This window comes from Erythrolamprus reginae, chromosome 3 (assembly GCF_031021105.1).
Source record: "Erythrolamprus reginae isolate rEryReg1 chromosome 3, rEryReg1.hap1, whole genome shotgun sequence".
Classification (NCBI taxonomy): Eukaryota; Metazoa; Chordata; class Lepidosauria; order Squamata; family Dipsadidae; genus Erythrolamprus; species Erythrolamprus reginae.
In genome coordinates, this window is record NC_091952.1 from 218172665 (window position 1) to 218244753 (window position 72089).

Sequence of the window (72089 nt, forward strand, 5' to 3'; positions counted from 1 at the left end):
GAACTGAATGTCCAGAAATCTTCCAATATTTCTTTTTTTTTTTTTTTGTTGTTGTTGTTGTTGTTGTTGTTGATGTACTTGAGGGGAATTCAAATTTTCAAGAGTGTAAATTTATTTGATTGATGGGAATTCCGTCTTCATTTTTGTCACCTACATTCTGGAGAGAGTATTTGTGGAATGCTAGAACAATATAGCATATTTTCATAGTCTGGAAAAAAAGGACACCAAGCAAGAGGAAATAGTCTATTCTATAACTGGGAACCACATTCAGTGGTGGAAATCTATAATTAAATTCTGTTCTGTATTTTGCTTGGCTAGCCTTTCAAACATGGTGTTTTAAAAAGAGAAAACATATAGAATTGTCCTCTGTATGGCACAACATGTCACTACCCTATGTTCAAATATTACACTTTGCTTTTCTGAAGATTATTATTCAGTAGCCATTCTTCACTTCTCTTACCCTTCTCAACTAACATATCTTTAGTTATTTTTCCTACTTTCTTGTTAACCCATCCTTGTTAATAAAATGGAATAATATATCATGGCACAATTATTTGTCTATTCTACCTGATCAGATGAAGTCCAGGTCTTTTCTCTTAATTTTTGCCATCTAGTGGAATCTAGGAAGTTTGACATTTCCATAGCAGCCTTCTATCTTCTATATCTTCCATAAGGAACTGTCCCAAACTTTGGAAAAAGTAGGCCTTGGATCTTTAAGATGATGGAGAGCTTGAAGATCATGATGAAGAGTGCTGTGGAGAATGGCTTGGGCACCAATGTTTGCTTTTATTGAGGTAGTTTGTTTGTTTTTATTGCCATTGTTACCTGCCCAGAACTCTGTTTTTTTAAAAAAATGGGTACCCAAGTAAGTCTTATGAATGTAAGTAACTAACTAAATACATTGAAAATAATTTGAGAAATAAATTTATATATCTGAATTATCGATCCTTCTTGACACATTAATAAGCAATTCCATAAAATCAGCTACATGAAAGTTAGGTGGAATGTAGCCATTAAAACTTAATTGAAGTAATTTATTTCCTTTCAAAACTGAAATCTATCCATTGTTCAATGCAGGTAAAATGGGATTGCTATACATCAGTCTTCTGAAACCTGGAGAGATACTGTATATAAGAAAACCAATCAAGTTTATGACCCTTGTGTCAAAAGTATGGGGGAATGTGCTGGTGATTTAATCATTAGTTTCTCACTATTTATTATTGGGTGAGAATTTTTCTTTCTATAATCTTTTCAGCTGTCCTTACCACTCTCTGAATGAACTTTCTCTCTAGCCTTCAAACATAGTGTTTTAAAAAGAGAAAACATATAGAATTGTTCTCTGTATGGCACAACAGTATAAAGTTGAATGTGCACAATAGCATGTGAAATTGATTGTCAATCAGTGTTGCTTCCTAAGTGGACAGTTTGATTTCACACATGTTTGCTTTACTTGGAGTTATATTGTTTTGTTTAAGTGTTGTTTATTATTGTTTATTGTTTATTTTTTTAAACAGTGTATATTCAGTTAAAAGAAAAAAGGCAATTAAATTTGTAATCATTTGGTCTTTTGCTAGTGTTCACTAATTCTGGTCTTTATAAAACCTCTTCCTACCTATCTATAAGTTGGTCCCAAGCTGATATCTAGATAGGTAAGTAGGTAGGTAGATAGATGATAATTAGATAGATGATGGATAGACAGGCAGACAATTCTCTTAAATAGTAACAACAACTATCAACTCACACTAAAAATGTGGGAGGACTGTGTTAGGAATTTATTGTGTGAGATCATGCAAGGGTAAGGGTTGTTTTATGACTCTAAGAGCTACTGTGACCCAAATTCAGATTCCATATATTTGTGTGTGATATTGTGACACATTGTGGTACAGGGCAGAGATTATGATAGTTACGATGCATGTATTGTCATATTGGCAACATTGCTTTTAGAAAGCAAAATAGGGTAAGGGTTAGCAGCAAGAGAGAAGTTGGTAGATTTAGAATAACTTTATTATTACTTTGAATTTACACTAATCGGCATACATTAAAATGAAATTTCATTGCATACAGCTCTCAAAGGGTTACTACTTCCAATACACACTACATAAACATGATAAATAAATAAATACAAAATTATGGATATATATTATATGTCACAGAGAAACAACATAGTCTACTTTGGATGTATACATGTACATGGCAAGAAAAACGAATTTTGAGAGTTTACCAGATTGTTGGCATAGGGAACAAAGCTGTTACAGAATCCAATAGTCCTGCTAGAAATTATTTGAGACCACCTCCCAGAGTGGAGTAACAGACATAGACCATGAAGTGGGTCTTTAACAATGCTTTGAATTCTAAGCACATAGCACTTATAAGCAGTATCCTGAATGACAGGAAGTGAGCTTTCTATAATCTTTTCAGCTGTCCTTACCACTCTCTGAATGAACTTTCTCTCTGAGGCACTACAACCACTGCAGATTGTAAGAGATTGGAAGATTGTATGAAAACAGTAAAAACTGGTCTGTGTGACTTGCCCTGAGAATTAATGTTGGTCCCTTTTTTGATTATTGTGCTATACATAGCAATATAGCATAAGATTCATAATGGCAATGTTTGTATTGCGAAGTTGTGACCCAAATTTCAGAAAATATTGTCAAACAGGAATCAGTATTTTAAAAAACATGAAGACTTTAATTACCACTTTAAGGCTTCTTAAGCATTGATAAGCCTAAATGAAACGTCCATTTGGGAAGAGCCTTTATTTTAGGCTACTTGAAAATGGGTTTAAGGGTCTGGTGGAGGTGGTAGGGAGATAAATGGAGCCTTATCTGATCAAGCTGAGAGGGTGAAATGTGCTGCTCAACATTTTTCCTAGACATCTTTCTACTGCTTTCAGGCTGTCCAATTTTTCAATATGTAAAGGCCAAATGAAAGGAATAACATTGTGGCTTTTTTTCCCCTAGAGTTCAGCAGAAATATGACACTGCAGATAACCAGAAGAATAATCTTATAATGAAAGACAATACCTTTTCTAGGAGCCAATTGGCACCAATTTAGATGGCTGCCAGAATTTTACACTATATCTATAATTATTTAGCAATTGTTCTGCCCAGGATATTAAGTAATTAACATCTGGAACATTTATATACTACCTAGCATGTCTCATTATTTGCCTTTAGGCAGCAGGAAATTAATAATGTCCTTTGTGTCCTTAACTAAGGGATTTTCCAGACCATCTGTTATATCCTCATACTGTTATGGAGTCGAATATGCAGCTGTTCTCTATTTCTTGAAGAGAACCAGACATTCTTCTTCACGGCAATGGTTCTGCTGCAGGCTTATTGCATTTTCCCAACATTCATGCCAGTAGACTGAGTGACTATGAAAATGGAAAACACAATTTCCCCCCAATTACAGTGTCAGTTGTGACTGTTAATTATTATAAAAACAATGGTTGCAGACATGTTATATAGGTACCTAGCAGACAAAACCATCATAAATTATGAGCACTAAGTTATCATCTCCCTGCCTTGCATAACATTTGAACAGACTGTTAAATATTCCATCTTTATGTTGCAAAGTGGCTGAAACTAGCAGCATTCATGGAAAGCAGAATGAGATGGATTTCTTGATAATACATCTAAAGAGCTATACATATTATGCTATTAAAGTCATTGGGCTTGGGGAGAATCTCATATTATTACAGACTAAAAGTTTGATGCGATGACACAACATACTACAAATGAAAAAAAATGATGATAAATTAGACGAATGGGAACATTGATCAAACTGTGATGAATATATTCCAAGACCCTGAACAGGTAATTAGGGAAAACCTTGCCAGTAGGGCGAATGTAGGAACATATATTGTGATATTTAATCTCTTTTAAATAACCATTTAACATGAGCCAGTATTTAGATAGCAGTGTTTTTAAAAATGTTGCTTATAGGACAGCAAAAGTGGTAGTTTTTATATTAAGAATGTGGGTGGATTTAAGATCTGTTTTATTATAGATTGCTTGCTTAAGTTTGGGATAGAAAATGTAAATAGTTTAAAATACCATTTTTCCTCCCAAGCCACAAATGTTTTGTGAGCAATAAATTTGTAAATTTTCTTGAATATTTTGAACATAGCTCATCCAAAATCAATATTTATTCTTAAAATTTTGTAAATGTATCTATATACAGGATACATTTGTATTTGTATTGGCATACTTAAGATGTTAGATGGAGACAGGGAGAATTGCATTCTAAATGCAGTAGTATACAAAAAGGGAAGAAAATTCTTAAATTGAATGCATGAGCATATTGATCTTCTGCTTAAACTTGGGAGAATATTTAATATTTATGACAATCTGATTGCATTAGCTCATAGATACAGACAGTGACTCTGCACTGATACACATAAACACAGATGCACAGAGACACATGTAAGGTCCTTGGTGCTCTCTACGCTAACTTGCTTTCTTGCAGATGAAAAGAAAGAAAACAAGCAAGCTTAGACAGCACCAAGGACCCCGCATTTCAAGCAACAAACATTCTCCTTTATTGACACAGACAGATGTACATAGTTCAAACTCAAATCTTTACTGCCTTTACTGTGATGATAGACCTCTGTCCTTTCATCCTCTAGATTCCACCCCCCAAGTCTTTTTTTCTTTCATGTCTGATCATATCACTATGGCACCATTTTGTGAGCAATGGAATTGCTGAGTTGGAAGAGTCATTTCAAGCCATCGTGCTCAACCGTCTGCTCATACAAGAATCCATATTAAAACATTCTAGTTAGATGGCTGCCAGTTCATTGACTGAACAAATCCAAGAAAGGTCACCATCTTACTAGGAATTGATTTTTTTTGTCAAAATATTCTTGCTGTTATTATTATTGTTGTTTGTTTGTTGTTGTTGTTGTTATTATTATGTCAGTACAACACAGCAAACAAGATCACTATGCTGGATTTCGTATTTCATCACCAGTCGGGCGCTTCCCAAGCACCTAGGACTACGTGATGTAGCGGCGAATTATGTTTGCCGATCCCAGTAAAGTGGCCTTTTGCAATTGAGAGATTGAAATTTTGTCAATTCCAATGGTTTTCAAATGTCCGCTGAGATCCTTTGGTACTGCGCCCAGCGTGCCAAGTACCACTGGGACCACTTTCACTGGCTTATGCCAGAGTCGTTGCAGCTTGATTTTTAGATCTTCATTTTCCACTAATTTCTCTAGCTGCTTCTCCTCAATTCTGCTGTCCCCTGGGATTGCGATGTCGATGATCCATACTTTCTTTTTCTCCACAATCAGGATGTCTGGTGTGTTATGCTTCAGAATTCGGTCAGTCTGAAGTCGGAAGTCCCACAGTATTATTATTATTATTATTATTATTATTATTATTATTATTATTATTATTATTATTATTATTTCTATGCCACCCCTCTCTGAGGACTAGTATTCCACTGGAAGCTACCTTGCTTAAATCTATTATTCCATATCATCTGTACTGACTAAGGAATAATAGAGAACAAGCCTTACCTTCTTATGCTACATAATTTCAGATATTTGTAGAATAGCATGTTCCTTAAACCACCTTTGGAAGAACAACTCTTTCTTTATGGGATGTAGTTTCTAACTATCTGATCATGTTTATTATGTCCAATTTAGCAGTTTCAATTTCCTTCTTGAAGTATGATATCCAGAATTGACTCAACACTTGGGGTGGATTCTGGCCAATGTAGAATACAATAGAACAATTAGTTCCTATGATTTTGAAATCTTTATTTCCATTGAAAGTGCATTTGCTTTTTTTTCATTTTTGAAGCTGCATCATACTTAGTTCTGCTATTTCAGGATTATTTTTTCCATAATTATTGTTGTCAAGTTAGTTATTCCCCTTTCCAATTTGATCTTTGTGAAGAACATTATACTTACCTCTGTTAAATTTTATCCTTTTAATTTCAACCTATTTCTCTAGCCCAGAGATTATTACGCAAGTATTTATGTGTTCAACTTTTTTTTAGTGCCTCAGGCATGATAGCTGAGTTTGAACTTTTGAGTATTGCTAAACTTACAAACTGATTTTTCACTTGCTGCCTTTTAAGAACACAGACAAGGACTCTATGAACTTTCAAAAATATTGCATTTAAAAATTATTATGTTACAGAATGTTATTTCCAAATGAACTTATAGGCTTGTTAGTGAAGTTCAGTAATTTAATATGGTACATTGTTCTAGATATCTAGACTTTTAACCATGAAAATGTTTTAGTAGATGGTAAAAGAAATGTTAAAGAAGATCTATCTTCTAGTACAGGGGCCACCAATCTTTTGGACCTCAGGGACCACTAAATTCATAATTTTAAATCCCATGGACCACTAATATGATTTGCTTAATGACTGGCTGTGTGGGCGTGGCTAGGTGGTCATATGACTAGATAGGCATGGTTAACTTGATGTCACTCACATTGATGGGTGCCGAGCTGGCCTCTACTCACCCCTCCCCTCCCAGCCCCTTCTCGCCTGCTCAACCGGCTCCTTAGAGACCCAACAGGAATGAGTTGTTGGATATAAGCAGCCAACATTATAAAAAATTGGAAAACATCTGGCTCAGTTCAAACTGGATTTGACTGAGAAGGAGGCTCAGTAGAAGCACCTCACTGAGAACTACAAGCATAGGCTTTCCTAGTAGAGGGAAGTCATATGAGACTTGTCCTGGCATGTACTGGTGCCTGGAGGCTCAGTGAGCTGAAATGGTCAGCCAATTCCAGGTCATGATGCAGTCCCACTGGAACAAGGCCCTCTGCTTGTTTGCCACCAATGGCACTTACCTCCAGCCTTTGCCCAAAGTTCCACAACAGGAGGCTGAAGCAGGCCCCAAGTTGGAATTTCTCCCCACTCTGACTTGCACAAAAAGATCCCCAAGGGGAGACTTTCTGCAGCAACAAAAACGTTCCTTGAACTACAGTAGACCTCTGATTTAGTGCAATATAAAGAATGGAAATAATTTTTCTGCAGACCACCAAAATTTTCTCAAGGACCGCCAGTGTTCCAAGGACCAGTAGTTTGTGCCCGCTGTTCTAGGAGAGCTGGAAAAAAATCAAGCCTGAATCAAGAAAACAGGAGAAAAAGTTTGTATCTTTTCATTGGACAAATGTTTTGTTTTTACTGGAAAAGAAATGGTATCAGTGTGCCATTTGTTAAACTTACATTCTTACATCTAAATTATACCTAAATTTAGGATCAAGCCTACATGTTTTGACAGTCTTTGCTCTTATTGATTCAAAGAGGATTTCTAGATTTTGTGTGATCTGTTATTCTCTTGAGTTTACATAGTGATACACTAGTTGATATTCTCTGAAGCCATCCAATGCTTATATTAATTTTTCATGTATAAATGTGTCCCTGTATTTTAATAATGTACCCAATAAAGCTATCAGTTTCTGAGAAAGATTTTATTAAAAACATATGCATCTAAAATGAATTCAACCTAAAAGCACATTTACTCGAAAACTGCAATATAATGTATACTGTATGATTCTTATAGCTGACTATTTCATGCTGTAGCAAGTTGACTGTTCCAAAATGTGTACAGTATTCATAAATAGGAGTTTAGTAATTTATAAAGGTATTGCTATATACTAAATTTCCAGGAGAGGGAGTAAGGCATCTACAGAGACCTTTCCTAATTTAAGTGGAAACCATTGCTAGCTACTTAATTTTGAATTTTGGCTACTCAGACTTAAAGCAGGAAAAAAAAATCTGCCTTTAAAAAATATTAAAGTTCAGTTTTATTTAAGAATATATTATATCTGAGATTGCATAATAATGCCCAATAAATCAATCTATTGTGCAATCCTATATTTATTTGGGTGTGAATAAACAGAACTGAATTAAAAAGATTATAGAATAATCCCATGTTTTCTCCCAGAAGTAAATTCTACTATGTTTAAGGTAATTTACTACCTAGTAACTGTAATTTAGGATTGCAGGCTCAGGTTTTTTTCATCATAAGGTCTATCAATATTTGACCTATAGTAGTTCTTGATGTGTAAAATTGTTCTCACATACCAGTATAAAGTTTATTAATAGTCAGTCTGCCTGCCTGCCTGCCTGCCTGCCTGCCTGCCTGCCTGCCTGCCTGCCTACCTACCTACCTACCTATCTATCTATCCTACTTCATTTTTTGCTAATAGAATTTAGCTGTGATTTACTCATAAAACTATACATTATCTATCTCAATATGTTAGTCAAAGATAAAGTTTGATGCATGCCTGTTTGTACCATCATGTAGTTATTTGTTCATGAGCCGGGGTGGCGCAGCAGGTAGAGTGCTATACTGCAGGCCACTGAAGCTGACTTGTAGATCTGAAGGTCAGCGGTTCAAATCTCATCACCGGCTCAAGGTTGACTCAGCCTTCCATCCTTCCGAGGTGTGTAAAATGAGTACCCGGATTGTGGGGGCAATAGCCTAGCTCTCTTAAAAAAGTGCTATTGCTAACATGTTGTAAGTCGCCCTGAGTCTAAGGAGAAGAGCGGCATAAAAATAGAATAAATAAATAAATAAATATCACTGCCTTCATATATCAAATGAACTTACAGTGATATGCCCACCGATATTTAATTTGGTATTATGTGTCAATCAACAAGCAAACATATGGATCAATACATGCTTATAAAGGAACAAAGGTCACTGTTTCGATATTATAATTGTGGGTTTCCTCCTCACTGCATTTTAAACTGTAGAGAATAAAGATGATAGTCTTGATGGAAAAATCTATTAAGATGGCAATAAGGATCTACGCATGAGTTGAGTCCAAAACTAAGGAAAAGGAATCTGTAAATCTCTCAGGTTTAAGCAAGTCCTTAATTCACAGGTGTGTAAGAAAGTACAGTCAGATTCTGTTAATTGTACACCTTAATAAAAGTAGTTTTAGATTTCATTAGCGTCTGTTTCTTGGTCTGGTCAACATTTAGGGATTGGCAACAACACTCAGGGCAAACCTTTGTATTTTTGGGGTATAGTGTTGAAGGATCCTTGTGCTCTCTAAGCTTGGTTGTTTCCTTGCAGATGTTTCACTCCCCAAACTTGGTAACATCATCAGTGTTAGTACTGACCAAGCTGATTTAAGTCTTATATGAACATTGAATTCTGTTGGGTTTTGGAATTTTGGAATATTTGGAATTTACCAGCTTGTCCATAACACATTGAAAGAGAATATTGGATCTGATGAGAGAAAGAGTTGAAATACAAACTTCTATGGAATTAGTGAGTCTCATCTTTTCTTCATATTGTCTTATGTACCCCAATAGGCCAAATTTTTATGACTAAAATACTGTTCTGCCGGCTTCTGGCACAAGCCTTCAATTAAATGTAAAAGTAGCAAAAACAGACACACACACAGGAAAAGGCAACAATAGTTTCTTTATCCAAAGAAAAATAGAAGAAAAACCTTCTTTTGAATTCAAAGGGCTCACTTGTAAAAATGAACAAACTTGAATGCAGTGAAATAACCAAAACAACAAACTCAAGTCCATTAACCAGTAGCTGTGAATTCGTCACAGCTACTCCTCTTCAGACGTTGTAAACTCATTATGATTTATGGTCAGAGTCCTGAAATCCAAACACAGGGTCCTGGGAAAATCCAGAACGGCAATGCAAACTCCACAAGCACAATCAGATAATCTTCCACACTGCGAGGCCGGCACGCTGCCCATTTAACTGCAGCCCTAATTACTTGAACCCCACCAAACCACAGGTGGACTCTATTATCTCCTGTAATACCTCCGAAGCTGTTCTCTTCTATGCATAGCTCTACACATGCGTGGATCTATCACAGTTTCTTCATCAAGAGTCTATCGAAGATAAGGAAGATGATAACTGGCTTCTTCCTGGGCTGCCTGCCAGGTCCCCCTCTGAAGGTCCCATCTCACAGTCACTCCCTTCTTCAGAGGATAATTCGCTGCCCGAAGCTGTCGGCAGCAAAACAGGCCTGTGACATTTGGATGTTTCACCCACATCCACCCCCACAGTCCTTGGGGCAGGAGCTGGGCCAGAACTAACCACAACAAAATACTACTTAAAAATTATTGTTCTTTAACAGACTATAACAATGACAGCCACCTACAATTGTTATCCCAATTTGATGGCCATTTTTGTTACATGTTTTAAGAATCCTAGTTTGTAGACTTATTTGCTTTTACATTGATTCCTATGGGAAAATTGCTTCTACTTAAGAATGTTTCTACTTAAGAACCTGGTCACGGAATGAATTAAGTTCTTAAGTAGAGGTACCACTGTATATGATTGTTATCCTTGTATCACAACCAAATAATTGGGGCTAAAGATGTTTTGCCTAAGAACATTAATGAGATTACCTTTAAGAATATTGGTGATATTGGTGACCTCCCAAGTCACGATTCATATATAGTACATGCATTGTATGAATTCACTATTCATATACATGGAGGCTCTTCAGATGCTAATCTCTCATGTGGAACTGGAAATGAAGCTGGCTTTAAAAGAAAATCAGTTTCTAGATTTCAATCCCCTCCTTCATTTTGACCATACTAAAAATGTAGTAATAGTAATGACCAGTGAAGGGCTACTAAAATTTTTACTACCACACTGTGGGCGTGGCTTATGCAGGATGCCCTGCATTTTCTTTCAACATCTTTCAGTGCAAATTAGGTGCTCTGGGGTGGAGCTCCATTTTCACTACCCCACTGTGTTCCCCCCTGTCGGGACAGCAGCCCACCCCTGGTAATAGCTATAGTAATGGCCCAAGAGTTTATCTGGAGCACCTTATATACTTCTTAAATAGTGAGTTTGCTGCTTTCTCTTGTGTGTGTGTCTGTATGTCTGTGTGAAAATGATATTCCAAATATTAGATTGTAATACACAGAAGTGTTCTCAATTTTAGGGAAAAAAAAATACTTTTTTGCATTGCTCAAAATATGCCTTCCTGTTTCAGCTATACAGTTATAGAACTGTTCCAATAATATATTGGTTATTAAGTTTGCCTCATGAGTGAAAGATTCCCAGTTTAAAAAGCATCTTTTTTAATTGCTATTTTTCCCCTTGAGCTACCAATTTTTTCCTTTGGTGTTGTTTTGACTGTTCACCAGTGACCCGTTTCATCATTCTTGCTGTCACTTGAGATAGAAGGGTTTGGTTCCAGCTGCCAAGCAGCCAAATAGATAACTGCTGCCAAGGACTTATCACAGTATCTACCTGAGGCCACATAAAAATTAAAGAAAACAAGCTGCAATATTTCAACCGTCTCCCTGAAGACTATTTTTTTTAAAAAAAAGCCCAGTGGAAATGTGAATAGCTAGGAAAAATATTATTTGTAGTTTCTTCCTGGTTGTGAAAGACAAAAAAAGTTTTATTCTGAAGCTGGTTTTTGTGTGTATGCATATATGTGTATTTAATAAACCAAAGCAAATTACTATTTTGACAATGAGTTCCCACTATCATGACTAACAGGCTGTATTAATGCCCACAAGTAACTAGGCTAGTTAAAGATCTAGCAGTTTATATACATTTGTCTTATTTGGGGAAGGTTTTTTAAATATATATATTTATTTTTTTTCTCCACAATTTCCATATTTATATTTCAATGCATATACCTTAAAATATATCGGTAGCATACTCAGTTATACATTTTTATCCAATCAGCCATAAATCAATATCCTATTTTGCACCTATTTTATACTGCTGTACATCAGTCTGTTTCTCTTGATTTCTTAACATTCCCGTCCTTCTTTCTCCATCTCCATCTCGTCCTTCTACCTTCTTACTCCTTCTCTCCCCCTTTCTACCTCCCTCCACTTCTTCTCTTCTCCCTTCACCTTTCCACTTCCTCTTTCTCCCTCTTTACCTTTCCCTGAGTGATTCTTATCCTATTATTTGTGGAAGTTAGTGGTTTTATAGCTCAGTGAAACCCCAAGACCCTAGGAAGTTTCATTCTGAGTAGAGCATTTAGCTCAGTGGCCTAAATAGAAAAAAAAGATGTGGTAGAGCTATAGGTGGTTTATAGTGGAGGGCAGCTAAGATGATCAAAGGGCTAGATAAACTTCACTTTAAGAAAAACTATGACATTTAGAATAGAATTCTTCCTGGTATGGAAAAGTGGACAATAAGAAGCTATTTTCCTTTCTCAAAATAGATCAACCAATGAAGTGGAATTCTGGAAAGAAAATATTTTCTAGGCAACATGTAACTCTTTGGAATTCACTATTGTGAAATATGGTACTGACCACCAGATTGGATGGCTTTAAAAAAGTTTGAACCGATCCTCAATTCTGGAGATCAATAGTTATTACCCCTGATGGTGGTGTGACTGTCCCTGAAGCAGAGTTGGGTTCCTACTGGTTCGGACTGGTTCTATAGAACTGTTAGTAACTTGGCAGTCTGAGTTGCTGGAACCTGCACCAACCCAGGCCTGCCATGCCCCCAAGCTGGTTCTCTTGGTGGCGCCAAAGATGCCACCATCTTGGTTTTTTGCTTCTGTGCTTGTATAAGGTTTTTTTAGTACTGTGCATGCACCTATGTGGAATGCAATGTACACCTGCCCACATGGTGCATCCCTGAATGAACCGGCAGTAACAGAATCCGTAACCCACCCCTGCACTGAAGGTGACCTACTAAGAGACTAATGGCTTCCTTGTACAGTTGGTTGGCCATTATGAAGACTAGTTGACTGCTAGTCCAGATTGCTGGACTAGATGGGGATGGGTCCAATCCAGCAGAGTATTACATACAGTTGTAAATTAAGTGGACATGGTGACCACTGACCAGGGAATGGATACAGTTATTTCTGGACTTAACAGTGTATCCAATCACTGGAAACATTTCAGTGATGCTGAATGTGAAATGCAGCAAAAAATTTTTTTAGCTATTCTTCTATTTGCAAGGGGGGGGGAAAGTTAGTTTTTAACCATGGCAACAGGTGTGGCATTTACTGCAGGATGTGTTGGGTTTGGAATTATATACCGGTAATTCATTTGTGTCCTTTTAAAAGTCAAGGGAATCAAGCTTACACTACAGTGCAGATTTCCCCATGGTTTCTTTAGCAAACTTTTCTTTCTCTCCAGCTCTGTTTAATTCAAACCAAGTGCTAATGTGTTTAACAGAACTGTTAATGTGTTTAATGGATCTGATTTCCACCCAGTTTTAAAGGGTTTTTTTAACCTTTCACCAGTACAAGGAGACTATATTATTAACTTAACCCAGATTTCAAGATCCAGCCAGTGTAAATAACCGAAACTCTTGCCCTGCTATTATGACATTTCTTTGTACATTTGGGCTTCCTGTGTGATTCAGGAATGCACTTCAGGACTGTTCCTAAGAATGTCTTTATGCATGCTACTAATTATACACAAATGGCCTGTATATAACATGTCTTCCAATTCCCCTCCCCCTCACTGTTTGTGCAATCAGTAGGTCACACAGGTGCCTACATGATCTGATCTTCATCCAATCATGGTGGAGATCGCTAGCTAGCTCTGCCTAGCCTACAATGTATAGATTAGCGTTTCTTATCCTGTAGTGCATGCACTACAAGTGGGACTCTAATGAAACCTGTGCGGTAAAATTTAAATATAATAACAGAACAACTGTCCATGCTTGCAATCATATAGATGAAAATGTCCACTTTTTCCCTTTCATAGGGAAGACTCAGACACAGGTAACTTAAGAGACTGAAGAATATGCAATTATACTGGGTCCCAGAAATGTGGTGGTGACTGCTGAGCAAGTGCCCTCCTAGCTGCCCATATATTCATCAGCCCTACCTGCTATAGTCCTCTTCTTCATCATGTCCCTGCCATTTTTCTGTATTTTTTTTTATGTTTGGACCTGTACCTCCATCCTTTCTTGTATAGCCTAAATGCATGAGATCAAGCATGAGATCAATGGAGGAGGAGGAAGAGGAGGAATACAGTACCAAGTTCAGTTTTGTGGATATGAAAGACATTGAAAGAAAACCATTCTGTTATGGCAGACATTACTGACAGATATGGAGGAAGCACACGATTCTGGCTGCATACTGTACTGGTGTCCAAAATCCACTGTTTGTCCTGCTCAGTATCTACAACAGTGATGGTGAACTATGGCACGGGCATGTATATGAGCATCTAATGGAAAAACTATATGTGCACAACTGCAAACATTCTTTTTTGATGTGCTAATAGTGTTAATTTGGAGATTAGAATTTTAAGTATTTTCAGGACAACACAAAGTGCTGCTTAACTTGATTGTTTACATAAAATATATGCAAGAAGTTTAGAAGATACAATATACTGTATTTACTTTGTACCTGGGTTTATCTTAACTCTACATACCACTGAAGTTTAAGTGCTCCCTTATAATTACATGCAGAGCAATCAATAATATCATGATCTCTCTTTGAGATGTTGCATCTTTGAAAATGCTGGTGCAGTCAGTATCTCCCAAATCTGTTTGATATGCTACGTGATTAAAAACATTTTATTGAGAATTGACCAGGTAGGTCAAATTTATGCAGTAGTATCAGGCACTGCTGATTTCACTTTTATGAATCTTAATCTCTGTCTTTGTTAAACATACAACGAAGCACAAAAAACTTCCCAAATATTAATGGAAAGCATTTGAATAGGTGAGAAATACTCACGAGTAGGAATTAATTGAACAATGTAACAACTTCTTGGTTCTTTACCCATTTTGCCAATGTTTAAAGTTTTTTTCAGTATATTCTTGCAAGTTTATTTAAGAATCTGATCAGCAAAGTAGTCTACGTTTTGCTTAAATATAATGCATTTAGTATTTTGGGGTAGCATGTTTTTCAGTGTGGGAGTTCTCATGAGGAAAGTGAATGTTTTATGTATGCAGGTTTTGTGGTTGTGCCACTGTGGGACTGTGGTTTTGGTGGTGATTACTAGTTCTCTTCATTGCCTAACATGCCTTTTTTACCACTTAAACAAGCAAGCTGATATTGTGGTGAGGCCAGAAGCCAAAGGATAACGAGTCAAGTCATATCAATATACAGAAAGCAATTCTGTGTATGTATATATATATTTATAATTAGTTAGTACTTTGGAGAAAAGATACTTTGTCCAGACTCATGATTCTAGTGGAAAAGAATATGAAAAGAAATAATCTTGTTTAGCAGTAATAAACTCTTAATGATAAAGTACAATTATTTTTGTTCATATTTTGTAAGTTAATTTGCCTAATTTATTCTTAAAACTATTCAATCGTATCAGAAATAAAATAATGTGTGCTTTTCTGTCTTAAAAGATGTTCACAACCATATATTAGAAAATCAAATACAAAAAAATTACTGCATTGAAAATTACTTTGCAAAAAGAATGTTTGGAAAGAATATGCACAAAATATACATACTTGAAAAAAGTGACCACAAAATGTCATAGTATGAGAATTTGTAATTAAAATGTTAGGTAAAAATATGGAATGGAATGAATGTAAAATTTGTAAAATGAAAAACTGAACAAAATCAGATTTGATGATTTTGCTATCCCTATTACTGTACCATAACAATGAACTTTTTTTTTAATTTTTAGCACAATATTTTATTTTTAGCACAAAATCATTACTGTTTGTTACTTGTAAAATTTTCTTAATTTTATACTTCCTTTTAAAAGTCATGAATAGTAACACTGAAGCACTGGGCTTCCAGTGGGGCTTAACTACAATCTACTGGAGGTATAGAGGTGGAATCATGGAGGTATAGAGGTTGACCCAGTGGGTCAACGCTAGATCTCCAGAGAAAGGATAGATTGTGTAATAACATACTTGTTCTCCAGAGAGCACTACCAGTAAGTAAATTGCAAGAAATGAAAATTTTGTGGCTCACTTGCAAGTTCTGTGGCTGGAAGATGTGAAATTCCATTGATGTTTTTAGCCATGATGAAACCTTTATGGACAATTACCCCAACCAAACCTAATTTCTTAGGCATACTTGGGATTATTTTACAGATTGAGACAGTGTCACCTTTGTTGCAGGTAGGATTGGCAAGTTACTTTTTGCTTTTTCTAGAATACAAAGTTAAAAGAGAATTTAAAGATTTAAGAATATTTGGAAAAAACTTTAATAAGATACAATTTGAAAAAGCTTGAACTGGACAGATATTTTTAAAATATTATATTTTTTTCTACAAAAAAAGTGCAGCCCTCACTCTGCTGGCTTTTTGTAAGGCCACTATACCGGCAGGACTGGGCCCCCTAAATCAACCACTAGCTTGTCCTTGTGCATGAATCGGTATGAATGACTACAACGTGTGTTGCTGAACTGTTTTTTGAGTTTTAATTAGGGTTTTAGAAATTACTTTGTTTTTTCTTGACTTCTTATAAATAAATAAATAAATAAATAAATAAATAAGCAAGCAAGCAAGCAAGCAAGCAAGCAAGCAAGCAAACAAACAAACAAATAGGAATATGTGTAATTGAATTAGGCAGTTGACTTTTAGGCAGTTGACATTTCGTTGGAATGATTTTACTTATGACTAAACAATGCAGACAATTGATGTGTTGCAGACAATTTGGTCTTACAAAACAAAAGATACAAGTAACACCAGCACTCTGTGCTTCTAATTGAAATTGTAGTGATGTGGATGTGATTACAGCATTAAAGGTGAAGGGAAATAAAAGAAAAAGCGGTTTTTCCTTTCTCTTTGTTTGTGACTTTCATTTTTGGATTGTAACATAACGGCTGTTTAAGACTGCTAATCCTGTGTTTCCCAAGATATGCCACAAGAGATGACCTAGTCAGAAAGAAAGATGAGAGGCTTTCCCTCAACGTCATCTAGGGCCCTCTCCCTCAGATAAAGCCGCCTTGCAAGCAGGCATTGCAATTGAGAGGCTCCAATGCCAGCAGGATTCTACCTGGCTCATTTCCAGTAATGCACTTCTGTCCCCATGGGGAGTGGAGATGCAGTGTGGGTAGTAAGTTTATTCATTGAATACTTAATAGTTTTTTTTATTGTCCTTCCTTCTCTAGTACGTAATATGATCCTTAATTACTTTTTTAAAAAAGAAATAATTAAATAATATGTTTAAATCAATTTTTATACCATTTAGTACATAAAATTAAGTTACAATCCCTTAAAACTTTATTAATGTGCCCATTTTTTAATCAGAATACATGAAATTTACAAACTAGAAGCAGAAATCAGACAAGAGTGCAAATGACTTAGAAACTACAGCTGATAAAGAATATAACAGCCTGCCTGTTGATTGGGAACAGAAGCTATTGCAGCATTACACCTATAGAATTCTTTATTGACCAAGTGTAATTGGACACACAAGGAATTTGTCTGTGGTGCATATGCACTCAGTGTATATAAAAGAAAATATATATTTGTCAAGAATCATGAGGTACAACACTTAATGATTGTCATAGGGTACAAATAAGCAATAAAAAACAATCAATGTTAATATAAATCCTAAGGATACAAGCAACAAGTTAATCATAAGGAGATGGATGATAGGATTGATGAGAAGACTAATAGTAATAGTAATGCAGCCTTAGTGAATAGTTTGATAATGGGTGAGGGAATTATTTGTTTAGCAGAATGATGATGCTTGTGGAAAAAACTGTTTGTGTATCTAGTTGTCTTGGTGTGTAGTGCTCTATAGCATAATTTTGAAGATAGGAATTGAAACAATTTATGTCCGGGGGTGTGAACAGTCAGTAAATATTTTCAAAACCCTCTTTTTGACTTGTGCGATGTACAGGTCCTCAACAGAAGGCAGTTTGGCAGTAACTGTTTTTTCTGCAGTTCTGATTATCCTTAGAAGTCTGTGTCTGTCTTGAGCTGGCACAGAAAGAACATTCTTTGTTGTGCTTTTTTTGATGATAGTTAGGTGACCATTTTAAGCCTTGAGATATGATAAAACCTAGAAATTTGAAGGTCTGTAATGTACTCTATACTCTAGTTATTCTACTGGTTGCTACTGGTAATAGCTTTCCCAGCCCAATTCAAAGTGCTGGTTTAAGTCTGTAATGAACCTCACAGCAAGATTTACCTTTGGAACAATCTCATCCTATTCTCATCTTATGGACTCATCAAGAGACACTATGGATACCAGCTTCACAGTGGTGAAGAAATGTGGACTTGATGGCACACTTTATGGTGGTCCCAACATTTTGGAAATCCTTTGCCTTCAGAGATGAACTTGGCCCTTCACTATAGCGCTGCCACAAGGTACTTAAAATTATACATTGCTCAGATAAGTTGTTGAATTTTTAGTAAATATGTCAATGCTTGGTTTTGCAATTTAAACTTGTTTAATCTTGGTATGATAATCCTGGTAATATTATTGTTTGTGTGTTCTGCATTTCGTGGGATTTCATTGCATTCTGTTATGCAAGGGGCAATATATAAACATTTAATAAATGACAATGATGTGATTTAATAAATGATTCAGTGATGTGAGACTTATCAATCAGTTTTTCATCCTCCAAAAAAGTGATATTGTACAAGCTACAGGAACAATGTGTACAGTAAAATATAAAATTGCCATTTTAGTAAATTAGATGTGTAATGTAATCACTAAATTAGTAAGTAGACTTTATCAATGTTCTGTTACTATGCCATAGCATTTAAATGGGAGAGGGTGGGGGGATGATCGCATTTTTATCTTGAATATTTTACTGCAAAGATAAATAATGTCACTGAATCCTGTCTTATCTTGAAGATCAGTAGGTGGCTTAGTCGTATTCTCAGTCTAACCCACCTGAATGGATTTTTGTGAGTGTAGGATGAGCGAGAGATGTATGTTCTGTAAAGTCAAACTGCACATGTGATGCACAATCAACACACCAGCAAGCAACACAACCCAAGTGCAACGGGGCCTTGGCTGCCTCCATTTTTTCGCAATAACATTTCGCTTGAAACCTCCTCAGATTCCCCTCCTTGCTTCCAGCCTGAATAATTTGCCCATTGACCTGTTTCTGAGAACAGCCTGGGCAACATTGGATCTCACCGAAAACTCTGCAGTGCTGAGTGGGTGGGTGAGTGGGGGGCGGATGATGTTGGTGGGTGGCACCGGAATCCCGTTGCCCACAAAACCTTTCCCCGCCTGGGATACTGGGGAGGAGTTGAAGAGCCCGGCCGCGTCACGGTGGGTGTGCGCGCCTCGGAGCTTGGGATAAAGGGCTGGCAGCGAGGAGCGCTCCGCTCCCCAGCATAAGGCTACCCCCTCAGAGGCGCGAAGCTCGCCCGTGCCGTCCGAGGGAGAAGGAAGACTTAAAGAGGCATCCCGCGAACTGCCGCTTGGCACAAACTTGGGAGCGCACAAGTTTGGCAACCGGCGCCTACGCGCTCCTCAGCAGGTCCGGAGATAGCCCGTCTTTTTCTGTCGCTTGGCTGCAAACGTCAACGGCGCTCCGCGCGACCTTCAAAAGCTGCGGAGTTCCACCGCGTCCCGCTCTCAGAAAGAGGCCTGAGGTAAGGAAAACCTTCCTTCTTGGCTCTCTGCTGCAAACGCGCGCCTGCGCAACAGTGGCCAAAGTCCCAATTCACAGCGCGATATCTCTCCCACCCCCCTTGCCGGCTGTTTGCATCCCCGTGAAAGAAAGCAGTCCTTTGAACCGAGGGGGGCGAAACTGCCTGCGCCTTTTTAAGCTTCTCTCCCACCCGGTGGCCTCCCTGGAGTTCGGCGTCGTTCCCAGAAACAGGAAAGAAGAATCATTGTCCCACTGCAGTGGGGGCCTGTTGGCTCCTGCGAACAGGATAGAGAATAAAAGAGAAGTGTGTGTGTGTCTGTGTATGTAGGGGTACTGAGGGGCTTTGATCCTTCTGTCAAAGTTGTTGAAACTTACAGATTTTTAAAGGTATTTTACAATTCCTTGTAATAGAGATGTGATTATGCAAAGCAGGGGAAAATGCATCTATCAAAGGTATATAAAACCTGTTTCTTTTATTTTTCATACCGTTTCTATGGTTGTGCCCACGTTCCATTCATTAATAAAATGCTCCTAAGTTCCATTGATGCCTGAGAGAATTGTACCTTCCTTATTGCAGGTATGCCGAACAATGCAGGTTATTTTTCTACTACAGCTCGGAGAGAACTCTAGCTGATCTTGACAAAACAGCAAGGGTTGCCTGCTTGCTTGCTTTGTCAAATACCTTGAATGTGAATTGGGACTAAAGCTTTGAAAATGCTCCTGAATTAGTTCTAAAAATAGAATGCTTTTGTTCAAACTTACATAAAGTTCAGATCAGTATTAAATACTTTGTGCCTTAACTGAAAGTAGTGTTTAGAACAGTACTTCCCAAACTTTTCCTTATTACCCAAAATCCTCTTATCAGAAAATCCTCTTTATTCAATATAAACACAAATATTAGCCAATTTAAATATCCCTGATATTTGTTTGTTTTTGCTTGCTTGCTTGCTTGCTTGTTTGGTTAGTTAGTTAGTTAGTTAGTTAGTTAGTTAGTTAGTTAGTTAGTTAGTTAGTTAGTTAGTTAGTTAGTTAGTTAGTAAAATACACAATAATACACAATGAAGGTTATAGTGGATATACTCGAAGTGAAATATATCAAGGAGAGAATAGAGGAGGAAATATAGGAATAAAATATATCAATGAGCATAGAAGAAAAGATATAGGGTTCATGTATCATTAATCAAAGAAAAACCACTTTCCCAAAATTTGGGATAATTTACTCAGATTTGTAAACCACTGAGTTGGACAGTTCATCACAAGTTTAAATGTCTTTTGAATGATTAAAAGGTAGAAATATAACCTGTAATGTTTTATATATAAATGTGTTTGGTTTGCAGTTTAAAATGATTATTTTTTTACAAAAATATTTTTCTGCAGACCTCCTTAGATAAGGTATTTTCTTTTTATATTCTTTACTTTCATAGTTCTTTTTAAGTTACATTTTTTTCAGAATAGATTTTGAAAGACAGTAGAATTGTAAGTTAAGTATATGTTTCTTTTTAAGTATTTTCATAGGAAATATTAGTTTCTTTCAAATAGAGCCACAGTTATGCATTTAAATAGTCCAACATAATGCTAGTGAATGGAGATGAAGATAAGTTGCCATTCAGAATCAATGCAAATATGGTCTCTCCCTCTTTGGTTATGACACTGACACAGCTGTACTTTCACTGCTATAAAACAGCTTGATTTTCTTTTGCCATTTCAACCAACAGATCTGAAAGAAGCTTTTGGTTTGGAATTAACCCTGAAGAGTTTTGACATCATTCATCATGAACAGTGAAGAATGGTTTAGAGTAACTGCTTTGCTAGTCATAGCTCAAGCAGTTTCTACTATGGTGCTTCCCAATGCAACAGTATTTGAGGACATGCTGGAAAAATACATGGATGAAGATGGTGAATGGTGGATTGCAAAGCAAAGAGGAAAAAGAGCTATCACCGACAATGATATGCAAAGTATCTTGGATATTCATAATAAATTACGGGGTCAAGTTTATCCCCAAGCTTCCAATATGGAATACATGGTAAGGGTCTGTTGTTCTTCATCTTAAGAAATTGTGTGAAGGGAATGGGCGTGGAGAAGAACAAAATGACAGAATGGTATCTACTTTTGAACAACGTAAAAATGTTACCTACTTGACATTGTATTGCTTTACAGCATTTTCATGAAGTTATTGTTGTGAGCCGCCCCGAGTTTGCGGAGAGGGGCGGCATATAAATCCAATAAATCTAATCTAATCTAATCTATAATAACAAAATAGAATTTCCTTTTCTTATCAGTTTCATGGTTTCTTCCAGAACTGTTAAAATGTTTTCTCAAATTCACATTCTCAAAAAAAGCAGTGAGATAGAAGTGATTTCTATCATCCTGTTGGCGTCTCCATTCACTTTAATTTTGGGAAGCGGGTAAGGAGGGTGGGAACTTATGATCACATGACTATGGCTGATTGTGGTGTGCTGCAAAGGCTACAATTTTGTGCAGATAAGAAAATGTAGTGGTGAAGAAAACAACAGTTGATAAGTAGACTGGCCAAGAAAAGGAGACAACTAGTATATGTGGACAACAAGGTAGGAGGGAAGGGAAGAAAAGGATGGAAAGGAATGAAAGCGATGAGTGGGAAAGAGAGACTGATAGCATTTGTGACAGTGAAAATTTTGAGTAATGTTGAAAAGGAAGATACATTGAATGAAATGAACAAAAGCAAATTGTGTTTATAAAAGAAAGGAAAACGGATGTAGGGGATTGAAGAGGTTTGATCTTACAGAGTAAAACTGATGAATATATTCATGGAAAGTGAAATATGCATTAAAGTTTAACTTTATCTCCTCCCCCCACTCCCCAATAACATGAGTTTGACAACCTGGAATAGCATGTATGAATAGAAAAATACTGCTGGAAAAAACTATTGTCAAAGAACAGGGAATGGTTAAGATCAGGGATGGGTTCCACTTACGTTCCTTATTCATTTGCATCGCATTGGAAGTGCATAATTTGCAAGGAAATTACCCTTTGCGCATGTGCAGAAGCCTTTGCACAAGCACAGAGGGGTTTTTGCCCGTTGCTTTACAGGATCAGCAGCAAGAGAACCGGTTCAGGGGTGTGGCCAGGTGGCCCTCGCTGCTGTTTTGGCGAGCAGGACCAAATTCTCGCCACCGGTACGGGTGAACCAGCAGCAAACCACCACTGGTAAAGATTGACATAACATTGAGAGAAGCAAAAGAATTTTAAAAAACGACAGTGTGATGTTCATGGACTTAAACAATCACTTCGCGAAGAAGGCTAAACAAGAATCTCCAGCAGAGTGAATGGAATTAAAAATAAATGGGGTGAAATAATGTGGGATAAAGCTGAAGCAAGGAAAGGATTATTTTAGATACATATGGGAAAGTTAGTGACATGTTGAAAACTGCAATACAAACAAAACAAATAATTGATAAAATGAGTCATAGATCCTGTGAGAATATTGAGAAATGGAAAGGCTGCATGTGTTGATGGTATAAGTGAGAAATGTTGAAATATAGGTGCATTTGAGACTTAGTTAATATATGCGTGGAGATTATGTTTGTTTCTGATGATGGGAAAATAGCAGTTACACTGAAAGTGTGATTAAAAGATCATTAGTAGTCTGCAGATGCTTACAAGACATCCACTCTCCCTACATTCTTGGGCCGAAGCCAGTTCACAGACTCATCTCATGAGTGCTGATTGCTGCATTGCTTTCTGCCTCCATAGAATGCCAACACTAGAATTCATTTGTGACTGACAACAGTAATTGATGCACTAAAGTTACAGCACAGATGTAGAGTGCATTCAGAAATCATACAAGAGTGGATAAGAAGTACCATAGCAAGAACAATAACCGTGAATGACCCAATCAGTTCATGAATAACCCTTGATAGCTAAATAATTGTGTTTTGGAACAGGAAGTTTGTAGTCAGAATTATTGTAATAGCATGATATGTATCAATTAAGTAATAAATGGATTAATTTTGGTCTAAAGGTTTAGGACAAAAATTTATTTTTAAAAAAGCATTTAAAATGGCAAAAATTGCAAGGGCAATGTAATAATCTGGCTTGCTCCCCAAATATGAACTTGCCTTAAAGATACGAAAGGAGAAAATGTTTTGGGAGATACTGGTAGTATCTTAATTTTATGTTAGTCTACCAGTGCGTACAATGTAAGATATTCTTTATACCAATGATAAAGTAGCAAGGAATAAAATGAAAACTACAGAGACGTTTTTAGGAAGTGCATTTTGGAAGAAGTTTGGAAAATGTCTGATTAAAATGAAATATGCTTATGATAGTGAGCAATATTTGAAAAGTAAATGGCATTTACATAGTTAGTAGGCAGGTGCAATTCAGATTTTTTTCTTTAACAGCCTACTATGAAATAAATGAATGTAGGAGAATGAACTTTTTAAAAAAGTATGATAAAATGAATAGGCTTTAGTGATGTATAAAATGGAAGGTTGGTTGAGAAATGTAATAAGATGATATACAATGGAAATAAACCAGGTAATAGAATTAATGATATGCTTAGCCCTGTTTCAATATTTATTAGGGAAGAAGACATAAAGAAGTGTTTAGAACAGGGATGTCATGCTCAAGGCCCGTGGGCTGGATCAGGTCCACAGGATGCTTATATCTGGCCTGTGGGACGACCCTGGAAACAGTGAAGGACCGGCCTGGGGTGCCTCTGCCAGCAAAAATGGCACTCCAGGGTGCCGTTTTCACCCTGGCCACACCCACCCTGCCTAGGCCTACTCAGCTTCCCGAGGTCAAACACAACCCTGATGTAGCCCTCAATGAAATGGAGTTTGGCAACCTTGGTTTAGAATATGTTGGCTGATGATGTATCCTTTGTATGCTGAATAAGTTGTGATGTTGACTGCAAACAGAAATGGTTTGTAGAGAATTTGAATAGACTGTTTCAGTTTTAGGTAGACTACCGTTCTAATGCTGCAACCCCTTAATACAGTTCCTCATGTTGTGGGGATCCCCAACTATAAGTTTAGTGGCAATTCTCCCAACAAAGCTTTAAGCCGATTGGCAGGAAGGTCGAGGGACACTCCTACTGTAAACTCCTAATTGGTCGAATTGTAAAAATATGTTCCAAGGCATCAGAATAGAAGCTTTAGTTCCTAACACTATGGTAAATTTGTCTTTTCCCATGGTCTTAGGCAACGCCTGGGAAACAGTCGTTTGACCCCCAAAGGGATCCTGACCCCCGGGTTGAGAACCAATGGTTTAGATAGATTGTTTCATTAAACAAAATGAATAGAAAGTAAATTTATCAAAACCCAAGGTAGCTGTGTTTGGGAGGGAAAAAAACAGAATGAATGCTTGCAAGTTGTACGTTTAAAAACTAGAGCAAGCAAGTGAATTTGTGCTCTTTAATGTGATGTTGATTAAAGATAAAGAAATAGATGGAAAATATACAAGCAAATGTTTGTAGAAAAGACCTGGGTCTTATGTGATCTATTATGAGGGAAAAAAGTGCATTAGAAGAAATTTATAGTGTATAAGTGTTATCTGCCCACTTGGTCAAATGGAAGTGAACATTGAGCATGTGAGGAGAAATAAATAAAAAAAGGTAAAGATTCAAAAATGAAGAGAAGATGAATGAAGGAATATAGTGACTAATATAGAGAAGAATTGTTGAGATGGCTTAGTCATATAGATGGAATAAATGGGTATTGGATCACAAAACAAATATATATGTTGAAAGAAAGTAGAATGGATCATAACATACAGTATGAAGGAACAGTGAATGGGTTGAGAAGTTGCAGATAAAAAAAATCATGCTTGGAATTGATGAAATCGTCAAAAAATATGTATGAGAAATTTAAAGAATGAACAATACTCTCTAAAGAATGTAGTTTTGACAGAAATAGACATTTTTATAAGAATAGAAAAGAATTACAGTAAATGGTGCCTCAGTAAACTAGAGATACATTTTCTTTTCTTATGTCATTTGCCTTCAGGATTCACACCTGTCAGGAACACAGTAAGTTTATATTGCACATGGCCCCTTACTACATATAAAGCTGAACAGTCTCCTATCTGAAATATTCCTTTTCTATCTTACACAATGTTGGTGTCTTTGCCAAATGGAAAAGAGTATTCAGAGTAGAGAAAATGATGCTAGAATTGAGGAGGAATGACTGCAGTTGACACAGTTATTGAAACATGAGTTTTATTGACAGTATCATAATGCAGATAAGATAGAAATATTGTTTATCAATAGAGTTTAAAATAAGCTATAGATTTCAGTCCACTTGTTCAGAAGCAGAGGTGGCATATCCTTCACTTAGATAAAATGTCTTGGGCTGGCTTGGTTTCCTTTTTAGAATGCGTGTGAAATTTTTTCTTCATTTCATAATTGGATAGTAGCTGTTTGGACTATTGAGAAGCATATATGTCAACAATGTTTAATCATATGAGATGAAGATACACACAGACACACACACGCACACACACATATCTAAAAACTTATGCACAGATACACACATATATTAAAACATCAGAATGTAATTAGTTTATTTTATTTATTTTATTTATTTATTTATTTATTGGATTTGTATGCCGCCCCTCTCAGTAGACTCGGGGTGGCTAACAACAATGATAAAAACAGCATGTAACAATCAAATAATAAAACAACTAAAAACCCTTATTATAAAAATAAACATACACACAAACTTACCATGCATAACTTGTAATGGCCTAGGGGAAAGGAATATCTCAACTCCCCCATGCCTGGCGGTATAAGTGAGTCTTGAGTAGTTTACAAAAGACAGGGAGGGTGGGGGCAGTTCTAATCTCTTTATTTACCTAAAACAATGAACAGGAAGAAACAAGCTAAACTGAAAAAAGCGGCAATGACTTTGACCCTACATTGGGGTGTGGTGACCTAGCAGTTAAGGCACTGGACTTGTGGACCACAAGTTTGGCAGTTTGAGACCCAAGCACCATGTGCGGTTTGGCGCTCCAGTTCTTGTCCCAGCTTTTACCAACCTTGAAAGCATGCAAATGCAAATAGATAAATAGGTACCACTTCAGTAGGACAGTAACAACAATCCATGCTTCTTGGCATCAGGCTGGTCACATGGAAATGTATTGGACAACCCTGATTCCTTGGCTACAAAATAGAGCTGAGCATCCGCCCGCTAGAGTCAAACACAATTGGACAGGAGAAATATTTTTTTTTTAAAAAAAATATTGGTTTACTTTCAGAGCTTTCGGTGAATGTGTGTGAATCAAAATAATACTGTAACCACATAATTCAGAGGTATTCAAACTTGGCAACTTTAAGACTTGTGGACTTCCACTCCGATTTGGCCATTTGAATTTGTAACAGTACTGAAAAATCTGTTCCATCACTGGAGTCTTTTAAGAAGAAACTGGACAGCCACTTGTCTGGAATGGCATAGATTTTCCTCTTTGAGCAAAGTAAATCTGGGGGCTGGACTAGAGTGGGGGTAGGGTCCCTTCCATATCTGTTATTCTATTATTCTAGTGACTTATGACTCTTTCATATTTATGACTGTTGCAGAATCCCCATGATCATGTGATCAAAATTCAGACACTTGGCAACTAATATATATATTTACGTTAGATGCAGCGTTCCAGGATTATTTATTTATTCATTTATTCATTCATTCGATTTTTATGCCGCCCTTCTCCTTAGACTCAGAGCGGCTTACAACATGTTAGCAATAGCACTTTTTAAACAGAGCTAGGCTATTGCCCCCACAATCCGGGTCCGCTGACCTTCAGATCTACAAGTCAGCTTCAGTGGCCTGCAGTTCAGCACTCTACCTGCTGCGCCACCCCGGCTTCCTATGATATGATCACTTGTCAAGCAAAGTCAGTGGGGAAGTCAGATTTACTTAATAACTATGTTACTAACTTAACAACTGCAGTGATTCACTTAATACATGTGGCAAGAAAGGTCATAAATGGGACAAAATTCTCTTAACAACTGTCTGGGCTCAATTGTGATTTTAAGTTGAGTATTCCTGTAATAATATCCAGGCTAAGGTTTTTGTTCAGAAAGTCCTTAAATACAATTAAGGTAAATAAAAACCTTTTCTCAGAAACAATAGTACTGGGCAATGTAGAGTAGTCAATGTGGATATTTGTAACTGGATATGTTTTTTGGTTTGCTAAGATTATTTTAATCCATTTTGGGCAGGAATTTACTACAATCAGTATGAAGTATTAACTGTAGCATTTCGGCAACGTTCCAAGAGTTAGGATTAGGCACATGCATTACAAATTAATACTGTAGGCACTTCTGTTCATTGGTCCCTTTATTTTTAGAAGCAGACAATCTAATATTTCACATTCCCCCTCCAAAAAAAATATATATGTTTCTATTAATATTTATATTGTTAGAAGAGTAAATTATAACTGAGAAGAATTTCAGTATAGGACAGGGTTTGATGTAAGTAGATAAAACAGCTTTTCTGTAGATGTTCTTTACTGAATAAAAATCAATAGTGTTTTTTCTTCTCACCATCTCTTCCTTCCTGCAAATAACAGTTCCCATTTTAAACTACAAGATATCCTGGCTTGTGAAGTGACTGATTTTTATATGTGGCACATTTAACCAGAAACTATTTCAAAGTGAAAATTATCTTCCTCCTTGGCTTTCTTGTTTCCTGCTCAACTTCAAAGCTTAGTGGAAGTGAATGAGATAGAGTGATACCTTTTCTTACTAACTTAATTGGTTCCGGGACGAGGTTCGTAAGGTGAAAGGTTTGTAAGACGAAACAATGTTTCCCATAGGAATCAGTGGAAAACCGATTAATGCATGCAAGCCCAAAATTTACCCCTTTTCCAAGCAAAAGCGCTGATGGGATTCCCCTGAAGCTCCCCTCCATGGGAAACCCCACATCTGGACTTCCGCGTTTTTTGCGATGCTGTCTGGAAATCCCAGGATTGCAAAAAACAGAAGTCCGGAGGTGGGGTTTCCCAGCGAGGGAAGCCTCAGCGAAATCGCACCATCGCAAAAATGTGGATGGCCGGAGACAGTCACTCATGGCCTCCATGCCTGCCAGCAGAGGTAGGTCTTTAAAGCTTTATGAAAGACCAGGAGGGAGAGGGTAGTATGTATCTCCAGAGGGAGTTTGTTCCAGAGAGCCGGGGCCACCACAGAGAAGGCTCTTTCCCTAGGCCCTGTGAGTCGCCATTGTTTGGCTGATGGGACCTGGAGAAGGCTGACTCTTTGGGACCTAACTGGCCACTGGGATACATGAGGCAGAAGTCGGTCGCAAAGATAATCTGATACTAAGCCATGTAAGGCTTATGTAATGACTGGCATTCACATAATGACCGCGGCATTTACTTAACAGGCATAAAAGAATTTTAAACATCAAGTTTGGTCATGTGTTGCCACGATTTATGACCAATTACTTGCAATTGTAATTTCTGGCTCAAATATCACCAGTAACTATCTATAAATGCCATAATAAATTTTTTTCATACAGATTTGTATATATGATGCAGTGCAGCAGAGATTTCTTTTAGATTGTGTTTCATTTATAAAAATTAAAATATATATAAATATTTGTACTTTCTAAGAAAAAAACAATCTTTTCTTAAAACTGTTTCCCAATAGGTTAGGGGTCCCAGTATGTTTAATGATCGATAAACAGATTAATATTCTTTCTAAACTTTTAAAAAGTTTATTGCCACACAATTTGCACAATAAAAATATAATTTCTTTTTTATGAGAAACATTTTAATATAGTGAAACTAATACTGTATCAATTATACATTCTCATATTAATATAAATCCATTAATAGGTTCTTGCATCTTAGCTGGTTTGCATCCAATTTAACCCTATGTTTCAAATATAGGAAATTCTTTTCCTCAAGGCTGTTTCTGTACTTTAGATAAATGTATAATTAAAATTAATACTGTCGTATTTTAGCTTTCTCTATATTTTAACAAACAATAAAGAATATACAGTAGTGTGTTTTAAAAAAGTAAATATCAGCCATACTGTACTGTACTGTACTCTGATATTTACTTTACCACTCCATTTCTTATATATAGAATGAATACAACATTGAGGCCTTATATCATGCCACAGTAAATGTTTACTTCTGTTGGTGCCAACTGTATGCCTTACTATACTAGGTATGAATCTTACCTTTTTATTATAGTTTGCACATTTTACATCTACCTCTGAAAGTGTTCTGTTTCTGTTCTATATTCCAAAGACTTCTTTGTCAGAAATACCTTACATATAGATTAAAAATTGCTGCACTCACATTTTACAAAACTACTCTGTATGCACATCGTCTTATTACTGCTATATAAATAACTGGGCAGATACAACATATAAAATATCACATGTATTTTATCCACAGCAACACTCATTACAGGCTGAGAATTCATCAAAATGTCAAAATGTGTGTAATGTATGCTTCACCCCTTACATCTTTATGTGTGACAAGCACGAAAGGGATGGGCTTTGTTTCATATTATAACATATTTGTGTCATTTGCCTTCTCTTGACCTCTCCACAGATGTCCTTCTCTATTTTGTAAAAATGCTTTAAAAAAATTTCTCAAGATTTTCACTTCAAAGTGAAAATTGTGACCTTTGATGAACTGAACATAACTTGGTATTTTAGGATCTTGAGTTATGTTAGTAATTCGAATGGTAGGATTTTCTACATAGGCACTAGAGAATCTATTTAAATAAGGGTTGCCCTCTTTACATCATTTTTTAAAAATTGAGTAAGATGGCTATTGAGTTTTGATATGCATTTTATTCATTTAATAGATCAAGGGTGTTAAACTCGCATGATCATGGGGCTTCACAGAGACTTGGTGGCGCAGTGGTTAGAGTGCAGTACCGTGAGCTCCTTCTGCTGATCACCGGCTGCTAGCAGTTTGGCAGATCAAATCTCATTAGGCTCAAGGTTGACTTAACCTTCCATCCTTCCAAGGTTGGTAAAATTGGTCCCAGATTGTTGGGACCAATATGCTTACTCTCTGTAAACCGCTTAGAGAGACTGTAAAGCACTATGAAGCGGTATACAAATCTAAATGCTAATGCTACTGCTGTCCACCTTTGCTAAACCAGGTGTGGGCGTGGCCAGTGCATTACGCATCTGGCCAGTAGGCTGCAAGTTTGACACCACTGACCTAGATCATAGCTATGTTTGACTGTATTACAAGGCAGCCACCAATCTCAGCTAGCATGGCTATCCTGAGACTTTTACTATCAGCAAACCTCTAACAAAACATTGGAAATAAAACAATGAAAGTTTATCAATAAATAATGCAAATAAAATGTAGTTTTTTATCCATGTGTTTTTGCTCTGCTTTTACTAATTTAAACTCAAAGGCTCTTCTTTCATCCAGCATATTCAGTTAGTTCTTTTTTTCTCTCCTCTGTTCTTCCCAAATGCTGAGAGCTGCAGGATATTTATTTACGTATCTTATAGAACTTTCTTCTTATTGTTTTATCTTTTACAAAAATATCAGGAGAATCATAAATTTACATGTAAAAAGCTAGTGTGTTATTAAACATATAACTATATTTGACATCTGTCATGGCCGAATTGTATTGAATGGTATGCATTTGTGTTGCTTGGATTGTTTGAGTTTATCGTTTTAAATATTTATATTAGACTTCTTTTTATTGTATTTGTATTTTTTATATTGTTGTAAGCTGCCCTGAGTCGTTTGGGATTGGGCGGCATAGAAGTCAAATTAAATAAATGAATGAATGAATATTTAAATGTGTTTTCTCTAGAAAGCACACACATTTACAGGATAACAGAATTGGAAGGTACCTTAGAGGTCTTCTAGTTCAACCCTACTGCTTAGGAAGGAACCCTATACCATTTTAGACAAATGGTTGTGCAATATCTTCTCAAAAACCTCCAATGTTAGGGCACTTACAACTCTTGGAAGCAAGTTGTTCGACTGATCTAACTGTCAGGAAATTTCTCCTTAGTTCTGGGTTGATTCTCTCCTTGATTACTTGATCAGTTGACTGTCTTCAGGTGCTTTGGAGAATAGGTTGAACCTGTCTTCTTCATGGCAGCTCCTTGGAACACTGCAGGGGTGGATTCTAACTTACCTAGCTGCCAATTCACTTTCTCCTGGGTTGGGTATATACACATACACACACACACACACACACACACGCACACACACACACACACATATGCACATACATGTTTCAATTACTGTTAGTCATGGATCAGAATTCAGAAATCTTTTTGTGTTTGTTTTGTGCCAGTTTCATTCTTGTTGTATTGGCCAAGCAGTTATGAAATTTCAGCTCAAGCTGCTTTCTAAGTTTACAGGGCATTAACAAATTAAAATATTTAATATCTTGTGGTATATAGTTGCAGGAACAATCTTCAGGGGATCTAAAATATAGGGACACATTTATGAAAAAAGTTACTTTTTTTTCTTCTTCTGCTGCCAGTCTTGTGTTCTTGTTTATGAGAAAAGGCTTCCTGTTTTTTAATTGTTTCTTTCTTCATCGTAAATAAAAATTAAATTGAGGATTGCCACATCTATAGACTGATGAAAGGAACATTAAATTTCTTCAGACCAGTATCTACTTCTAGGCAAATACTCAGCAATATTAATGATATCTGGTCATGAGGTTAAATATTAATGCTGGAAATATTTTTTACTTTCTATTAAAGATTGTCTAAGATTACCATGATGCAACATTTGGGTTATATGGTATATATTATACAGTGTTCCCTCAATTTTCGAGGGGGATGCGTTCCGAGACCGCCCGCAAAAGTTGAATTTCCGCAAAGTAGAGATGCGGAAGTAAATACACTATTTTTGGCTATGAACAGTATCACAAGCCTTCCCTTCACACTTTAAACCCCTAAATTGCCATTTCCCATTCCCTTAGCAACCATTTAGATTATTGTTCACCATGTTTCTTTATTAAAGTTTATTAAAAAAATATTTATTAAAGGTGGACAAAAGTTTGGTGATGATATATGATGTCATCGGGCAGGAAAAACCGTGGTATAGGGGGAAAAACCACAAAGTATTTTTTAATTAATATTTTTGAAAAACCGTGGTATAGACTTTTCGCGAAGTTCGAACCCGCAAAAATCGAGGGAACACTGTATACTATATAATGTGGATTGCATAGATACATTGATAGAAAGCTTTTTTTGGAAGAAATAAGTTAGATTTGATGGATACTTTTTTCTAATATACTTATACAACACAATATATTTTAATAGAAATTTTTCTTAAATTTTAAAAAAAATGTATTTGAGAGATGAGTAAAATATTAATAATGTTAACATATATTAGAACCACATCATGTTTATCTTTTCTCTTAATCCTTAAAATGTAGACATGGGATCCAGAGTTGGAAAGATCTGCTCAGTCCTGGGCTGAGACATGTCTTTGGGAGCATGGACCTGCAAGTCTACTTCCATCCATTGGTCAGAATTTGGGAGCCCATTGGGGAAGGTAAAAAAAATCCAAAACCCATTAAGCTACTCTTACTTTAAAAGGGGGAAAAAGCATTGTTTCTTTTGTAATATATACTTGAATGATTTGGAAATTTCTTCATTATTTTTTTATAGATATAGACCTCTAACATTTCATGTCCAATCATGGTATGATGAAGTGAGAGACTTTACTTACCCATATCCCCAAGAATGCAATCCTTATTGCCCCTATAGATGTTCTGGTCCTGTATGTACTCATTATACTCAGGTGAGTGTGCCTTTTTTAAAACGAATAATAGGGTTGAATTCATTGTGTTGGAATAGTAGAAATCAAGTGATGATGTAAGTCACATGAAGTTGGTATCTGTGTTTAAAAATATTTCCCCATTTTTTAAAAGTAGCTTGCTACAATGTATTATCTATTTTTTTATTTCTATATGTTACCATTGCAAATAACTTTTTCCTAAGAAAACATTCTGACATGAATTTCTTGGTATATATCAGGATATCTATAGTAATCTATATGCTACCATAGTAAAGTGGTTGATGAATGAACCGATGAACTTGCAGAATGAGTTATTTTCTGAAATGAATCAATTAGATAAAATTTTCATGTTCGTTTGTGTGCTTGGAGCAAAATACAAATTTAACAATTTTGTTAAACAAAACTGAGTACGTTAGATGTTTCTCATCCTTACATCTGAATAACAATTTAATATTGTATTACATTCATATTTACCAAAAGCAATAATAATTTAAACTACAAATAATATAATTAAAACATGTATTTTAAATAAATGTATTTATTTTTAAAACGTATAATTCCTTCCATTTTAATAATAAAAATTGTTCTCATTTAGCAATTGTCTTACTTAGAGAATATTTCACAGTTATAAAAGTGATGAAATAACTTTACAATCAAATCTTCACATTTATGTTTGCTGCTTGAGCATATCAGTGGGTATTAATGGAGATCCTTATATTAAACCTTTTTTCTCTTTATGAAATAACAACTTTATGAAATTACATGTATTATGGTATTTATTCAATTTGTATTGAATGTAATAGATAAATAATAATATTTTTATGTTTATTCCTCCATTTATATTTAAACAGATTTCCCCGCTTAGTTCTTCAAATTGTAAAAGTCCAGTTCCTGTCAAAAAGCAATTAAACATTGTCAGAAATAGCCAACATTCCCAATCCCAATTAGAAAATAATTAAGCATCTCCAGAAATAGAAACTCATTATTTTAACTCTGAACAAATACATTTATTTTTTATTCTTTCTCCTTTCTTCCAGTGATCTTTAAATTCTAATATCTGCTTTGTTATACTGTCATTCACTTACAATTGTTGTTATCCTTACCAGGCTCCTTTTGTAATTTTGCAAGTCCAGCAAATCCTGTTTATAAATTGAATATGAAACATTTATTCGCTTCACTTTTCTAATATAGTACTTGTATTAATTTTTTTAAAAAGATCATTTAATTTAATTGTAAATCTATTATTTCCTTTTCTTTGTTGTAGTCTATAATTTTTAAATCCACCTGTAAATCATTTTCAATTTTATTCAATAATGCCTATTCCTATTCAACAATAATAGACTATATTATACATATGTATATTTTATAGACTTAAATACTGAAAGACTTCCTTTACCCAAACATCAAACATTTCTTGTAAGGAAGCCATCTGGTGCCCATCTGGTTATGGTCTGATTTTAAAAGTTATCCTATCAGTTTCAAAATATAAACAAAATTATTTTCACATGAGAAATAAATCTTTCAATTATTTTCAAACTTTTCAATCAAGTCCATCTGAGCCCTTAGTCCATTTAAAGCTTTCTAAAGCCAACAATAACCATACTTTAGAAAACAATAACCAAACTATATTCCAAAATATTTTATTATAATTATTTAAACTTGTAGTTTAAAGGATTTTAGGAAATTCACTCAATGTTTTCAATAATGCTAGCCAATCTGATGATATATAAGGGAATGCATGGATAACCCTAGGAATACTGCCTAGGAAACCGTCAGATAAGAAAGGCAGGAGGCTGCAATAATTTAATAGTCACAGAAAAAAAACTTAAGAAGGAATTGCCCTACTAGATCTAACAGTTAAAAGTAGGGGGTGAAAAGTATGTACTTTCAAAGTTGTATGATTCTGATAATGAAGCATTACAGTAAAGAAGATTTAGCTCATCTAATTGTGTTTCCTGTCTAGTTTACTTAGGAAGGTCAATATAAGGTTCTCAGTCTTTAAAAACCAAACAGTAAAAGGAAAAAATAAATAAATTCAAAGTTATTAAGAGATGACCCTTGGTTGAAGTCCATGTAGATGACATTAGTGGCTATGCACAATGAAATCCATGACTCCAGCCAAATACCAATTTATCGTAAAACTGCAGTTTCTGCCCTTGTGCAGAATTCATGTGGTTAATCTTATTACATATTTTAGTAGAGCAATTTGGGGTTCAAATTTTCAGGTGCAATGTGTTACTTTTTTTCAAAGGAATATCGGTTCCCTCTGCCAGTTCATCAGAACTTAAATTTGGATAAAGTTTTAATACTCTTCCTTTTTCCTTTAGGTGGTATGGGCAACAAGTAACCGAGTAGGCTGTGCAGTCAACCTATGCCATAATATGAATGTGTGGGGACAGATATGGCCCAAAGCAATTTACTTAGTGTGCAATTATTCACCCAAGTAAGTATGATGGTACAGGCATTAACATTAAAGGCATATCTAACTCCCCACTGCCACTATTTAATAAAATTATTTAGGATTGTGTTTTGCTTTAGATTAAAATTATATTAGGAATCAAATGTTTAAACCTTTTGCTTGGAAATGCATGAGAATTGGCCATAGAATATATAATTATCTTGAAATATAAACTATAAAAAATGCATAATAATATTGTTGATGGGGAAAACTTTCTGCACAGTCTCTCCTTAAGCCTGCAGGAGCTCTTAACAAAGAGTAATGCTAGATATTTTGAATTTTCAGAATGCTAGCCAATATAAACCAATATAAACCAAAGCACAGTATTCAGAGTATTCGTTGTAATCTGTAAAGCTAGCAGATAACAACAGAAGAGAATTGACTATCTATAGTTCATATAAATTCAGTCCTTACATTCAGTGACATACTGCTGGTCTTCAAATAATATAGTCAAAGCAATCCAATATTCTTTTTATACTAGAATGAGCACGTATAAGCCTGTATTGTATCAATGGAATTATACATTGTGCTCAGTTAATGACTGCCTCATTCTGTGACTATTCAGACAGACAATGATGGTAACAAGTCGATTTACAACCAGTCCTCAAATTTACAATATTACAGTCTCCGGGAAAAGCAGAAGCACTTAATTGCAGAAACAGCTCACATTCACATTCAAGGGACACCAGAATGAAAGTCTAAATTAAAAACAATGGGTAGCAGTTTATACCCATATTTCAGTCATGTGTTTCCCTTCTGTTCTGTTTGCATGCTGCTTTTAGCTTGATGGACAAGTCTTTCCAAATTGTATCTCAGCAAAATTTCTTATCTTTCACCATCTCATTTTTTCTCCTTGTAAACCAATTGCTGAGTGCACCAGCAGGCCTTCCATCCCCTGTCCTAATGTTTCTTTTATTTTTTACTAGTACCATGCATATGAATATTATCATATCTAATGTTTCTTTTTATTTTTTTCCCTTTTTCTTTTATTCTTACTAGTATCATGTATATGAACATTATTATATCTTTACATACTTCCAATAGGTACTTGACTAAACAAACAAACAAACAAACAAACAAACAAACAAATATCCTGGCTGAAGTCTCCTGTCGAGCCAGAATAAGGATAAGTGAATGAGTGAACCACTAGCTTGCCTTCCTCAAGGCTCTGTCTTGAGAACAACTGATACCAACTCATACTAGGCTTCAGAAAGAAATTCCATCCCTTAAGAACATAGAAAAAATAAATGAGATGCAGCCTGAGATGATATTGTTTATATCATTCATTTAGGCTATCCTTCTATCCCTGAGAAGCAGAGGCATGACGAATCAGCAGGAATAGTGTTTTTCATGGGGATAAGGCACTCCATTTATTTCACTATATCACTTTGTTTTTTATTCTTAGGGGAAATTGGTGGGGGCATGCTCCATATAAACACGGTCGTCCATGTTCTGAATGTCCCCCAAGTTTTGGAGGAGGCTGCAGAGAAAATCTTTGTTATAAAGGTATGTAATAAGAAAAAGACTGTGTATACTGCTAGGTATGTAGTTCTGCTGATGCTTTAGGAGGCAAGCAGTTTTCTAATGAAACTTATGTGTTATGTAAGGGAAGAGCTTTGGGCATAAAATACAATTAAATATATTTATGTAAGCATTTATAAGATCCTGAATCATCAACTCAGATGAGTTAAGTAATCAGCATATGAATTCTTCTAATAGTAAAAATTATACTACCTGTTAATCAAGCTACAAATATTTCATCCAGTTAAACAAATTCCTGTTTTGTTAACGTGGCGTGAATTTAGTAATTTAAACATAAATCATTTTGTAAAGAATTTTGCAAACTGTCTCTATAATTCCATCTTGTCAGAACCTCCATGATTCATATAAATTTATTTTTAAAAAAACTCTTAGGTTTTTCTTTCTCAATGCAACCAAAATCCATTTCCCAAATTAAGAATAATACATTTGGTATATGAAATTTGACCTATACAAATTCATTAGAACTTTGTTAGGGAGCTCCCTTCTGAACCACTCAAACGACTTCATATGTCTATATCTGTCATTATGTATATTGTATAGTGTTTTTATATGGAATATTAAGAAAAGAATTTTGGTTGCTTTTCTTGTACTGTACTTCAAATACTGTATATTGTTTTTTGGTTATATCATTCACTTAGTGCCATGACTAGATAATCTCAGCTCATTAACGATGGCTGGTAGTAAAACAATCACAAGCCAACCAGTATTAAAGCCCATTGATTTCAGTGGATTTAGGCACAGTGGGATCAAGAAGCACTTAAGTCTGTAATCCTTTAAGTTAAGTTCCTAGGAGTAAATTCCACTGGATACAGTAGAGTTTATTTCCAAGTAAATATGCACAAGATTATTCCCTGGCCTTATCATGTTTAGCAAAGATTAAATATGTCATATTTATGCCATTCTTAATTATAACTACTGAATGAATTCATTATAAAAAAATAGCATTTATTCCTTTCAATTGCTTTACCAGAAGGTTCAGAAAGGCATTACTTTCCAGAGATAGAAACCAATGAAGTTGAACGACATCAGTTGCATGTTCAGAATACATTACAAAATCAACCACAAGCCTCTCCCCGGGATGATAGTGAAAGAAACGAAGTCATAAGCAAACAACAGATGTGTAAGGAAATTTCATAACGTGATTTTTGGTTGCTGTTAATTGATTCACCAAAACCAGTGGCCTAAAACAGTGCTGTTACATCATCTGCTTTCCCTCTTCAGCTCAAATTGTTTCCTGTGAGCTACGGTTAAGGGACCAGTGCAAAGGAACAACATGTAATAGGTAAGGTATCTTTTCATCGGTATCCATCCATTTTGGTATTGTGTGTATTTTATCTAATTTAAAAATTATTTTATATCATTCTCAACTTGTTGTTTTTTTAAAATTCTTTAGGTATGAATGTCCTTCTGGATGTTTGGACAGCAGCTCCAAAGTTGTGGGAAGTGTCTATTATGACATGGTACAGACATTGTAATTCATAGCATTTTGCTTTGTAATTTATTAGGAAATTTAACTAACATGTTATGCTTGACAATGTGTTTGCTCAGTAAAATGGCATTAAGTTGTTAATTTTGGCAGGATTTTGAGGTTTTTCTTATCTTTATTAGTTTTTACTCAACCCATGCATACTGTAGAATCATACTGCTAGACTGATTTTTACATAATTTGTTAACTCACCTCTCTAAATATGGAACTAATGGTAAACTTTTCATAGTTCCAAATTTAATAAAACACAAAATATTATTTCTAACAGAAGTATGAATAAAAATAATGCTTTGGATGAACTTAATTCCTGTTTCTGTTTTTCTTTTCTTCCTAGCAATCAAGCATCTGTAGAGCTGCAATACATTATGGTATCCTAGATAATGATGGTGGCTGGGTTGATGTTACCAGATTAGGAAGAAGAAATTACTTCATAAAGTCTCAAAGAAATGGAATCCAGTCAGTTGGGTAAATAAAAATGAAATATCCCCTCACAAATTGGTTCTCAAGTTTTCAATATAATATTTATGGAATTATTTATGGAATTATTTATAAATAATTATAAAACATTTAATATTATATATATTCAGAAGTGGTTATTAATGAATGCTGTGTTGCATGATAGTATAAGAACTATCAATGCTTGTTCGAAGTCATCTCTATTGGTTGTCTACGATCTTTCTATTATTTGCATTATTTTTACTAGTCTTTATAATCTATTTGTGTCTTGTTTGATTAAGGTATTTTAATTATGTATTTGAGTTAGTTGACTATGTTAGATATTGTTACTGTTTTGAATCCATTTAGTAATATAAGAAAGACCAGCTTAATTTATACTAAATAAATACAGCTCCCCACAATCCATTTTTGAATCCCTGACAGCACACTAAGATCATGCTCTCAGCAGCATAATTTTTAGCCCTCTATGTCTAGAAATTAAGGGAGCTAAGTCTTTATGCATGCTTCCAAATTTATAGCCCCCTGAAAGAAGCAAACATTTCTGTAATTCTAGGCCAACAGAAATTACACTTTCCTAATGTACATTAGAGATGGCCAAAATATAATCCTCAGGTATATGGACCTAGGAGCCTTTCCCATGGTTACAATCATTACAATCTGGCCAGTACAATGTAGATCACTGGTTTTCTTTCTCAGTTGAGCCAAGTAATGTATTGTCTGTCATCCATCTGATTAACTGTCGAGATGACTTGAAAGGACCAAGTCACTCTTTGATAACTGCAATTAGTTGTAGGGAGCCAACAATCAACAGTAAATCAATTGAAGTAGTCATTAATTGTTGAAGAGGGATGATGTTTGAGTGTTCAAAATTATGTGCATAGGAAAGAATGCACATTTGTGGCACAAATGCATGTTGGTTGCACAATACAGCAATCTATATACCCAGTCGGGCAATAAGGCCAAGCGCTTATTTCAGGATTAAAAAAATATAAGACATGGTCTTATTTTCAGGGAAACACAGTAGACTTTGGGGCTGAAAACATTGTCCATTCATGTTTTAGGTTGTGTACCCATGATATAAATGTAGTTGATTGTAGATTGTTTCATATGATAGGTAGTGTGCAATAGTAATAATATAAATACAAAGCTTTATGCTGAAAAAAATTACACTATACAAGATAGGCAGTACATACACACATACATACATATTTACATATATATACATATCCTTAGATCATAATTCAGTTCTCTCAGTTTTTTGTTCATATTGTTTTATGAAGTTTTTATTGAATTTGTATAGCCCTATTAAATAATTATTCACTTTTATATTTTTTGTTTCTCTTATTTCCCTCTGAAAAATATTGTAGAGGATTGTAAGATAATTACATTACTGCTAATAACAATAGTTTCTGTTTTTGCTGTAGGAAATATCAATCAGCTAATTCATTCACTGTCTCTAAAGTAACAGGTGAGGATTTATTTTTACGATATAACATAAATATTGATGAATCTCTTTATAGCAAATATCTATGTGCATTTTTTTCTTGTTTAATTTCAGTACAAGCTATCACTTGTGAAACTACGGTAGAACAGTTATGTCCATTTTATCGGCCAGCCACACATTGCCCAAGGTAAACTTTTTCATTATTATTTCCATCCTATGAAAAGTGTTTGTAACTAATCACACAATAATGCTAAGCATTCAATGTGATTATTGATTTTTTTCAGAAACATTAAACTTTTGATACATTTTAAATGTTAAAGCTAAAATGCAAAGACTGCTACACTTTATAAGTGTAACACAAGACAACTGCTCAATCTCTATTTTATAGGATTTTCCCATTAATTGCAAAGATCTACTGTAATTATGCGCATCAGTGCCTATACGAACTAAAAACAAAGCAAGATTGGTTGAAAAATTTTCAAGCGTCCCATGGTGTGCTCTACTGAATTGATATGATAGAACAACACTTTAACAAATAATGCATTCTCTTTTAAATGTTTATACATTTGTCAATAGGATTGATTATCCAGAAGGGCGATAGGATCCTCTTTATTGGAGGAGTTCACATAAAAACTAGACAGGAATATTTTAATATGAATTCCTTTCTTAGTAGAGTATTGGACTTGATAGTAGAACTGGTTTTTATTTCATTGTTTACATTAAATACAATATTAACATTTGTCTTCATGCTATTGTAGTACAGTGTTCCCTCGCTTTTCGCGGGGGATGCGTTCCGAGACCACCCACGAAAGTTGAATTTCCGCGAAGTAGAGATGCGGAAGTAAATACACTATTTTTGGCTATGAACAGTATCACAAGCCTTCCCTTAACACTTTAAAACCCTAAATTGCCATTTTCCATTCCCTTAGTAACCATTCAGATTATTACTCACCATGTTTATTTATTAAAGTTTATTAAAAAAAATATTTATTAAAGGCAGACGAAAGTTTGGCGATGACATATGATGTCATCGGGTGGGAAAAAACATGGTATAGGGAAAAAAACCCGCAAAGTATTTTTTAATTAATATTTTTAAAAAACCGTGGTATAGACTTTTCGCGAAGTTCGAACCGGTGAAAATCGAGGGAACACTGTATACATATAGAATCCTTAAATTTCATCTTTCCTCTCAATTTTTAAAGGGTCCATTGTCCTCACAACTGTATGCAGGCAAATTCACATTACGCCCGAGTGATTGGAACTATAATTTATTCTGATGTAAGTATAGTAACATGTTTTTCTCTGGAACATAATTTTAAAAACTTCTAATATATGGTCATCAAATAGCAATAGCATTTAGACTTATATACCGCTTCATAGTGCTTTTACAGCCTTCTCTAAGGGGTTTGCAGAATCAGCATATTGCCCCCAACAATCTGGGTCCTTATTTTACCCACCTCAGAAGGATAGCAGGCTGTCAACCTTGAGCTGGTGGTGAGATTTAAGCTGCTGAACTACAGCTAGCAGTTAGCTGAAGTAGCCTGCACTCTAACCACTGCACCACACGGCTCTTAAATAAATAAAATAGTATAAAAACACCACCACCAATTCCCACTCTTCCTGGAAAACAGAAACCCCATTAAAGTGGAAAAAACACTATGACACATTTATAAATATTTTTATAATTTAAGGGAAGATACATAATTTTGAACATCAATATTGAACAATATTGATTAAACATCAATATTTATAGCAGAGGCACATAGGTTTTTATACATTTATACATTTTGGGAGAGATGTATGAATACTGAAGGTGTTGCATGAAATATTAAAGAATGCTGAATAATTGTTCAGTTACCTCAAAAACTTTCAACTGCAGTGAATCAGCCATCTTATTGATGAGAGTGTTCAAAATGCGGATAGCTCTCAAATCTTTGGCTAGCTGAGATTGGAGAATTTGGGCAAGATTATTTTCTTTCCCAGCATAGTTTTATACTCATGAAATCCATATACACATAGTCTTCAACCATTCATTTAGTGACTATTCAGAGTTATAACAGCACTGGAAAATATTAGTTACAACTGGTACTCCCACTTACAACTATCTCAGCATCCTCATGGTCACATGATAAAAATTCAGGTATTTTGCCATTGGCATGTATTTGTGATGGTTGCAGAATTTCGCAGCCATTCACAACTTTCCCAGCCAAACTCTCTTCCTATTGTAGTGGTGTCAAATTTAATGCCTGGGGGTCAGATTCAGCCTGTGGGAAGCTTAGATCTGGCCCACAGGGAAGCCCTGGAAACAGCAAAGGATTGGTCCGTGGTCATAGTTCCCTCTAAGCTGAGCAGTGAGCAATCGCTCACTTAAAAATCATATCAACTCAGAGTTTTCCAAACCTGCCCAGAAGCCAAGAGGGAAAGAGTGAGAGGGAAGAAGAGAGAGAGAGAGAGAGAGGAAGAGAGAGAAACAGATAGAAAAAAGAGAGTAAGGAAAAGAGAAAGAAAAAGAATGGGAGTAAGGAAGAGAGAAAGAAAATCAAAATCTAGTTTGAAACTAGCTCAACTATTTAAGTGGCATTTTGATATTGATAGAGTTGCCCTATTATGAGCTCACTGTTATAGACACACAGTACAGTATTTTATTTTGAAATTCTCTGAGGCAAAACAGGGTGGGTTTTTTATTTGTTTGTTTGTTGGTTTATTATTTCTGTGCCACCCAGTCCCGAAGGGACTGCCGCTCAGACACTATACTTTTCCGCCCACCCCCCAAAAAAATTAGAGGGAACACTGTCTGTGGTGCCTCTGCCAGTGAAAATAGAGCTCAGGAGGGCCAAGAGGAGCCTTCCTGAACTCCATTTTCACTGGCAGAGGGTTGCAGAAGCTTTGTTTTCATTGGTAGAAGGTTTCAGGAAGCTGTAACAGCTGAAAACAGAGCTTGGGAATATGTTTCTACTGGCAGAGCACTTGGACTACCACAGGTGCCCCTGACACGAGTGATGTTGAGCTGGCCACACCCACCCTGCCCCCCCAAAGTCAAACACAACCCTGATGTGACCCTCATTGAAATTGAGTTTGATACCCTGTCCTATTGCTTAGGAGTGGACCTTAGGAAAAACAAGATACTCTATAAATTATTTTAATAATTTGTAAGTCAATGTTACTTTCTAATATGAGAATTCGTCTATTCTCTATTTCCCTCAGATATCTAGTATCTGCCGAACAGCAATACATGCTGGAGTAGTTCGCAATGAAGGTGGCTTTGTTGATGTCATGCCAGTGGATAAAAGAAGAGTGTACACTGCTTCATTTCAAAATGGCATTTTTTCAGAAAGGTACAAAACATGTCTTAATCTCTACATCAAACTGGCTCTCACTCCATTATTTTACCAATCTACACTTCATAACAATGATAATCATCACCCCACCAGCCTTTGTTGCAAAATTAGCAAGTTCTACATAAAACCTTTCTATTATAAATTTACCAGAAGAATAGCTAAACTGCAGAACAAGTAAGCTTTCTTCCAGGTTATTCAAGTGTTTATCAGTGGGTCATCCCAGATCGCACAGTTGAGAGGTTGTTCAGTTTCCTAAGGAATCTGTTTATTTGGAGGTGCTTTTTAACTCTTCCCCTAAGAAAGATTGTGGCAGATACCACCTGCTTCATTCACTAAACAGTTGAAAATGTTACTCAAAAATACTTTTACACTGAATCATAAAAGAGGCAAAGGAGCTCTGTTTTTTTCATTTTATTGTTTAATACAGTATTTACAATAATCTCATAACATTGGCACTTGCAAAAATCATATTTCCTTCTCTAGTTTTCACACATGTATATATAGAGATAATGTACTAACTTTTACCAAGTCAGTCTGTGCAGGCACTAGCATATTTCTGCATTAGAAGAACATTAGAAATTAACTATAATAAAACAAATGTACAAAGTTTAATTAGTTAATTTACTAAATTACTCATTTAAAATAAGCCAACTTACTTAAAACTGTTTTTTGATATTCTCAATTGAAAAAATAATTATAGTCAATCAAGTTAGTTAAGGACTTCATGAATATAGCTATTTATGTCCCATCTACTACTTCTAGATTCAACAATTACCAAATTCATAATAGTGATGTGCCGGTGCCTGGAGGCTGTTAGGGTCTGGATGGGTGTCAACAGGCTCAGGCTCAACCCTGACAAGATGGAGTGGCTGTGGGTTTTGTCTCCCAAGGACAATTCCATCTGTCCATCCATTATCCTGGGGGGGGGGGGGAATTACTGACCCCCTCAGAGAGGGTCCACAACTTCGGTGCCCTCCTCGATCCACAGCTAACATTAGAGCACCATCTTTCAGCTGTGGTGAGGAGGACGCTTGCCTAGGTTTGCCTGGTGCACCAGTTGCGGCCCTACTTGGACAGGGAGTCACTGCTCACGGCCACTCATGCCCTCATCACCTTGAGGTTCGACTACTGTAACGCTCTGTACATGGAGCTATCTTTGATAAGTGTTCGGAAACTTCAGATCATGCAGAATGCGGCCGCGAGAGCAATCATGAGTTTTCCCAGATATGCCCATGTCTCATCAACACTCTGTGGCTTGCACTGGCTGCCGATCAGTTTCCAGTCACAATTCAAAGTGTTGGTTATGATCTATAAATCCCTATGTGGCATCGGACCAGAATATCTTCAGAACCGCCTTCTGCCGCACGAATCCCAGCGACCGATTAAGTCCCACAGAGTTGGCCTTCTCTGGGTCCCGTCGACTAAACAATGCCATCTGGCAGGACCCAGGGAAAAGCCTTCTCTGTGGCGGCCCCAGCCCTCTGGAATCAACTCCCCCCAGAGATTAGGACTGCCCCCACCCTCCTTGCCTTTTGAAAGCTTCTGAAGACCCACCTATGTTGCCAGACATCGAGAAATTAATATACCCCTAGCTACTATGGTTTTATGTATGGTCTGTTAGGTTGTGTGATTCTTTTTCTTTTTTATAATAAGGGTTTTAAATTGCTTTTAACATTAGATTTGTACTTGTTGTATTGTTGTGAGCCACTCCGAGTCCTCGGAGAGGGGCGGCATACAAATCTAATAAATTATTATTTTTATATATAAATTTAATACAGAGGTTCATATGTAAAAATGAGAGTACATTATAAGAATACGTTCTTTCAAACCATTACTTCTTTATTTTCCTTTTACAGTTTACAGAATCCTCCAGGAAGCAAAGCATTCAGAGTATTTGCAGTGGTTTGAAGACAAGAAAATGGTTTCTATAATATCAAATGAATTTTTTTTACAACAAACAAAATTAATTTTGATGTGCTTCAAGTTTGTATAATAGTGTAATATGGTTGTACAGAAGATATATACTATTTGGTGATTAGAAGAGTGTTTAACTACATGAGAATCTTAATGAAGAACAATTTAAAATGTTAAACATTGGAAATTGCATTTGAGAAGTGATAATGATGGAAAAGTATATTAATCCTGTGTTAAATATTGCTATATTTTCTTAGCATTTATTTCTATGCGGTGCATTCAAAACTCATAGACGTTCCACATTTTTAAAAACAACAACAGACTACATTATTAGTATGGGTAAGTTTTAAATATGCCACTAATATTAACTGGGAAAGTATATTTATGATAAAACTATAACTCTTGTATATAGAATGTTCCATTGTTTAAAATTAAAAAAAACAACAGTCTCTGAAGCAAGGTATAAACACTTATAAAAAGATTAGGAAATGTTGTCAGTTTTACATAATTTTTCCCTGCCCTACAAGTAAGTCTTTTTACAAAATAATTTTATTATCTTTGAATATACAAACATTCACAGTGGCAGGTTAATTATTATAGTAAATTTTAAAATTGGATTTTTGTAGATAATCTTTTTAAAATAGGAAAACATGGTTGGATCTCTCTAATGTCTTACTGAACAGTTATTACATCATAAAATGCAAGCATACTCATGAATTGATTGAAATTTTATCCATACTGACATCAGTATGAATGTCATTTGAATACAGTAATCCTTGAGTTATGAATGTAATAGAACCTGCCATTTATATTTGTAACCCGAGTATTCATTATTTGGATAGTTAAATGAACGTGTTTCCTCCCTGTTTACCTCAATGCATTCATTAATCTAATGCATAGATTACTGAGTGCACATTTCAGGCTGGGAAAGACCATGCTAGAACAGGCCACCTGCTTCTGAACACTAGGGCCTCCCCGACCCACTGAGATATCTCATGTTGCCTTGGGGTCCCCATAGTTGTTTCTCCCACAATCCTGCCCCACTGGGTCTCCAGAGGCTGGGGAGGGGGAAACAGGCAAGGGGCATGTTGCAGTGTCTCTCTGTAGTCGGTTGTAACTTCATAACTTCAGCTTTGGGTCATCAGTAGTTTTTTTGGGTGTGTGTAAGTGAATTGTTGTAACTCGAATAATACCTGTATACCTTCAGAACTGAGTTGATTAGAGTTCCTTTTATGTCTCCTAGGTCATTTTTTTAAAAATACCTTTCATAGCCTTGCAAAGCAGTATTGAGTAGATATTAATTAGGTCAAACAGTATTGATGAATTGTAAGAATGTATGATATTGTGCATAAATACTCTTTCTTCATCTGGCATACATTCCTGCAGGGCAGGACATAATGCTAAGGATTATAATCCCAGTATTATATTTTTTTTCTATCAGTGAATTTAATTTCTTTCTATCAACAAGCGCCGTGCATTCAATAAATTGTATTGTGGTATATTCAGAATATATTCTAAGGCTGCTCAGAATCTCTATTGAGTTGAACAGTCTTAGAAATCTAAATTATAAATAAATTAAGTTGGTGACAATGTCAAATTTTCTAAGAAAATTGAATTGTGAAACACTGTAGAATTAATTAAAAAAAACTTTCTATGTCTTGTTTTTGTAACTTTAATTAGTTGTTATTGTTTTTTCAAGGTATTTTCTGAATTTTTGTTCTTCATACAATGCTTGTTAAGACAGCCTTTTTTCCTAATTTGACCTATAGATATTGCAGTATTTGTTTCACTAAATACACTATCACTTGTAGTTAGGCAAGTATTTGTAAAAAAAATCGGTAGACATCCCAGAATTGGGAAGAGGTATACCTCTGGGGCAGGAAAGATTTCTGTAAAGTGGGGAAGTTCCCAAGAAGGCCAGTCATCTTATCCATACCCAACACAAATTACAAAGAAGAGGAACACGGAGGATCATCTCTTGATCTCCAAATTTATGAGATAATTCTATTCTTGCAAGGCAGTGATCTGATATCCTGATACTTCTCCATGAATGAGATAATGTTTCAAATCCTGAGTTACATGAAAAACTGAGCAGTTTTATAGCCAGGAAAAAGAATAATTCAATATAATCTTTACACTTTAAAAACATACTCAGTAAAAAGGTATAAGGATGCATGCCATAGTATTAGATCCGATGAAGAAATTCATCCAGACTTGACAGGTGGAGCCTTTGCAGTCCCTTCAGAACCATAGTGAAATATTTTTGATACCTCTGTCACATCTTTGCAGAACTTGCCGTTTCCAGAGCAATCTATAGATACTGTGTTGCATTAACTCAATCTTTATTTACCAGTACATAGATTACTTGGTTATCCTTAACCAGAAATGACCATAATGGAAGTGTAGTTATACATGCTGCATCAGCTGAAACTGGGCAGAGGAATTTTTTTTGGAAATGGAGACTATTTGTGCTATAACAGTTTTGCCCTCAAAGGAACTACCATGAATTCAAGGCCATCTAATTATAGGACACGGTCTACAAATTCCTGGATAAAGATAGTGATTCTACATTCTTAGGACTTAGCCTCAGCTCAATAATCTCAAAATTAATTCAGTGTAAGTATCATTTGACTCTAAACTCTGTGTGATTTACAATATAGTTGATCATAAAAACAAAACAAGATGGATCTATATAAAAACATAGGTATCAACAAGAATCTCAATACATCTCAACCCAAAGTTCAGGAGTATATCACCATGATCACTCATTGTTTAAAAGTTGGCTTTTAAATATAAAAATATGAAGAGTAACTTTATTGAAGTGATTCAAGCTTCTCTTAGGTGAAAAGTGCTTTCAAGTGTAGCTTACACATTCTAATTCAACACACCATTTGAAAGAACCAACTCTATTTTCAAATGCAACTAATAAATAAAGCAACCCGGGAAACAGAATGGTCAGTTTCACTACATAAAACCTGTGTTTTAAACTATAAAGTCTTTGTTAAAAGCCATCTGTTTCTTGTTTTATTTTCATTTATTTTGGAAGTGTTGGGCTTCTGAATAAGCAGTACTATTACTGTTCTATAGTAAATCCAAATCCTTTTGGTCAGAAAGCAGTATTAAACATTGAAACAGAAACTATTGTCTTTCCTTTTTCACAGAAAAAGCTTAGTTTCCTATTCCAGAACTATCTGAGAACACAAATATTTTTAAAATTAATTTAACATGTTTGCATTGGATATGATAAACCTACCTTGACATAGTCATACCTGATCTAGGAGCTAAAGAAATATCATATGAAAATATTCTGCTCTCTCACTCATCTAGAATGAATTGTGGATTTAATTAAATGCTTGTGTCTATTTTTTGTGTGCATATGTTTATGTGATTTAATAAGTAAATGAGTGATCACACATCTTTGATTTCAAGACTACTATATTCCAGGGTATTTCATATTTGAAATATCATAACAAAGTGTTTTATATGAAACCATCTAAAACCTAACTTATACATTGCACTAAATCATGGAAAGTTTAATTATGGTTTAGTAAAATAAGGGTAATTGGCTGGCTTCACAGAACATGGGAAATCAAAGCCAAAATAATATTTTAGTTTAGTGTGAGGGATAAACCAAGCCATTTTAATATCTACTGGATAATTCTGTTCTTTATATTCTTTGGCTGTGTCTTTCTACAGGGTCATGTATTCTGTTTCTTGGTCATGATTTGTTTAAATAATGTCATTCAAGGCCAGGCTTGGGACATTTTGCAAAATATGCATTGAGCTACAGTAATAGGGTAGCTAATTATTATATATTGACTATGGAAGTTATGCTTAATGATAGGACATGACTAATAACTGATTTGTATCTTATAAACTGAATCTGCATTACCAAGCTATTGGAATAATATTTAAGCATATTTGGAGCTTAGTTATGATTTATTTTACAGCAGAAGGCCAATTCCTGTTAGATAATATAACTTTTTCAAAATTGTCAAGTAGTCAAAATATTAAATTACTCATAACTTTTTAGATTTTATTGAGACTCAGACTACATTACTACAAGGCTGCTCATATATCACTCTAAGCTTGGAAAAAAGAGACAACTGGACAATTCACAAATAAATATGCCAGCCAACAGATGATTATACTTCAAGAAGAGCTATGTGTGCATTCTACAAATGAATTAAAATATAGAAGCTAGAGTCCTTTGGGATTAGGGAAGATAATACATCTTATAAATAAATAACAATATGCCTCTATGTATATTCATAAAACTAGGAATGTAAATCACTGTATATAATAATTGTGAAATAAAAATGCCAATAAGCAGCATACAATAGAAAATATATAAAATAGTTTTAATAATCTAGGATCTGAGTAGTATTAACCTGAGAAAATATAAGCATAAAACCTCCAAAGGGTACAGTTCATAAATAAATACTATGAGTAATAGATCCCCCATTTTGCAGCATTTTTCAAGGCCTAAAGACAGGTCTTTGTGGATGACCAAGAGGAATTAGGTTTATATCTGTCAGCACAGAAATACCTAATTTTTAATGTTTTTCGCCCTACCATTTTAAAAAACCCAATGCAATAAAATTTTGCAGAGAACTAGTCCAGGTATCATGCAACTAATGAGGACTGGAATATTATAAGCATGCTCATATCTAAAAATCCTGATTAGTAACATTGCTGTGCTATTTTTCATTTCTCTGAAGTTTGTAGATAATTTTCAAAAATGTTATTTCACAAGCATTTTTGCAGGGTGGCACCAAGTCTAACATTTTTAATTTTAAAAAAATATTCTGTCATACAACTTGCTATCAAATCAATAGGCAAAATTAAGTCCAGGTATTGTATCTATTGAATTCATAGAACCCACTGACAGGAATGGAGGTGAGACCAGAAGTTGAACAGGAACTCATTTATTCTATTTCAGCACCACAGCAACTTAGAACAGAACAAGGAACACAAGCGGCTTGACAGCTCATTTTATACTCGAGCTGTCAAATCACGGCTGCTTGCGTCTCAACCAATCAGGCTTGACTTGCAACCAGCACAGCTTTTGGCATCATAGATTTGAGGACTTAACACTATCAATCTCTCTTATCTATGGCTTTTTGTACCATTTAGAGTGGTTAGATATATAATGATCAAAGACATTTTTATTTACTTACTTAGCTGCTTGCTTGCTTGCTTGCTTGCTTGCTTGCTTGCTTGCTTGCTTGCTTGCTTGCTTGCTTGCTTGCTTGCTTGCTTGCTTGCTTGCTTGCTTGCTTGCTTGCTTGCTTGCTTGCTTGTTTGTTTTGTTAAGTACGTATTGGTATACAAAGATTTAATAATAATATTGTCATTGACATTGGTCATCTAACATTGTGCTCCCTCTGAAAGAGTTTTGAGATTTCTTTAATTTTCATTCATAAACTCCTTGCTTCCATCTAAAAACTGATATGTTTTCTGGATTTGAAATAAGATTCTTTAAACTGATTTTATTGATTAAAAATAGGGAAAAGAATGTTCCTGAAGTAATACAATTATAGAAGTGAATCTTGGCATGTGGATCTCTTATGAATAGGTGAAAGTGAAATTTTTATTTTTGAAATTATGTAATTATTTTACAGAACAAATTAATTCAAATCAGCATCCTATTGACAAGAAAATGGATCTCATGCAAACTTATTTTAATGAGAGGATAGTCTTAAAAAAATAAAAGGTACCTTCTTCCTCCTCCTTCTCCTCCTCCATCAACTTTAGATATCAAGGAAGATTCAAAATTTTGGTTCTTGTACTTCTTCAGCCTCAGCCATTGTTATATGACACACTACAGTAGTGTGTCTTTGAAGTTGTCTTTCCATCTTCTGGGTCTTCCTCATTCTCTTTGGCCTTCTCTTCTTTTTATGCATATCTTATATGGTATGGAATCCCCAGACATTCTCTCCAGATGGGTAAACCAATTTATTTGCTGTCTTTATATGTACTGGAGTTTAATATTAGCTCTATTCCAATTCTTTTTCTTGCAATCTCATTCCTGATTTTATCCCTTCTAGTTATAGCTGTCCTCAAGCAGTCTCTCAAAGTTCAATGACATGTCCACGCTGTGAGAGATGGTAAGAGATTATTAGTACTGGGTGACATATGGGATGGCCTTGTGTCACAGGACTGCTATGCCAGCCATAAGTCCTGGGTCATCCTGAAAAGGCTTGGCTAAAGGGACTCTGGTGAAGTTGCAACAGGCCCAGCAAGCTAGCAATGGATATTATATAGCTATACAAATCCAGATGCGATTTGAACAAACAAGAAACAATTGCAACAATGTCAAAGGACCAAGAGGTAGAATATTTCACTTTACCTAGAAAATATTCCATTAATTCAGGTTTTAATTTTGTGGGTAGGTGTGCTGTTGCCAGCTGTTCTTCCGGATTCCTTTGTGTGCATGTGCTCAGAGAACTGGTCTGGCACAAATGCACACTGGTCAGCTGCTCTCTTCCAGGTTCCGGCGCGTGCATGTGTGCCAGCCAACTGGTCGAGTTTCGTTCACGCAGTGCTGAAAAAGTAAACCATCACTGCACTAATTATTATCAGCTTTTATTAGTTTAATTTCTGCATCCTAAATGTTGTCTGCCAAAGCTCAACTGTCCTCTGAAACAGCATCAGTGGCCTAAATTGTACAAATAAATAAATTCATCAGGGTGCGAAGAATATTTGCACAAACATTTATAAAGAAAATGCCATTTCTCTTTAGAAAGCACAGAGAGAGAGAGAGAGAGCAGTAAAGAAAGAATACAAATTTTTTTCAGGCATTTTAAAAATAGCATTTTTAAAAAAAATTGGAAGAATTTGCTATGCCGTTGAACCCATGCTCCCTGACCAACCTACCTCCCAGAATAGTTGTGGGGAAAATAGGAGCAGAGAGCTCATATGGAGACTTTGAAAGTGTGATATAAATAGAACAATAGATGTTATAGATAGATAAATCGATAGATAGATAGATAGATAGATAGATAGATAGATAGATAGATAGATAGATAGATAGTGTTGTGATTCAGCCTGAGGCTCCTCAGGGACCGGCTGCGTCTCTGCTGGATCTAGGCCCGGAGGAGGAGGACAGTGAACAGGAGGGAGAGGACCAGGCAGACGGGGGAGAGGAAAGTCAGGAAGAGGATGAGGAGGAGCAGCCTGAGAGCCCCGGGGGGGCCCTCTCCCCAGCCAGTAGCCTGGTCTCATTGGATGAGGAAGCACAGGCTATAATTGACATGAGACAGCAACGTGCAGCTCAGAGATGGGACCAATTAGAAAGGTATTGGCATGACTGAATTGGCAACAGCTGGGTTTGGGTGTGGTTCTCCTCAGCAGAGTTTAAAAGGCAGGCAAGCCCTTTCAGCCATGTGGAGCGTTATCAACTGGAAGTTCTGTGACCCTGCTTTGCTTCTCGGTGTCTCTGATCTTGGCTTGTGGCCTAGAAGACTGGAAGACTTGGGAGAGGCGTATGTTTGTTATCTCCAGCGTTGTTTTTGACAGAAAGAATCCTGTTTTACTTCATGGCCTTCGTGAAACATCTTTGAAGTTTCAGCGTGTTCCTGTTTGTAAGGACATTTTCTGTTACCTGTGTTTGCTTTGAATTCTATAAACTGCCTTTGCTTTTTACCAGTGTGTCTGGCTTCTCTTTTTGGGTTGGTGTTTGCTTCTGGAGGGACTCAGACAGAACAGATAGATAGATAGATAGATAGAGATAGAGAGAGAGAGATAGATAGATAGATAGATAGATAGATAGATAGATAGATAGATAGATAGATAGATAGATAGATAGATAGATACAGGGGTGGGCTGCTGCCTGGGCATGGGTGGGGGAACACAATGGAGTAGCAAAAATGGAGCTCCACCCCAGAGCACCCAATTTGCACTGAAAGATGTTGAAAGAAAATGCAGGGCATTCTACATAAGCCAGACAGGCAGACAGACAGACAGACTTTGATTTCATTCTTGGGAATAAATACTTAATTGTTGAGCATTTGCCTCCTAAATGCCTTGAGCATGCTGGTTAGTGAATTCTGGGAATTGAAGTCTTCAAGTTTCCAAGGTTGAAAAACACTGGCCTTAAGCCTAATGGTTCTCTTAAAGTAAATTAATCCCTGAAAACTTTACCTTCTCTTTGAGAGGAGTATTCACTGAAGATGTTTTAAGCAATTTCATTTATCCTCAATATTAGTCCTCTGGCAATCTGAAGAAAAAAAGTGTCTAACTACACACTTTATATAAACAGCAAAAATAACCTTCTTAATGTGTGTAGCAAAAGTAAATAACGGTCGTCCAATATAAGCAAACCAGTTTGCCAGCCAGCCAGATAGTTCCTAATAAGGTTTCTTGAGGGAAAAAGAGGCAAAAAGATTTTCTTTATAATAAATGGTATAAAAACTGAATTATTTTGAAGAATTTAAAAATAAATCTGATGTTACAGTAAAAACAGTTCAGTTTGTTGTTAGAATTAAAATGCCTTGTGCAAGCAAAAAAAATGCTTCCATAATAAGTGTCCTGATTTTACTTTTTATTAAAGAACAAAATATTAGGATATTCACAAGAAGTAGTTTCATACCATTGTCTTGTCATAAATCAAGTAGTCTGTTGTAAAAATATACTGTTTCTGATCTTAGAAAATAAAAATGGGACCTAAGAAATAACATGGAGGGTTTCATAAGACCTACCGGTAGGTCAGTGATGGCGAACCTTTTTCCCCTCAGGTGCCGAAAATGCAGGCGCACACATTATCATGCCTGTGTGAGTGCCCACACCCATAATTCAATGCCTGGGGAGGGCAAAAATTGCCTCCCCTGCCCACCTGGAGGGCTTATGCAGGCCAGAAACAGCCTATTTCACAACCTCTGGTGGGCCCAGTATGACTGAGGCTTCCCTGGAGCTTGGGGAGGACAACAACCCCTATCCCAGAAAAGACAAAAATGCCCTCCCAGAGCCTCCACACAAGCCTAAAATCAGCTGGCTGGTGCACACATATGCACTGGAGCTAAGCTAGGACAACAGCTTGTGCGATGGCAGCTATGGCTCTGCGTGCCACCTGTGGCACCCATGCCATAGGTTCACCATCACTGACCTAGGTCATTTATATTCTTACAATCAGTAGTGGATTGCTACTAGTACCCTAAAGCAGTTTTTCCCAACCTTGGCAACTTGAAGATATCTGGACTTCAACTCCCAGAATTCCCCAGCCAGCGAATGCTGGCTGGGGAATTCTGGGAGTTGAAGTCCAGATATCTTCAAGTTGCCAAGGTTGGGAAACACTGCCCTAAAGGACAGCACACCCTCACAAAGGTTTGCTTCCGGCGCATGGGCAGAAGCAAATTCATTTGGGACACATGCATGCAACATAACTAAAGTTGCGTAAGCAGTGCACCAGTAGCAGTGGTAATAGGAATCCGCCCCTGCTTATTATTATTATTATTTATTGGATTTGTATGCCGCTCCTCTCCGTAGACTCGGGGCGGCTAACAACAGTGATAAAAAACAGCATGTAACAATCCAATATTAAAACAACTAAAAAATCCTTATTATAAAACCAAACATACATACAAACATACCATGCATAAATTGTAAAGGCCTAGGGGGAAAGAATATCTCAGTTGCCCCATGCCTGACAGCAAAGGTGAGGGCATTACAATCTGTGTTCGCTCTTAAGTTTAAAAAATGTATATCTTTTGAAATTGGGTGTCCCAATTTGCAATATTACTTCAGATTGCTGTTTCTTTTCTCTCTCGTTTCTACATACTTGGAATTATCTAGTGAATTGATGTGTGTTCTAGATGGTTATGTTCAAGCAAAATTACTCTCTTATAACACATGGCTAATTAATGGATATCAAACCCTTTTAGTCTGTTTTAAATAAAAAGAAACAAATCCAATCATACATTACATTCTATTTTATTCTAACCATATACTTAACAACTTTCCTAGATGGCTGCGGATCAGTAAAGTTAATGGGAGAAGCCTGCATAATGACTGCATGGTTCACTTAACATTTGCAGAAATTTGTTTAACAAACATGGCCCAAAAGATCATAAAATCTGACATGTCTATTTAACATCTGCCTTGCTTAGCAATAGGAATTCCGGTCCCAATTTCAACCATAAGTCAAGGACTATTTATACTTAGTGTTGCAGAAAAGATTCAGTGCATTGAATTTTTCTGGAAAAATTCCTTTGACACCCTGATGATCAGTATTGTTGTACGTGTGTTCTCATTTCAAGATGTCTTATAGCTTTTTTGATTAACAAGTAGTATGTCAATTTTGAACCAAACCTGGTAGCAGCCATTTTTATGTTCCTCAGTTGCTACATAGAGGGAGAAGCGGGTGGGAAGGAAGTTGGAATGCCTTACTAGACACAAAAGAGAGTTTTCTCACGAGAACAAAGGTAATCTCTACTGGTAAATGGATAAGGGCAGGGAAGGAGTGTTTGGGGAGCCTGCCAATTAACCCAAATGGCCAACATTAACCTGTGATGCTTGGAGATGGTATTATTTCCTTTTTAAATTATACTGAAACCATGGGAAAGCTTTAGAGTTGGTTTTCCTTTGAAGCAGTGCCAACATGATGTACTCAATAAAGAAGAGCTTTAAGGAGGATTCTAGTCTCAGAGTTCTATTTTTTATTTTTTTAAAAATTATATTTTAATAATGAAAAACAAAACAAAAATAAACATACAAACGTATTTACAAACATAAAACAAAGTCGATCAATGTTACATTTCTGTTTTCAACAATTCTTTCTTAAATACTCTCGGAGTTCTAATTTGCTTGGTTTCATTAGCTGGAACCTTGACATAGCCACAGTTTATATAAATTAGTTATCATTTCACTTTCAAGTTGGGAGGAGCTCTAGTTAGTTTCCTTTCTAATGACCTTTGTGATCACATTACAAGCAATTGTGTTCTCTTTGCCGATGATGTAAAATTTTTCAATACCACTGATAACACAGCTACTCTCCAGAAAGACCTTGACTTTGTGTCCGAATGGTCAAACATCTGGCAACTCCAAATCTCAACCAACAAATGCTCTCTCCTACACATTGGTAAAAAGAATCAGAACACCAAATCCAAGCTGAATAAACAAGACCTTACAGACAACCCTCACTCTGTAAAAGACCTTGGAATACTCATATCAAATGACCTAAGTGCCAAAGCCCACTGCAACAACATCGCCAAAAAAGCTTCAAGAGTTGTTAACTTAATCATATGCAGCTTCTAATCCGGCAATCTTACACTATTAGCCAGAGCATACAAAACTTTCACCAGACCAATCCTTGAATACAGCTCATCAGTCTGGAACCCACACCACATTTCAGACATAAACACTCTAGAGAATGTCCAGAGATACTTTACCAGAATAGCCCTTCACTCCTCTACTCACAACAGAATACCCTACGAAACTAGATTTACAATTCTAGGTTTAGAAAGCTTAGAACTACGTCGCCTTAAACACGATCTAAGCACAGCCCATAAAATCATATGCTACAATGTCCTTACTGTCAACGACTACTTCAGCTTCAACTACAACAACACATGAGCACATAACAGATACAGACTTAATGTAAACTGCTCCAAACTTGACTGCAGAAAATACGATTTTACGGTAGTAACCGAGTAGTTGATGCATGGAACTCACTACCTGACTTTGTAGTTTCATCTCCTAACCCCCAAAACTTTACCCTTAGACTATCTACTGTTGACCTCTCCCGATTCCTAAGAGGTCAGTAAGGGGCATGCATAAGTGCACCAGCATGCCTTCTGTCCCATCCTAATGTTTCTTTTATTTTTTACTAGTACCATGCATATGAATATTATTATATCTAATGTTTCTTCTTATTTTCTTTTCTTTTCTTCTTACCAGTATCATGTATATGAATATTATTCTATCTTTACATACCTCCAATATGTACTTGACAAAACAAATACATAAAATAAATAAATTATAAATAGCAAGGGAGCGGGAATGAAATTTCAAATCGGAACTGACCCGAATTTTCTCAGCGTTTCAAACTATTCCCCTTCCCACCAAATAAAAAGCAACTTTTTCCAAATTAACAACTTCTTCCTATTTTTTACACAACTGTTTTGTGTGCCAGCTGAGTTACTTCTCTCTAGCATCACAGGACAGCAAAATAACTGCCACATTCCCATCACAATTATCTTTAAGAAGCTGATGAATTTTGCCTTATTCCTAGCCTATGAGAACACTCTTTTGAAATGCTTATTTATCTTTCCCTTTTGAGAAAAACTAAGGTATAATTCTTTTACTATATTTCAATTGCTATAAATTTTAACATTCATTTTAAGTTGCTTTTAAAGTAGTTATTCAATTTTTTAAAACTAATGTAAATATTTGACTAAAGCTCATGACTCCATAATCCCAGTTTGCAATTCTGTTTATACCCATATGTTAAACCTATAAATTCCATAGGATTTTGGACATAAAAAGAAATGCTGCAATGTTTAAAAAAGAATTTGACTAATATGCCTGCCAATGTTATAAATGGCTAAGACAAACAAGGTACTTTTTTCTCCTGGATTTTGAGTCGGCTTGAACGCTAGGAAATGACATGCTTGCCTGTTTAGAAAAATTCATTAAAAAAGGGTCTTCTATAGCAGTTTTCAACCAGTGTGCCGTGGCACACTAGTGTGCCGCGAGACATGGTCAGGTGTGCCGCGAAGCTCAGCAAGAGAGAGAAAGAGAGAGAGAGAGAAAGAAATCAAGACACAGAGAGAAAGAAAGAAAGAGAGAAAGAGAGAGAGAAAGCAAGCAAGAGAGAAATAGAGAGAAAGAAAGCAAGAGAGAAAGAGAGAGAAAGAAAGCAAGAGAGAGAAAGAGAGGCAGGGAAGGAGGGAGAGATAGAAAGAGAGCAAAAAAGAGAGGAAGGAAAGAAGAGAGAAAGAAAGAGGGATGGACAGAGAGGGGAAGGAAGGAAGAGAGAGAAAGAGGGAGAGAAATAGAGTGAAAGGGAGGAAGAGGGAGAGATAATTTTTTGTCCAAACTTTTTGTAGCCCCCCCCACTCCCCCTGCTCAATGTGCTCCATAATTTTGTATATGTAAAAAATGTGCCGCAGCTCAAAAAAGGTTGAAAATCACTGTTCTATAGTAATATTCTCTTCTTTGAAGCGGGGAAGATACTCTCTTGCTTTGAAATAGGAGAGATCAGAAAGGAAATTAATAAAAATGAGCAACCAAGTCTTATTTCAACCATGAATCATCTCTATATCTTAAAGTAAATCTAAGCTCAAAGATTGAAGCACAGGCAGCATGGCACAGACAGCTTTATAACTATGCTGTTGCTTCTGGTTCCATGAACCTTTCCAAGAAGACATGGTTTGGGAGCTTTCTAAATAAATGAATAGGAGAGTTAAATTAAGCCATGTTTCTAAATCACCACCCTAGTTAAGAGTAAAAAAAAACGGAGGGGGGGGGGCGTGAGGTTCTATTATAATAGGAGCCATTTACAGCACTACCCTAAACTTTCACCACAGTTAACTATTTCTAGGATTTAATATTATAGCTTGAAAAAAAACCATCTCTTTCAGCCCTTTCATACAAAGGTGAAGGCATAATAAATAGGATTTCAACTGTGAGAGAACATAACGCTAAACAAGATTAGAGGTCTTTATTTTTTAATGAATGCATGAACTCTGGAGATGATCCAGCTTTACTTTCCAACTGGTGACATTGTCCCTTGTCTCTGACCTGCACAGAAATGGGATCAAGGTGTAGGAATGCTAAGTTGTTTACATTCCAGTGAACTAAAGAGACCCAGACTGAGACAGCCCTAGCTCTCTCTAAATATGTTAAACGTTTTACTCCATAGACTTAGATTATAAATTATTTGATGTTCAAACATCTTGCAAGAAGAAAGAAGAACAAATATACCTGACAGTGGGGAAATCATCTGAATGGATAGATACAGATGGACACATATTTTCAGAAACAAACTGTCAATCTACTCAATGTTTTACATTGTGATTTTTCTTCTGATGCATATAGAAATTATAGGAGGAGTTTATATAATATTTTGAGGAAGGACATCTTTCAGATGTCAAAGCCTTAAATTTATTTATTTTATTTATTTATTGGATTTGTATGCCGCCCCTCTCCGTAGACTCGGGGCGGCTAACAACAATGATAAAAAACAACATGTAACAATCCAATTAATAAAACAACTAAAAACCCTTATTATAAAACCAGACATACACACAAACATACCATGCATAACTTGTAATGGCCTAGGGGGAAGGAATATCTTAAGTCCCCCATGCCTGGCGCCATAAGTGAGTCTTGAGTAGTTTACGAAAGACAGAGAGGGTGGGGGCAGTTCTAATCTCCGGGGGGAGTTGGTTCCAGAGGGCCAGGGCCGCCACCGAGAAGGCTCTTCCCCTGGGGCCTGCAAACGACATTGGTTAAGATAGTCTCCAAAGTGGCTAAAGATCGGGAAATACATATGGACACATTGGTATCTATCTATACACTAATAAAACCTTAATTGTTATAACTTTATCTGGGTGAAATTTGATTTGATTTGATACATTTATATGCCTCCTGTCTCCTCATAGAATCAGTGCGGCAAACAACAATAAAATATGATACAAAAGTTGAAACCCCCTAACAAAAAACATTCAACTTACAATCATACAACAGTCAGACTGGAGCAAGGTGTCATTGTGCAATGGTTTTCCTAGGCCAGCAGGCAAAGCCATGTTTTTAGGGCCTTTCAGAAGACCAGGAGAGTGGGGGCGGTGCGAATCTCCAGGGGAAGCTGGTTCCAGAGAGTCGGAGACACCACAGAGAAGGCCCGCTCCTGTGGTCCCACCAGCCGACATTGTTTGGCTGAGGGGATCTGGAGGAGGCTGATCCTGTGGGATCTGATAGGTCACTGGGATGTGTGAAGGAGAAGGAGGTCCTTAAGTAATCTGGTCCTAAGGCATGTAGGGCTTTATAGGTAATAACCAACATCTTGAATTACGCTTGGAGATCCAAGTGCAGCCCGCGGAGTGTTGGAGTTTCATGGGTGTATCTAGGTAAACCCATGACAGCTTGCGCGGCTGTGTTCTGCACTGACTGAAGTCTCTGGATGCTCTTAGCCCATGAAATGATCATAGGGCAACATTCTTTTGAGCCAAGGCACCACAACTGGCCTAACTTGAATGTGTCCAAAATCTGGGAGCAATTTCTCCTAAGGAAATAAAATTTGGAGAAATTGCGACTGCTTCAGAACTATTGGCTGCTGTTGTGGTTACATTTTAACATTCTGTAGTAGTTTCCCAACCAGTCTCATAATCTCTTGCTGCCTCTAATCCCATAGCAGCCTTTTATCTGCTAGAAAAAGAAGGGACCGGGGAAGGGAAAAAAGGGAAGAAGAAAGGGAGGAGTTGGAAAGAAATAATCCCTATACACACTTCCCATAGCATGCTACATCCCCATGCATTCCACCAAACTTTGTCTTTCACAACCCAGGTTTTCCCCAGCATACTTTCCCTGACCCACGCAACACCTCTTGTGTACCACAATGCACCCTTCCTGACCGAAAGCCTGCTGTGCCTTTCTTGATCTCTATGCACCCTCATCAACCTGCATGGCTTCCCTGACCATATAGCACCTCTTATACACCCTTATACTGTCCCTCCCCTACATAGCATCTCTTGCATACTTCCAAGCACCCTCAGACACATTTCCTAACCCACACTGTCTGACCTATGTGTCATCCCTAACCAGCATGGCACCTCTAACGTACCCTTGTGAGCCCATGTATTCTTATTGATCTGCGTCACTCCTCCATTCACCATACTCATGAATGCAAAGTTCAAGGCTGACTCAGGAATTCAAGGTTGACTCACCCTTCCAGGTTGGTAAAATGAAGACCCAAATTGTTGGGGACAATATGCTGACATTTTTATACCGCTTAGAGAGGGCTGTAAAGTCGGCTATTGCTATTGCTAATGCACTATCTTTGTATACTACTGTGATGCCCTCACACACTTTTTGACATGCAAGGCACCCTATGCTCTCCCATCCTGCTATGCATCTCTCACACATTCCCAGGCATCCATCCTACCTCCCCAGCACCAATCATGCATTCTGATGTATCATTCCTAATCCCCACCCAACCCCATACCTTTGCTCCTTCCCCACTTAACTGCCTTCTGGCCTTGGACTACAACTTCCTGCAGGTTTTTCCACTGACTTTTCCCCTTCAAGCTTTCTAGAGGAAGCCAGCAAGAAGTTAGAAATCATTCCTATTCCCACTGTTTTTTTGTCACCCGTGATGATTTTGTTTTGTCTGTTTAGATAAAGGAATATCCTTCTAATGATGACCAAAGGAGACCTGGGTTGTGCAGTTATTTTATTTAGGTATTAAACTAACATTTGGTGACTATTTTGATTTAAAGTTTCAAGAGCATAGTTTAGATCTACAAGCATCACCCAGAAAGTAATGAACCACATTTTTCTTCTTCAACAATTATTTATTGAACACAATGAAACTTACACACAAGAAAGAATGATGTTTCTTCTACACTCTCTATTTTTCCACATAATCTCCATCCTGTTCTATGGCCTTCCCTCCTATCAGTACCACTCCTCGTTCTGGTTACGAAGCCTTGGAGCTCTGCCAAACCTAATGGTCTCACACTCTGTGCCCAGAGACTGACTATACTTCTGTTGACTGCAGATTCTCCATAAACTGTACACAAATGTTTGTGAACGTTCCCAACAGTTTCTTTCTCTGCAGTGAGAAATTCAATGAGGACATGCTGCTTGTAACGTACATCACTTACAGACGCTATTTCAAAACACTGCTGCAGCTACGCTATTTGTCTGAAAAATTACAAAATTTACACACACACTCCTGACAATTCAAATAATGAATATCTAAAATTTTGCATTCGTACCATTACTGTAGACTGAGAAAAAAAAATGTGGTGCATTACTTTCTGGGCGACCCCTGTATATAGTTAAGGAAGGAAAATATTTTTTCTCTAGGTTCCTTAATTCAGATTTGCAAGTTTCTGTTTTAGATGTTATTTAAATGTTTATGAAATAAAGACTGTTTCATGGAAAATGGCTGGAGAAACTGGAAAAATGAGAGAAAGGTTATAGAGATTGTTTTTAAGCAAAATCATCCAAGTCTAATGGTGTCAGGCAACAGTACAGCTGTTCTAATAAAACATTTATTTGTTCCAAGAGAACAAATAGACAATAGAATGTGCAAAGCATTTAAAACAGGTGTTTTCATAAAATGTAATGGCATGAATGAAACCACATCCTTCTGCAGTATCAGAACAGTTACATGCAGTGAAGGTCTACCAATTTTTTTACTACCACACTGTGGGTGTGGCTTATATAGGACGCCCTGCATTTTATTTCATCATCTTTCAGTGCAAATTGGGTGCTCTGGGGTGGAGCTCATTTTCGCTACCCCACTGCATTCCCCCATGTCCGGGCAGCAGCCCACCCCTGGATACATGCATTGCCAAACCTGATGCAGCACAGCAGTTGCACCTCCAGCTGTTTTGCACCTATGAAACGCACCTTTCCTCACAGTGGAAAAGCTGTTAAATAGTGGGACAACTGCTGGACTTCTTTTCTTCTTTGATATAAAGTTAGGCCTGACTACATGGATTTAACTCAGTTGAATTGATGAGATGAGCATATATTCATTCATGCATATTCATATACCTATACCTATGCTTGTACCTGTACATATACATACATACATACATACATACATACATACATACATACATACATACATGTGTGTCTGGCATATTTTTGCTAATAATGAAAAGGAAGGGAGATTAGTATACTAGTATTAGTAATTATTATTATTATTATTATTATTATTATTATTATTATTATTATTATCATCATCATCATCTATTTCAAGTTTATTAGGCTCTCATCAGCTTTCCATACCCTTACTGGCATTTGAACCTGCAGAGTCTGCCTTGTCCAAGTTAACTTTATTGGAAAGTAAGAAAAAGGAAAAATATACTGATAATTTCTTTTTGCCTGATCATTCTCTGCAATCATATCTTTCAGCCTTGAGCAATAGCTATTCCTATACATTTCCACACTGAGGCATTATCCTGAAAAAAAACTATCCTATGTTGCCTAATACTATGTCTTACTAATATAAAGTGACCTTCCTGAATGACATAAATAGAAGGATTTGTCACCACATGCTGCGTCACTGTGGCACATAAGAACAAATATGCCGTTCAGGATACTGTTTAATATGCTTATAATGTGTGATTATGACAATATTTATTTTTCCAATGTAGAATGATTTTCTATCCACATAAAAACTGTAGACTAGTTGAAAATCAGGCTGTTCCATTGCAAGTCTTAACAAGTTTAATAATACTTGGCCTTGGCATTATGTTATTATTTAACGTTGAAGGTTTTTTTTATGTGAAATTGAAAAAAAATAATGTTTGACACCATAGGGAATGAAAAACTTTTAAAAATAAATTAGATTGTGGCAAATCTAATTTGGAAGAAATTATGTTGATGAGGGCTGATATAAGGATAGAAAATAATCTCTTCTGCGGATCTGCCAAATCATAGTCCCTAATTGTTCTGTCTGGGTTCCCCCAGACCTCAACACCAACTGGAAAAAACAGCCAGACACGCTGGTAAAAGCAAAAGTACTTTATAGCTTGAAAAATAAACACAGAGAAAAATCTGTTCTTCCCAACAGACAGGCTAGGAGACTTTACAGCAGAGTCCTGATGTCCAGACAATACAGCAAACTTCTTGCTGGCACACCCACCACTGTAGAGCATAAGACCCCCACCTTTCCCCCCCAAGGTTTCAGTATTCAAAGTCACAAACCAGAATTCCAAGACGCCAAAGATCACAGCCAGGTCCCAGGACTCCCAAAGGTAATACTCCACAAGCCAGGAAGGGTGGGTCTGCCTTTTAGCCTTTCCAGAGAGCACCACACCCAAACCCAGCTGTTGCCTCTTTAGTGCTGAAAGTACCTAGCCAATTGGTCCCTTCTTTGTGTTGCTCTTCTCTGTCGCAGATCGATTATTGCTTGTGCATTTTCCTCTAAGGAATCCAGGCTGCTTGCTGGGGAGAGCTCCCTCTCGGGGGCCTCTGGCTGTTCCCCCTCTTCCTCAGCCTGGGATTCCTCCTCCTCGTCTGCCTGCACCTCCTGTTCCTCATCCTCCCCCTCTGAGCAGGAAACCGACAGAAGATCAGCCGTTCCCTGAGGGGCCTCGGACGGAATCACAACACTAATGGATGGAATATAGAGGATGCCAGTCTTAGCAGTAAGTGCAGGTACAATTGGAAAGATATAGCTCAACAAATAACTTGGCTTCATAACATGAAGGACTATATTTTACCAATGCCATGAATTGAACCAGTGAAGGGCTATCAAAATGTTTACTACCACAATGTGGGCATGGCTTATGCAGGATGTCCTGCATTTTCTTTCAACATCTTTCAGTGCAAATTGGGTGCTCCTGGGTGGAGTTCCATTTTCTCTACCCCATTGCATCCCCTCCCCCCCCGTCTGGGCATCAGCCCATCCCTGAATTGAACCTATAAATATACTAAAAGCCAATACAACAGGAAGACCAGGGGGATTACATGTAATGAAGAAAAATCATTTGTTTATTTTATTTATTTATTTATTAGATTTGTATGCCGCCCCTTTCCGCAGACTTGGGGCGGCTCACAACAGTGATAAAAACAGTATACAATGACAAATATAATATTAAATGTCTATAATAATAAATCTAACATTAAAAGTCTAAAAATCCCATTGTTTAAAAATCATACATACAACATACCATACATAAAACTACATAGGCAAGGGGAGATATCTCAGTTCCCCCATGCCTGATGGCAGAGGTGGATTTTAAGGAGTTTACAAAAGGCAAGGAGGGTGGGGGCAATCCTAATCTCTGTCGGGAGCTGGTTCCAGAGGGTTGGGGCTCTTCCCCTGGGTCCTGCCAGCCAACATTGTTTAGTCGACGGGACCTGGAGAAGGCCAACTCTGTGGGACCTAACCGGCCGCTGGGATTCGTGCGGCAGAAGGCGGTCTCGCAGATATTCTGGTCCGGTGCCATGAAGGGCTTTATTGTCTGCACTGTTGCACATGATGAAATTTCTGGATGCTCAAGGGCAGCCCCATGTAGAGCACATTGCAGTAATCCAATCCAATGTTCTTGTTCAGTTTCTTCCTCAAGTTTGTTTTGTTTTTGCTGACGCTGCCTATCACAGAACTGCACCCCTATCACATGTTGTGATGACATCTTCCTGGATGAAGTACCCCATCAAATAATAATTAATAATTTAATAATAATGTATTAGATTTGTATACCGCCTCTCTCCGAGAACATATTTGAGGGGACCTGTGGATGCCTTGATAAAGATGTACCCAAACCTACCTATATATACAATGGCATCTCAGTAACAACATAAATTAGGTGTGCAGGATTGAATTATTATTACAAATGTTTTGAGCATGCCTGTAAGCTATTTATCACAGTGGTCTCCAATCATTCTGGCTCCAGACACTGGCTTTGGGGGAAAAATCTTTTTCACACACTGGGGAGAAGGTTTCCTGTAGGCAACCTAGACCTGCACATGCATAGATGAAACTGGTTGCACAGCCCAATTCCCATTAGGCCATGAACCAGTACCTGTCTGTAGCCTGGAGGTTGGGGACTGTATATAGGTATGTATATATGTTATACACAAAATATATTATATATAACAGTGATGGCAAAACCTTTCCCCCTCAGATGCTGAAAGCGCATGTGCACACACTATCATACCTGCCCGAGTGCCCATGCCCATAATTCGATGCCCGGAGAGGGCAAAAATTGCCTCCCCTGCCTCCCAAGAGGCCCTGTGGAAGCCAGAAAGAGTCAGTTTCCCCATTTCTGGTGGGCCCGGTAGGCCTCTCATGCTCCAGAGGCTTCCCTGGAGTCTGGGGAGGACAAAAACACCCCCATCACCCCAGAGGCCCTCCGAAACCCAAAAATGCCCTCCCAGAGCCTCTGTGTGAGCCAAAAATCAGTTACCCAGTGCGCATATGCATGCTGGAGCTGAGGCAACAGCTTGCGTGCCAGCAGATATGGCTCCGCCTGCCACCTGTGACACCCGTGCCATAGATTTTCCATCACTGATATATAACATGCTTTAAGGAATCCTGTAAATATTTATATACTGACTGGTTGAAATATATAATGAACTATGATGAACAGGAAAATTGTGGATTGGGAGAGATATTTTGGAGTTCTAGTTGACAATCAGCTAAACATACCACTCTATAAATCCTTAGTTAGGCAGCACCTGGAGTATTGCATCCAGTTTTGGTCACCACACTATAAAAAGTTATTGAGACTCTAGAAAAAGTGCAGAGGAGAGCAACCGGGATGATCAGGGGACTGGTGACTAAAACATATGAAGAGCAGTTGCAGGAACTGGCCATGAAGAGAAGAACCAGGGGAGACATGATACTAGTGTTCCAATATTGGAGGGGCGGACACAAAGAGGAAGGGTCAAGCTATTCTCCAAACACCTGAAGGGCAGACAAGAAACAGTGGATGGAAAACAGATCAAGGAGAGATTCAACCTAGAAATAGGTAGAAACTTTCTAATAGAGAGAACAATCAACCAATGGAACAGCTTACCATTGGAAGTTGTAGAAGCTTCATCACTTAAGACTTTCAAGAAGAGATTGGACTGCCATTTGTCAGAAATGGTGTAGGGGGTTGGACCATAACTTACAATGTCCCTTCCATCTGTTAATATGTAAGAGCACAGAGGAAGAACAAACACGGAAACAATTCAGTATAATAGCTGAGGATAGTTAGTGTTAGGACAAAATTTGGATAATTTCAGAGAGTGTTCTAGTCTATATCCAAAGCTTTGTGAGCATATGTGGACTTGGTCAACATATCCCAGTAAAATTAATACAATTTTTCTCCATGGAAGAAAACAGGGATGAAAATAGATGTACAGTGTTAGTAGGGACAAATATCAGAAATGGAAATTATCTTGGTAAATGGACCAATGAGACAATATGATTTTTTGGGTTGAAGTGAGAAAGAAACACCTGGTTATGTTGTTTATACTTCTGTACCAACTATGTCTTTATCTGAGTTAACCAAGAAAAAAATACTTGTTGAAAAGATGGCTCAGTTAGGAACTAGGCCTTATCTATGGATGTTGAAGACCAGCACTTTCAGTTAGAATGGATAGCGAGGATAATGTAGACTTGATATAATATAATGTTATTGTCCAGGATGTTAAGTTCTAAAGCAACAGAAATTTCCAAATCTACTTCAAAGGTAGATGCAGCCCTGCATATGTATATTCAAAATAGTCTAGCTTGGATATAACAGTAAAAAAAAAAGTCACCTAGTTTTCATCACAGCTTTTGCTGTATTTGCTGTATCAGCCTAAGCCTGCAAAATAATATCCAGGCTGCTGCCTTCATTACTGCTGAGTCCCAATTTCCCACCTAAATTATTGTTAATTGCTTCCTTTGAGGAAAGAATGGAATGAAAACCTAAGCAAACTGCAGTTAAAAGCGGCTGGATTTGGCCAAAGTATCATATGCATGAAAAAAAACACAGTAAAATGAGTATAATTATTGCCATTTAATGTTTCTTTGAAATGTAACTACACTGCTCAAAAAAAATAAAGGGAACACTCAAAGAACACATTCTAGATCTGAATGAATGAAATATTCTCATTGTTCTGTACAAACCTTGTTCTGTACAAAGTTGAATGTGCTGACAACATGTGAAATTTATTGTTAATTAGTGTTGCTTCCTGAGTGGACAGTTTGATTTCACAGAAGTTTGATTTACTTGGAGTTCGATTGTTTTGTTTAAGTGTTCCCTTTATTTATTTTTTTGAGCAGTATATATTGTTCCTACTGCACTGTAACTTCCACAAGCATGTTTTCTATATATTGTTTAAAAAAAAATGATTAAATGTTAAGTGGTTTGTCTGAAATATAAAGTCTGTCATGACAGTATTTTTCTACTGCCCCATAAGGTTGTTAAAACATTTTATTGCTCCCCACACCCTTTTAAATGGTAATAATAGGTAGGCATGATCTTGGGAAACAGAAGGAAGAGCTGCAGACAGAACAAGCATGGAAAAAGTATCTCAGTAAATAGAAAGGGAGATAATGTGGTAACTGGGAAGTATTTCAGAAATGACCTTTTTCCTAGTTTTCTAGGCAGGAGTCCACAGATAAGAAACAGAATAGAGAATATTAGCAACATATTTATTGTAAAGTTACATAGCAAAGTTTTGCAAGTATGAAAATATTTGTCCCTGCTTCTCCTTTTAATTTCTGAAAGAGTAGGAAAGGTACTATATATTACTATATATTAGTAGAAAAAGTAGGAAAGAGTAGGAAAGGTACTATATATTAGTAGAAAATTTTAATTGTGTACTGGATAACTTCTGAATATTTCATTTATACAGAACCTTATGTTTTTTGAGAAAGCACTCAGTCTTTAATTTCTCTCTCTACATATCCTTTACCTTGGGCACTGAATGACTGATTTAATAATACAATATATTGCAAGACTTTATTCCAGATTAATGCCAGATCCCTCCAAAGAAGAAAAAGACACAGAAAGCTTTGTAGAAGGTGGGCTGAGTTTTTAAAACACTGTGCTATATACTATATAAATGCCTTAATGAATGGTCTGGAGACATATAATAATCTGCTTCTATCCTGAACTATTTGTACTGTGGCTCATTGATGTATCTTCCTAGTGTGCTATTTGTCCTGGTGACTAATACAGAAACCACATGTTTTAAGAGAGAAAGATGTGGTTTGAACCTTTGCTTTACTTTGGTTCAAAGCATGTTTTACAATGGGAGGATTTATGGCAAGAATTTACTTAATTATTTAAGAATTGGGAAATGCTCTGACTGATAATGCCAGAGATGGGATGTCTAATAATCACAATATCACAATTCTGAATTGAAAAAGAAGATTTCTGTTTCCTTCCACCAATGTAGCCATGAATCCTGGCTTAAAGAACATTTTTGTGTTTGCAAGTATCTTTGTTAATTAATTCAAGTTTGGTTTAAATATGAAAAGAGGAAAAAGACATTTTGAAATTGTCTATAAGCATTTTTTATCTGCACTACAACCATAGAGGCATATACATTACCTGATCATTAATTTATGATGTGTATGTGTCTTCAAGTTAGCATTAATTCTTATTTATTTATTTATTTATTTATTTATTTATTTATCTATTTATCTATCTATCTATCTATCTATCTATTTACTTACTTACTTACTTACTTACTTACTTACTTACTTACTTACTTACTTACTTACTTACTTATTTATTTATTTATTATGCCGCCCTTCTCCGTAGACTCGGGGCGGCTCACAGCAGTGATAGAAACAATGTACAATACAAATCTAATAATACGAAGTTAAAAACCCATAATTTAAAAAACATACACACAACACACTATACATAAATTATATAGGCCTGGGGAAGATATTTCAATTCCCCCATGCCTGATGGCAGAGATGAGTTTTGAGAAGTTTACTAAAGGTAAGGAGGGTAGGGGCAATTCTGATCTCTGGGGGGAGTTGGTTCAAGAGGGCCAGGGCCACCATAGAGAAGGCTCTTCCCCTGGGTCCCGCCAAATGACATTGTTTAGTCAACGGGACCCGGAGAAGGCCAACTCTGTGGGACCTAACCGGTCGCTGGGATTCATGTGGCAGAAGGCAGTCCCGGAGATATTCTGGTCCGATGCCATGAAGGGTTTGGCAACTTCACAAATAAATCTATGAAATTTTATTGATAAGATTTCAGAAGTGATTTTCCATTGCTACTTTCCCAGGGCTGAGGCAGAGTGGCTGGTCCAAAGTTACCCAGTTGACTTTCTAATAAGGTGGCACTAAAACTCATAGTTTCCTGGTTCCACTTCTCACTTTACTTGTTACTTATTTTGTTGCTAGTTTTAACAGAATTATAAGGTTGTAAAAGCACATGAAATGCACATCTTTTGAGGGAGACTTGGAATACAAAAAATTAAGTAAACAAAAGTCAGAAAATGTACATTTGCAGAAAATTGTACTTTCTAATCGGGTAGAGTTTAAACTGTGATGATTACCATGTGAGTCAGCTGGATATAATGAGATTTCCATTTATAATGGTTGGAAGTAATGAGCGTGATGAGTGTTATATAGTGATTTTTGATGGACCAGGTAATTTAGTTGTAAATTGCGAACACATTTCAGATTGTGTTCAGACATGCCTAGCATCCTGTTTATTCTTGCTATTTAGGAAACTGTCAATAAACTGTCCAGAACATCCTCTCTATAGTAAGCTTTTAGTGGCAGCAATGCTGGGCCCAAATTCAACCTGCTGTGAATAGATTTTATTTAGACTTTCCTTAGCCTTCACATACTGCAGACTCAGTATTCAGGATCCAAATTTTATTTTCAGTTCATTTCCCAAAACAGATTCATGTACTGTCTTTTTACTTTTAAAATCATTCTTATTAGTGGCCATCACCTTAATTGATGGTAACAAAATACATGTGTTAATTTTCTGCTATATGGAAGTACTTTCCTTTGTTTTAAATCTTCACTGCATGGAAAAACTTGTTTTCTCTGCACTATTCCCATTTTTTTTGCATGAATTGCTGATCACATTTTATGCGTTTAACTACTTGTATTTGTTTATGTATTTTGCAAGCTATGTAGAGAATATAGGAGTGGGGACCATAACAAATTTAAAATAATGATTTCTACAAAATTAATTTTCACTACAAAATCAAGGGGATAGTAGAGAAAGATAAAAGCAGGCAATGGCTTACAACTAAATGGAAGGGTTGATTTAGGCTGCTTAAGAGCAAGCTATTTAAGCTAATACAATTAAGCTCAGAATTTAAAAATTATCAAAGGACCCAAAATGTAAATTGTGCAAAGAAGCAGACAAACCAGTAGATCCAGTGAAGGGCTACCAAAATTTTACTACCACATTGTGGGCATGGCTTATGCCACTTCTTTCAACATCTTCCAGTGCAAACTGGGTACTCTGGGGTGGAGCTCCATTTTTGCTACCCTACTGCATCCCCCCCAATCTGGGCAGTAGCCCACCCCTGAGAAAACCCCACACTTAGCTCATGAAAGAAGATCACACAAACTAATTATAAACAACAACATATTAGTCACCAAAATAATTCACTGCATCATGTGTTATCATTTGC

General features: G+C 36.5%; 1 protein-coding gene across 1 annotated transcript; it reads left to right on the top strand.

Annotated features, from left to right (window-relative positions):
* The first annotated feature begins 19164 nt into the window (after nt 1-19164).
* On the top strand, nt 19165-47485 carry CRISPLD1 (cysteine rich secretory protein LCCL domain containing 1). Its single transcript, XM_070749199.1, has 15 exons — nt 19165-19437; nt 21152-21460; nt 32807-32925; nt 33042-33174; nt 35499-35614; nt 37035-37135; nt 38142-38291; nt 38393-38453; nt 38565-38631; nt 38992-39122; nt 40538-40581; nt 40672-40744; nt 41760-41835; nt 43762-43892; nt 45752-47485. The coding sequence occupies exons 2-15, from the start codon at nt 21209-21211 to the stop codon at nt 45801-45803; spliced, it is 1506 nt and encodes a 501-aa protein (XP_070605300.1). The 5' UTR covers nt 19165-19437; nt 21152-21208; the 3' UTR covers nt 45804-47485.
* The last annotated feature ends 24604 nt before the right edge of the window (nt 47486-72089 follow it).

Bases quoted from the DNA above. Each gene is read 5' to 3' on its own strand.
- CRISPLD1 (XM_070749199.1), top strand. From the start codon at position 21,209: ATGAACAGTGAAGAATGGTTTAGAGTAACTGCTTTGCTAGTCATAGCT. The intron at 38,632-38,991 runs GTACAGACATTG...TTTTCTTCCTAG, and splicing joins GAAGTGTCTATTATGACATG to CAATCAAGCATCTGTAGAGC. The intron at 40,745-41,759 runs GTAAACTTTTTC...CAATTTTTAAAG, and splicing joins CCAGCCACACATTGCCCAAG to GGTCCATTGTCCTCACAACT.